This window comes from Camellia sinensis, chromosome 5 (genome assembly GCF_055761805.1).
Source record: "Camellia sinensis isolate YWXY chromosome 5, ASM5576180v1, whole genome shotgun sequence".
Taxonomy (NCBI): Eukaryota; Viridiplantae; Streptophyta; class Magnoliopsida; order Ericales; family Theaceae; genus Camellia; species Camellia sinensis.
In genome coordinates, this window is record NC_138965.1 from 141802455 (window position 1) to 141852926 (window position 50472).

Genomic DNA, 50472 nt, shown 5'->3' on the forward strand with positions numbered 1-50472 from the left:
GGCATTCCGTATGCGTTGCATTAGACATTAAAACATGGACTTGGATCATGCATTGATTGCTAACGAGTTCTTTGTTTTGGCACGGAGTACGATGTAAGTATTTATGCTTTAGCATCCTTGCATGCATGTGAGTGTTGCCATGATAGCATGATTACCATGAGGCTAGCTGCTTATGTGATATAACTGCTCGAATGCCTGTGGGTGAAGGTTGGGTTGCCTGAGTTGGAATAGCTCATTGAAATCCGTGTTTTAGCCTACTTGCGAGTAGCAAATTCCAAAACATTTTTCCAAAACAAACGGATATGCAATGCTTATTTCCAAATTAGGCAATCTAGTCTATACTTGTTTGTTGTGCGCATAACATAGTAATTCTAGGCTAATAAATGGAATAAGAACACATAACGTTTTCAAAAATGGATATCACGGTTAGTAGAGGCCGATCTTCGGATCGGGCGAGAGGGGATGCTCATAGCTGACCTTCCCCAATCGTACCCTAGCTCCCGAGCCGAGGCAACTCTGGTGATGACGGACATGTGGCCTTCGGCACCGAGTCAGGGTTTCCTAAATTTCCCCATAAAAAATATTTAGGTGGCGACTCTATATCTGGCAAAACGGTCCATGTTTGGCACTTCTTTTTCTAAAAACCTGTTTTCTCAAAACGATTTGCCAGATTTGGACTCTTTGGTTCAGATTAAGAACCGTGGCACAAATCGAGTCCGAACAGTAGCGAAGGCCTCACGCGGGCGCGTCTACACAAAGGGGTCTGTTACAAAATATCTGGAGCCTGTTACAGGTGTGGCAAGGTGGGCCATATGGTTAAAGACTGCCCCTCTGCTCCACAAGCCAATAGTAAAGCTGCACCAAGCGTGGCAGCATCAACTGTTGCACCAAAACCGAACCCCAAAGCTACCGGGAAAGAGCCCATGAGGCAGGGCCGAGTGTTCGCCCTAGTACCAGGAGATGTGCAGAATACCGAGACCGTTGTGTCAGGTATTCTCTCTATTTGTACTCAAAATGCTTATGCACTGATTGATTCGGGGTCTACGCATTTATATGTGTCACATGCTTTTTCGCGAAAACTGAATAGACCATTAGAACCCATGAATTATCTGTTAGCTGTATCATTACCCGTTGGGGGATCCCTGACTTGTGCATATATGTACCCTGCTTGTGAAATTATTGTTGGAGATGCACATCTGTATATTGATTTACTGCCACTGAATATCGATCATTTTGATGTAATATTGGGAATGGACTGGTTAACGAAATACCATGCTACCATAGACTGTGTAACGAAACAAGTAGTTTTCCGTCCACCGGGTTTACTCGAATTTGTGTTTAATGGAAGTGGAGTAGTACCTCCTCCGTATTTGATTTCATCTGTGAAAACTTGTAAATTGATTAGAAAGGGGTGTAAAGGGTATCTGTGTTCTGTATTAACTGTATCTACTGATGATAATGCTAATGTGAACAGTATTTCCATAGTCGGAGAATTCCCAGATGTTTTTCCAGATAATCTGCCAGGAGATTTGATTGACAGGAAGATTGAATTCACCGTTGATGTGATTCCGGGTACCCAGCCAGTATCTAAAGCTCCTTACCGAATGGCTCCGACTGAATTGAAAGAATTGAAAGTGCAACTGCGGGAACTGTTAGATAAGAAGTTCATCAGGCCCAGTACTTCACCGTGGGGCGCGCCTGTTTTGTTTGTGCAAAAGAAAGACGGCTCACTGAGACTGTGTATCGACTACCGTGAACTGAACAAGGTAACTGTGAAAAATAAATACCCATTGCCACGTATTGATGACTTATTTGATCAGTTACAGGGTGCTCAAGTGTTCTCTAAGATCGACCTCAGATCAGGATACCATCAGTTGAGAGTTAAACCAGAAGACATTGACAAAACTACTTTTCGAATGAGGTATGGACATTGCGAATTTTTAGTTATGCCTTTCGGAGTTACCAATGCACCTGCTGCATTTATGGACCTCATGAACAGAATCTTTAAATCATACCTTGATGACTTTATTGTTGTATTCATTGATGACATACTGATTTACTCCAAAAGTATAGAGGAACATGAACATCATCTGAGACTTGCCCTACAGACCCTAAGAGAACATAAACTTTATGCTAAACTGTCTAAATGCGAATTTTGGCTTGATCATGTTATGTTTTTGAGGCATGTTGTTAGCAAAGATGGAATTTCTATTGATCCGCAGAAAATTGAAGCTGTAGTAAACTGGCCTAGACCAACAAATGTGACAGAAGTCCGAAGCTTTTTGGGTTTGGCTGGATATTACAGAAGATTTGTCAAAGATTTCTCCAAAATTGCCTTACCGTTGACTCAGTTAACTCAGAAGGGGACATCATTTGACTGGACTGACCAAAGGGAATCAGCATTCCAAGAGTTGAAAACTCGACTTGTAACTGCACCGATTCTTACCCTACCTTCAGATACGGATGGTTTTACTGTATTTAGTGATGCTTCTCATAAGGGTTTGGGATGTGTTTTAATGCAGAATGGGAGAGTTATTGTTTATGCTTCTCGACAACTGAGACTGCACGAAAAGAATTACCCAACCCATGACTTGGAACTTGCCGCAGTGGTATTTGCATTGAAAATCTGGCGTCACTATCTGTATAGGGCGACATGTGAGGTGTATACAGATCACAAGAGTCTGAAATATTTTTTCACACAGAAAGAACTGAACATGAGATAGCGGAGATGGCTAGAACTGATTAAAGACTATGACCTACAGATTTTGTACCATTCGGGAAAGCCAACACCGTTGCCAATGCACTGAGTCGGAAATCGATTGGAAATTTAGCCTGTGTGCTCACCGGGCAGAAAGAATTGCTTTGTGACCTTGAAAAATCTGAAATTGAAATTTTTTTTGCGAGAACAAGGTGGAACAATAGCTGCTATTTCTGCTCAACCGGCACTGATTGAAGAAATTAAAGAGAAACAACAATCAGATGACTTCTTGAAGAAGATCATCGAAGAAAGGGAAACTAAACCAAGACCGGGTTTCAAATTTGAAAATAATGTACTGAAATTTCAAGAAAGATTGTGTGTACCGAATGATACTGAACTGAAAAAAAGAGTTCTGCAAAAAGGCCACAATTCAAAACTGTCTATCCATCCAGGAAATACAAAAATGTACCAAGATTTGAAACTAAATTTCTGGTGGCTGGGAATGAAGAAAGAAATTGCTGATTTTGTATCGAAATGTCTTCATTGCCAACAAGTTAAAGTCGAACATCAACGACCCGCCGACTTATTGCAACCCTTACCCATACCGGAGTGGAAATGGGAACATTCACCATGGATTTTATTGTGGGATTGCCTCGCTCCAGTAAAGGTATGGACTCAATTTGGGTTATTGTTAATAGACTGACTAAATCTGCTCACTTCTTACCTGTTAAGACAATTTATAATGCGGACAAATTGGCTATACTCTATATTGATGAAATTGTTAGACTGCACGGAGTGCCTATGTCCATTGTTTCTGACAGGGATTCGGAGTTTACATCGAGATTTTGGCAAAGCTTACAGACTGCATTGGGTACTGAATTGAGACTGAGTAGTGCTTATCATCCTTAGACAGATGGCCAGTCAGAAAGGACCATCCAGACTCTGGAGGATTTACTGAGAATGTGTGTCCTTGATTTTCAGGGAAACTAGGAAAGCCATTTGCCCTTAGCCGAATTCGCCTACAACAACAGTTATCATTCAAGTATTAGTATAGCGCCTTTCGAGGCATTGTATGGAAGAAAATGTAGGTCTCCGATTTGCTGGGCAGAAGTTGGAGATGGGCCTTTGCTTGGGCCCGAGATTGTATATGAAACGACTGAGAAAGTGAAACTGATACAACAGAGACTGAAAACTGCAGAGAGCAGATAGAAAAGTTATGCCGATGTCAGAAGACGAGACAGAGAATATGAAATAGGTGATCACGTGTTTGTGAAAGTGACACTGATGAAAGGCCAGACTCGTTTTGGAGTCAAAGGCAAGTTAGCGCCAAGATATGTCAGACCGTATGAAATTATTGAGAAAATCAATCCGATGGCCTATCAAGTTGCGCTTCCTCCCGAAATTGAGCATATGCACAACGTCTTCCACATTTCTATGTTGAGGGATTACCTCTGGGATCCTTTCCATGTGATAGAGCCTACTCGTGTAGTGCTGAGGGATGACTACACTTACAAGGAACGGCCTATTCAGATTGTAAACAGACGGATCAAGAAGTTGAGAAACAAAGAGATCCCGTTAGTGAAAGTCGACTGGCAAAACCATGGTGGCATGTATGCCACTTGGGAAAGGGAAGATGACATGGCTAAAAGATATCCTGAACTGTTTCCACTGAATCCTGTTTTCTTCCAAAACGAAGGTAACTCGAGTTTAGAGAACTAAACTCTATTTAAGGAGGGGAGACTGTAACAACCCTCACCACTGTTTACCGATAAACTACCGATTACTGCTAAACTGAGACTGATTATGGTTGGTAATTGAACTGATTGAAATACTAAATTGACTGACTGAAATCTAAAACTGATTGATTGACTGTATCTGTTTAAATGCATTATCTATCTGTTTGACTGTTTGATTATCTGTTTATGTTTTTATGTTTAAACTGCAAATTGAAGGCCTTATCGGCGGTCAGAAATTGATTAGTGTTTCATGATCAGTAGAATTTATGTGATTTAATGATGTATTTATCTGAAATGCGTTTTGATATGATTAAATTAGTTGAAATAAAGCTAAATTACATGAATTAGACTTAATTACATTGGTGCCACTTAGTGGCCCACTACATTGAACATATGTGAGCCTTATTATACTTTTAAACACAACTTTTCATCAGCCAAACTCCTTGTTCTTGCCGACTAAGAGAGTGAGGGAGAGAAATTGAGTTCCTTCTTGTGATTGCTTTGAGAACCTAAAGAAATTGAAGGTTGATTTCAAAATTGTGCTTCCATTCTTGAACTACAAGACCTAAGGTAGTGTAACTACCCTCTTGTTTGTGAATTCAATTGATTCTTGCATGGTTTTAGAGCAAGTTGAAGTCTAGAACCAAGTTATGGCTCTTAATTGTTGAATTATAGCTTAATTCATTCATGCATGCCTATATTATTGAATTTCGAGTTGATTCCATGGAAAACTGTCACATGCATGCTCATAGTTATGTTAAGTCCATGTTTTCATCTTGTTTTTGGAACAATTGGCTCATTAGAGCAAGTGTTTAAAGCTTTGAAGTGGTTTTAACTCATGCATGTCATCCTTGGATTATGTTCTTGAAATTTGGTTTGAAATTGAGTTTAATTGATCTTCCTTTGGGCTTTGATTTTACAAATTGAGCTTTGAATCATGTTAAACTATGAGTTTTGAAGTGTTTTCCAGGAAATGGGCCCAAAGGAATCGAACTTGATACATTTGAACTTGGTTTTGAGCTTGAGGTTCAAATCTGGGAATTCTAGATTTTGAACTCACGCTCGAGCGGGGTGACTGGCGCTCGAGCGTGGAAATCGTGCTCCCAGCATTTTGTTCTGTTTTTTAGTCAACTCGAGCGGGGTAATTTACGCTCGAGCGGGACCTTGTGTATTACGCTCGAGCGGGTGTCGAGCGCCCAATCGAGCGTGAATTTCACCTATCCAGCACTTTTGACTGTTTTGCATTACGCTCGAGCGGGTAAGTCTGTGCTCGAGCGGAAATATTTGTCTGCATGTCTGCTCGAGCGGATTAACCTACGCTCGAGCAGGACCCCTGTTTTCTGAAAATGCTTTTAAGGTGCATCTTTGCATCCTCATTTCATCCTAGGCATTCTTAGGCCTAGTTTAAGGCATCTTAATGAGGATATAGATGTAGAATTACACCGAGTCAAGATAGGGATTAAGTTATTATCTTTCCCAACTGTGTAGCTTAGTGTGTGTTCAATCTGTAAACTGTGTCGGGTTGGCGACTGGGGACGCCCTCTAGCCTAACTGTAGCCTAGAACTCTGTGAGTAACAACTGTGTAAAGATATGTTCAAAAATGATTATCTTCTGAACAATTGAACTATACTGTTTCTGAATTGATACTGTTAATAGAATGAATGTATGTCCTCTATTCTGAACTGTATTGTGGCATCCTTAGCAACTACTGTTACTGACTGTTACTGTTACAGAGATCTCTGTCGGTTCCCTTGTTGGAACCACTACTGCTTACTGATTGATGGCCATCATTGACTGTTCGATCTTTCAAGACCTACTGGTTACTGTACTGTTACGCTAATGGATGTACCACATATGACTGTACCGACTGAATGACTGAAATACTGATTTAATGAACTGTTTTCGTTACTATAAGGACATTCATTCTAAACCTCTTTACGTATTATGTTATTCACTGGGCTTTAGCTCACTGCTCATATATATATGTAGGTGTACAGGCACCAGACCGCGACTAAAAGCGTCGGGGTAAGCTCCAGTTTTGTCAAGCCAACCACTGTGCCTCACTGCGAGGTTCCGAGCCTGTCAAGCTATGGCTTAGGGGTGTTTTAATTTCCCTCATCTGTCTCCGTAACTGTTTTGTAGACTGTATAGACTGTTATTGTACTGTTTAATAGGGATTAGGTCCCTGATCTGGATGATTATAAATGTTGTACATATTGTTCTGCACTGTGTATATATATATATGAAAAGTCTTTTTGGCATACAGACTGTCACAACTCACTGGATATTGTTTATTTACTGTATTGGCTTCCACCAGGCCCCTGTACTCTGTTTTACTGTATTACTGTTAAGCAGGCCTTCGGTAATCTCGGATTACTGGTCGGTTACGGTGCTAAACCCATAGGGGCGGGTTTGGGTCGTGACAGGATCCCCGATCCCAACACAGCCCACATATCTACAGGAGCAAAGTACTGCCCAACGCCGAACAGGATTTCAGGAGCCATATAACAAAGACTTGCCACCTGCGGAGAACCACCAGCAATATGAGCAAAAAAAACGTCACCTGTGAAATAACCAACCACCTACGAAATTGTGCCTAGAGGGAGGTGAATAAGCCTATTTTACCAATTAATTCCAATTATGAAATTACCAAATGATTAATTGATTTCATGCCAATTAAAGAAGATATGCTTTCTTAGTTCAAGATAAAGAAGAAATTGTATCTTCCAAAGGTGTAGTTGAACATTCTTAGGTCAAAATAATCAGCTATTCCAAGGACACCAAATACTGAAAACTGGTCTTTGGCCTGAGAGGAACAGTATTACCTTCTTTGTGTATATCTTGAGAGGGACATCAACTGACCTGGACATTCCAAAGTCTGCAATTTTCAGTATTTTATTCCGACCTATCAGCAAATTCCGTGGCTTCAAATCTCGATGGATAATTTTTTGTGAATGACAATATGCAACACCGTGAAGAATCTGAAGCAAAATGTACTGCAAAAAGATAAATCAAAATGAACTCATAAACTTTGATGAAATATTTCTACAGCAAACTATTATCTACTTCAATGACAAATCTCAAAGGCTATGTTTGGATCATGGATTTGAGTAGCAATTTGACAAATCGCCAATAAATTAGCAATTGCAAAGATCTATACACCTCAGTCTTCTGGGAAAATAACATAATATGAGAGTAAAAAAATACATATACTTCAAAATTGTCCATAATTATCCGTACAATATGTTAAACATTATCAATATAAAAACTTCTTTAATGCAAACAATATATATATATATATATATATCCAAAGGGTATCAGTGCAATTAACAAGAATCCTATTTGTGTGTGTGTGTGTGTGTGTGTGTGTGTGTGTGTGTGTGAGAGAGAGAGAGAGAGAGAAATTATTGTTGGAACAATCTTCTGTGTAAATAAAATAAATTAAAACAAAGTCAAATAAAATAAAATAAATAACTTATCGAATTTATTTATCGAACCGAATTAAAAATAAAAGACCAAGTCAAGTGTGTGACACTCTGTCCTTAAGACAGATTCGCCCCGCTACGGTGCTTACGGTTGAGTGGCGTCTATCTCCCAAGATACAATGATCTTCACAAATTATAGTAACACTCCAAACAATTTGTTCGGCGAACCAAACCTGTGTTCTAACTCTCTGAAAATTACCCTAAAATAATATGAAGAATAAAGGACGCAAGAGAGCAAAATGAAGGCAAGGAAAATGAATTTTCAGAATCAATCAAAACTGGAATGGGGCTGCCTTTATATAGGCTTTGTTGGCACCTATTCAATTTGAATAGAAAATGTATGAAGAAAGGACATACCCCTTCTTTTAAAATAAAGAGACACCATGAAAGGTTTGCACCCTTTCATTCAAATGGAGGTTTGACCCTTCCTTTAAAAATAAAAAAAACACCATGAAAGGTTACACCCTTTTATTCAAAATGGAGTCTATTTCAATTCACAACTATCTCTTTATAAATTTTTCAACAATCCCCCACATGAATGAAATTGACAGAGAGAAAATGCAATAACATGATGTAAATACAGAGAGTACAGAAATTGGAAATATTCTGCAAAGGATAGGTAGCTTTTGGCTTTGAACCTTCCCTTGTGAGACACTATCGGATTTACTAGCTAACCAGTAAACATGATGTCTTGAACTGTTCAGCCGTTTGTGTAAACCAAGACAATAGAACTCACACAGTATATCTCCAGACACAGTTTAGTTCTTACTATTGTGTTCATTTTGGCCCTGAACAACCTGGTCTTTCATGAGTGCTCTAGAGAATTGTAGCCCTTCACAAATCTCATAGAACCAGCCCAGTTCACACTCATATAGGTGATTCTTATGAAGAGTATCCTTCCATACTCCACTAGGTATACCTAGATATAAGAATCATTAAAAGTATTACTTAACCTAAAACGCTGCCGACATCACTATTTCATCATAGAAATGAGTAGAAGTTAGACTCCCCAGTGATCCTTCTGAGTCATTCATAACTCAGTTGTCCCTTTGAACCTAGATCTTGGGATCTCCAGTCAACTAGGTTGGGTTACCGTTATGGTAACTCTTATTAAATAGGCTTAAGTCTTATTCCCCTCGATGAATTCTCAACTAACTCTCTTGCTAACCCTTTGGTTAGTGGATCCATTATGTTGTCTTTAGACTTCACATATTCAATGAAAATAATTCCATTAGAGAGTAGTTGTCTCACGATGTTATGTCGACGACGAATGTGTTGTGACTTACCGTTATACATATGACTCTGTGCTCTACCTATAGCTGATTGACTATCGCAATATATGTATATAGTAGGCACCGGTTTTGGCCAAATTGGAATATCTTCAAGGAAGTGGCGAAGCCATTCTGCCTCTTCCCCTGCTTTGTCTAAAGCTATGAATTTTGATTCCATAGTAGACCTAGCAATGCAAGTCTATTTGGAAGATTTCCATGATACAGCCGCCCCACTAAGAATAAAGACATACCCATTGGTGGACTTTGAGTCTCTAGTATCCGATATCCAGTTTGCATTACAGTAACCTTCAAGTACTGTTGGATATCTAGTACAATTTAACCCAATGTTACGAGTAAATCAGAGATATCTTAGAACCCTTATAATTGCTTTCCAGTGTTCTACTCCTGGATTACTCGTATATCTACTTAATTTACTTACTGCATAAGCTATATCTGGGCGAGTGCAGTTCATCAAGTACATTAAGCTTCCAATAATTTGGGCATACTCTAATTGAGAAATACTTAGGTGTTCTAGCAAGATGATCATCATCTTTGCTGAATTTGTCAAGTATTTTCTCAATGTAATGAGATTGTGACAAAGCATATCCTTCTGATGTTTTGGTAATTTTCATACCAAGAATTACATCAGCAATGCCCATGTCTTTCATGTCAAAATGTTTATTCGACATTTTCTTAGTAGTTTTAATCATGTCATTATTACTACCTATGATGAGCATATCATCTACATAAAGACATACAATGACATAACCTTTGTTTGTATTTTTAATATAAACACATTTATCACACTCATTAATTTTGAATCCATTTGACATCATTGCCTTGTCAAATTTCTCATGCCATTGCTTTGGCGCTTGTTTTAAACCATATAATGATTTAACCAATTTACACACTTTCTTTTCTTTTCCTGGAACAGAAAACCTTCTGGTTGTTCCATGTAAATTTCTTCCTCTAACTCACCATTTAAGAAAGCGGTTTTCACATCCATTTGATGAATTTCTAAATTTTATAAAGACGTAATGGCAATTAACATTCTAATGGATGTTATTCTACTAACCGGTGAGTATGTGTCAAAGTAATCAAGACCTTATTTTTGTCTAAAACCTTTGACCACAACTCTTGCCTTGTATATGTCAATTGATCCATCTGCTTTCATTTTCCTTTTAAAAATCCACTTGCACCCAAGAGGTTTACAACCTGGTGGCAAGTCCACTAATTCCCAAGTGTGATTTTGCAAGATGGATCCAACTTCACTGTTGACAGCTTCTTTCCATAAAGGAGCCTCAGGATTGGACATAGCCTCTTTAAAAATTAAAGGCTCATTTTCTAACAAATATGTTAGAAAATCTGGACCAAAAGATTTTGAGATTCTAGCACGTTTACTACGCCTAGGTTCCTCTTCCTCATTTTGATCTAACTCTTGTTCTTGATCATGTTCTTGATCCTGACTAGTAATAGCATAATGAGATCTTTTACGGTTACTAATCTCTTTTCCAGTCTTATTTGGAAATACATGTTCAAAGAAAAATGCATTCCGAGATTCAATAATAGTATTTACATGCATTTCGGAATGTTCTGATTTATGAATCAAAAATCGATAAGCACTATTATTCTTGGCATAACCAATGAAAATGCAATCAATGGTCTTAGGACCTATCTTAGTCTTTTTAGGACTAGGAATAGCCACTTTAGCCAAACACCCCCACACTTTTAAGTACTTGTAGGATGATACTCTTCCATGCCACAATTCATAAGGTGTTTGATTCACTATTTTTCGGGGTACTTTATTAAGTATATAATTAGCAGAAAGTATTGTTTCCCCCCACAAGTTCTGAGGTAATCCAGAACTTATTAACATGGCATTCATCATTTCTTTTAAAGTCCTATTTTTCCTTTCAGCAATTCCATTTTGCTGAGGTGAGTAAGGAGCGGTGGTTTGATGAATTATTCCATGTTCTTTACAAAATTCACCAAAAGGTGATTCATATTAACTACCTCTATCACTTCTAAGTTTCTTGATTTCTTACCAAGTTGATTTTCAACTTCATTCTTATATTGAATGAAAATTTCCAAAGTTTCATCCTTGGTTTGAATTAAATAAACATAACTATATCTAGTATAGTCATCTATAAAAGTGATAAAATATTTTTTCCCACCTCTTGTTTGAATTGACTTAAAATCACAAATGTCACTATGAATTAATTCAAGTGGTTCCGTACTTCTTTCAATTGAATGAAAAGGAGTGTTAGATAATTTTGCCTCAACACAAATTTCACATTTATGATTTGAATCAATTACAAATTTAGGTAAACATTCCATATTAATTAATCTACGCAAAGATCCATAATTAACATGTCCTAGTCTACCATGCCATAAATTTGAAGACTCAAGCAAGTAAAAAGAAGATGTATTATTATTAATAACTGAGGGTACAATGGTCATTACATTTAACTTGAAAAGGCCATCAGACATGTAACATTTTCCTACATACATCCCATTCTTAGTAAGTACAAATTTATCACTCTCAAATACTAGCCTAAACCCATTTTTGCTTAATAAAGATTCGGAAACGAGATTCTTGCGAATGTCCAGTACATGCAGCACATTGTTGAGAGTGAGTTCCTTTCCTGATGTCAGTTTTAGTACAATCTTTCCTTGTCCTTCAACTTTGGAAGTTGAGGAGTTACCCATAAAAAGTTGTTCACCATTGTCCACTATAGAATAAGATGTGAACATCTTTTTGTCGACACAGATATGACGAGTAGCACTAGTGTCCACCCACCATTCTTTAGGATTTCCAACAAGATTTGCTTCGGAAACAACTGCAGAAAGATTTATGACATCTACACCATTGGAAATTTTATCCATTTCAGTCATTTTGGCTTTAGCAACCTTTTTACTTGATCTTCCTTTGCCTTTACGTTTGTAACAGCGATCTTTGGCACGATGTTCCTCTTTATTACAAATGTAACAAATGCCATTAAACTTGTATTTCTTAGTTTCCCCTCCTTTAGATAGCATTCTCTTCTGCCATCTTTTAAAAACAGTTCCTAAGAACTTCTCTGGTTTTTCACCATGATTCACTGGCACAGTCCCAACATAAGGAGAGGTTGGCGTAATGGCAATCACCATACCAGTATTGGTTAGAACATTAGTTTGACCAGTTTTAGTAGCCATAAATTCTAAATTATAAAATAAAATTAGAATTAGAATTTTATTCTACACAGAAAATTTAAACTAAAAAACATAGAATTTTAAATTCTGTAAAAATAAAAAAAAACAAGAATTGTAACTTTTATTTCCAATTAATTTGAAAATAAAATAAAATTTTATTTAAACAAATTAAACCAAAACTACTGAAATAAGTTCTGTTAAAATAAAAGAAACAAACCAAAATGTAACTTTTATTTTAATTAATTTGGAAATAAAATAAAATAAAATTTTATTTAACCAAATTAATTCCACACAGAAAACTAATCCAAATTCACAGAATTAAATTCTGTAAAAATAAAAGAAACAAGAATGTAACTTTTATTTTCCAATTAATTTAGAAATAAAATAAAATTTTATTTAACCAAATTAATTCCACACAGCAAATTAAATTTCTGTAACACTTCAATAATTAAAATACTGAAAAAAAAATTTAATTAATAAAAACTCAGAAAATAATTTCTAAAAACCAAAATTAATTTTCTGACAAAATTTCACAAAAATATATTCTGAATTGTTAATGACATCAGTACCGTATTACTAGTTGTCAAAGAAAATAGATAGTATATTACTACTATCTGTCAAATAGCATATAATCACTATTTATTTTTCCAACCAGAATTTTATTTTGTAAATCCACAAAAAATAATTTTCTTAAAAGAAGAAAGAGAAAAGGAAACAAACGAAAAATTCTGTAAACAGAATAATTCGAATCTGTCTTAAGATTGTTGGAACAATCTTCTGTGTAAATAAAATAAATTAAAACAAAGTCAAATAAAATAAAATAAATAACTTACCGAATTTATTTATCGAACCGAATTAAAAATAAAAGACCAAGTCGAGTTTGTGACACTCTGTCTTTAAGACAGATTCGCCCCGCTACGGTGCTTACGGTTGAGTGGCGTCTATCTCCCAGGATACAATGATCTTCACAAATTGTAGTAGCACTCCAAACAATTTATTCGGCGAACCAAACCTGTGTTCTAACTCTCTGAAAATTACCCTAAAATAATATGAAGAATAAAGGACGCAAGAGAGCAAAATGAAGGCAAGGAAAATAAATTTTCGGAATCAATCAAAATTGGAATGGGGCTGCCTTTATATAGGCTTTGTTGGCACCTATTCAATTTGAATAGAAAAGGTATGAAAAAGGGACATACCCCTTCCTTTAAAATAAAGAGACACCATGAAAGGTTTGCACCCTTTCATTCAAATGGAGGTTTGACCATTCCTTTAAAACAAAAAGACACCATGAAAAGTTACACCCTTTCATTCAAAATGGAGTCTATTTCAATTCACAACTACCTCTTTATAAATTTTCCAACAATTAACACCCAATGTTATGTGGTAGATGAACTCCAATAATGTAAATAGCATCATTCTTTACAAGTTAACTGCATAAAAATCAATATGGCTGAAAGAGGCTCACTTTTATAACTTGTGGGTCCTTAGCGGTTGATGGGAATTTACGCATGAACTCCCATAAATTGAATTTCAAATACTCAAGAACTAGAAGTATTTTGTTTCTACGATGTTGTACATCCAGCAGCCTGGAAAACCAAAACTCCATCAAAGAATTTGTCCATAGAAAATGACACATCATTAGTCCATCACTTGAAAGAAAACAGAAAAAGTTCAAAACAAAAATTAAAAAATCCAAATACCAAATGGTCATTACACATGGGGAATGACATGAAGCAAAGGAAAATATCCCTTTGAATCAATTGTATCCTATTGTTCTATGTTTTCTTGATTTTTGCAAAAAATAATCATTATTTTTTGTATTTTCAAGGACATTATTGTGTTTTCTCAGCTGCATTTCACGTGAATGAAGTGTTCATATAAACAGAAATGATTACTGACAATATTGATAACATGACTGGCTTATCATCATTGTAGCAAACATCAATTTAAATTTCTAAAATTTGTATAAAACGAAATAACGGCTTAAGTGAATTGTGAATCAAAACCCACACACTCTTTGGGAGTGTATACCTGACAATATTCTCATGTTCCATGTCCTTCAGAAGGGAGATTTCTTGTATTACCTGTTGGGAAAAACTACTCACATTACATAATTTCACATTGCATATCGCAAAATTATGAGATGAACAAAACAAACCTTCAATCTCAGGAAAAATAACATGCTGAATAAAATACAGATAAAATATAAAATGGTTAAAGGAAGCAAACCGAAGCCTGTGTGATACCACAGTCTCCTTAAAATAGATTCGCCGCCTCACCGTTGGGTGTTGGAGGTACGCCGACGCCTACTTCCCAGGATACGACTGTTTTTACCAGCTACAACAGAAGCACCTTCTGATTAGCTTAGCGAACGGACAACAGCAGCACTCTCTCTCAGGAAAAAAATTATAGGAGAAGTAGATTGACAGTGTATGGATGTCAAGGAAAAATTCTATATCTCTTTTCAAGGAATAGGGCCTCCTTTTATACACCATGGGGGAGAGGGGAGGAGCCTCTAGCCATCAAGGCTGGCAACTAATGCCAGCAAAACTACCCAATCAATTTTGTAAAACTGATGAGCCTTAAATGTGTGAGTTATGTACACATTTATGAGGCAATTTCTTATTCAACCATTTTTCTCCAACAATCCCCCACATGAATAAAAATTGACCGAATACAGCAAACGCTCAACGTTTTTCAACAAAGACTCGGAAAGAGAGAGAGCACATAGACTAACCCTGCATTAGAAAATGTAGCTGTTGGCCTTGAACCTTTCGTAGTGAAAGCCTATCGGATTTATTGGCTGACTAGTGAACGTGATGTCTTGAGTTGTTCTGCTGTTTATGTAAACCGAGAAAATAGACCTCACACAAGAGTTAGTCCAACCATTGTTCTTGTTCTCACTGGTGTGTCCGGTATGGCCCTGGAACACTAGCCTGGTTCTGTGAGTGTTTTTAAAGAATTCAGCCTTGGCAATTCTTAAAGAAGCGGCCCCACTTCGCACTCACATAGGTGACCTAGATACGGTATTTCATTATACCACATCACTAAGGTCATTAAAAGCATTAGCTTAACCTTCCACCCCCAAAGGGCATCACTGTATAAAGGAATGGGCATGAGGATTTACCTCTTCAGTGACTCACCCGTTACACGAAGTTAGGTTGTCCCTTTGATCCTAGATCTTGGGATCTCCAGTCAACTAGGTTGGGTTTTCCGTTCCGGTAACCTTTACTAAAGGCCTTAACCCCATTCCTCTTGACGACTTTTCTACTAACTCTCGAGTTAACCCTTTGGTTAGCGGATCCGCAATGTTGTCCTTAGACTTGACATAGTCTAGAGAGACAACTCCATTTGAGAGTAGTTGTCGTATGGAATTATGTCTACGACAGATATGTCTAGACTTTCCATTATACATATTACTCTGTGCCCGACCAATCGCTGATTGGCTATCGCAATGAATACTGATAGCTGGCACAAGTTTCGGCCAACGTGGAATATCTTTAACAAACTGGCGAAGCCATTCAGCTTCTTCAGTTGCTTTATCTAAAGCAATAAACTCAGATTCCATCGTTGATCTCGAGATACACGTTTGCTTGGCAGATTTCCAAGACATGGCTGCCCCTCCGAGGGTAAACACATAACAACTAGTGGATTTGGAATCTTTTATATCAGATATCCAATTTGCGTCACTATACCCTTCTAGTACCGCTGGGTATCTGGTATAATGCAGCCCATAATCCAGGGTGTAACGAATATACCCCAACACCCATATAATGCCCTTCCAATGAGTAGCATTAGGATTACTCGTGTATCTACTCAGCCTACTAACAGCGTAGGCGATATCCGGCCTTATAAAACTCATTAGATACATCAAACTCCCAATGACCCAAGAATATTCTAGTTGAGAGACACTCTCACCATTATTCTTGGTCAAATATAGACTTAAGTCTATCGGTGTCCTAAACATACTTGTATCTGACTTTCCAAATTTCTCAAGTATCTTATTAACATAATGAGCTTGAGAAAGTACAATACCACCAGATGTTCTGGTGATCTTAACACCCAGAATGACATCTGCAAGGCCCATATCCTTCATGTCAAACTTAGAGTTTAACAATCTTTTGGTAGCTTTAATCATTTCATCATTGCTACCAACAATGAGTATGTCATCAACGTATAGACACAAAATGACATAACCTTTGTCAGTCTCTTTAACATATACGCACTTATCACACTCATTGATTCGAAACCCATTTGACAACATAGCATTGTCAAACTTTTCATGCCATTGTTTGGGAGCTTGCTTCAAACCATACAATGACTTGACAAGCTTACAGACTTTCTTACTTTTTCCTGGAGCTGAAAACCCCTCGGGTTGCTCCATGTAGATTTCTTCATCTAAATCTCCATTTAAGAAAGCTGTCTTTACATCCATCTGATGTGTTTCTAAACCATGTAAAGCTGCTATTGCAATCACCATGCGAATGGATGTAATCCTTGTCACAGGTGAATACGTATCAAAGTAATCCAGGCCTTCTCGCTGTCTATATCCTTTGATAACTAGCCGAGCTTTATATTTGTCAATTGACCCATCTGCTTTCATCTTTCTTCGAAAGATCCACTTACTCCCCAAGGCCTTACTGCCTGGGGGTAGATCAACCAACTCCCAAGTATGGTTCTGTAAGATGGAGTCAATCTCACTCTTAATTGCTTCTTACCATAAAGGACTTTCAGGTGAAGTCACAGCTTCATGGAACGTTCGAGGTTCTCCCTCTAACATATAAGTCAAGAAGTCTGGACCAAAAGACTTTGTGGTTCTAGCCCTTTTACTCCTTCTTGGCTCATCTACCTCATCAGCTTGATCATCTACTTGATCAGCTGTTTGATCATCCATGTGATCATCTATGTGATCGTCTTCGTGATCATCTATTTCTTTCATGGAACTCGGAACCCTGTCTTGGGGACGACACGGAAATACATCTTCAAAGAAAGATGCACTTCTAGATTCCATGATAGTATTCTTGTGTATATCTGAAATATCAGACTTGTGCACAAGAAATCTATATGCACTGCTATTTTGTGCATAACCAATGAAAATACAGTCCATGGTTTTCGGACCTATCCTAACCCGCTTGGGTGTAGGTACCGCCACTTTTGCAAGACACCCCCACATTCGTAGGTATTTATATGAAGGCTTGTGACCTTTCCACAACTCATATGGAGTCTTGTCCATTTTCTTCCGTGGTATTCTATTAAGAATATAATTCACGGAGAGAATTGCTTCCCCCCATAAGTTCTGTGGCAACCCAGAACTTATCAACATTGCATTCATCATCTCTTTCAGCGTCCTGTTTTTCCGCTCAGCAACACCATTTGACTGAGGCGAATAAGGCGCTGTGGTTTGGTGAATAATCCCAAATTGAGCACAAGTCTCGGCAAACGGGGATTCATAATCACCACCACGATCACTTCTCAATGCCTTGATTTTCCGACTTAATTGATTCTCAACTTCATTCTTAAAAGGATAAATTTATCAATAGCCTCGTCTTTGCTTTTAAGAAAATACACATAACAGTATTTAGTGCAATCATCAACAAAAGTGATGAAGTACTTGTTGCCACCACATGATTGTACAACTTTCAAGTCACACACATCACTATGCACTAAACCCAAAGGCTGTGTACTTCTTTCAATAGAATGAAAAGAAGACCTTGTCAATTTTACTTCTACACAAGTTTCACACTTGTGTTGTGGATTAATCTTGAAAGATGGTATGTGATCTAACTTGATTAATCTATGTAAAGAGTCAAAATTTACATGAATCTACCATGCCATAAATTAGGGGACTCAAGCATATAAGCAGAAGAAGAAGCTTTCTCATTAATCTTAGGGATAAGTGTCATTACATTTAATTTAAGCATACCACCTGACATATATCCCTTCCCCACATAGACCCCGCCCTTGGTCAACACGACCTTGTCTGATTCAAACACCATGTGGAAGCCATGCTTGCTTAGGAGAGACCCCGAGACAAGGTTCTTACGAATGTCCGGCACAAAAAGGACATCGTTCAAAGTCAGTTCTTTTCCTGAAGTCATCTTCAGGATCACCTTGTCTTTACCCTCAACAGCTGAGGTTGCAGAGTTTCCCATAAATAGCTTCTCCCCGTTTGAAACCGATTCGAAAGTTGTGAACATTTTCTTCTCTGCACAAATATGGCAAGTGGCCCCAGTGTCCACCCACCACTCCCTCGGGTTTGACCCCACCATGTTCACTTCTAACACGACGGCTGACAGACGCATGTCGTCCACATCGTGTGACAATTCCTCCATTTCAGCCATATGTGCCCGGTTTTTGTGTTGGGGAGGGTTTTTCCTGTAGGACTTCTTCTTCAGACAATCAACTGCCCGATGCCCGTCACTTCCACAGTTGAAGCATTTGCCATCGAACCTAAAAGTAGGCTCCTTTGGCTTGTAAGCTGGCCTTTTGGAGATTCCTCCTCTAGCCCCCAACTTTGAGCTTTTGCTTGTCGGTGGTTTTTTCCTCGTCCCCGAGGACTCGCCATGCTCAACCATGTTGGCTTTGACAGTGGAGGTACTCCCTCCTTTCTTCCTGTTGTCCTATTCAATCCGGAGCTTGACAACGAGCTCTTCGACTGTTATCTCCTTTCGTTTGTGCTTCAAGTAGTTCTTGAAGTCTTTCCAGCCGTTAGGCAGCTTCTCAATCAAAGCAGCTGCCTGGAATGACTCACTTAGGACCATCCCTTCTGCATGTGTCTCGTGCAGAATCACTTGGAACTCTTGGACTTGACTTAGGACAGTTTTAGAGTCCACCATCTTGAAGTCCAAGAACCGGCCGACGATAAATTTCTTTACCCCAGCATCCTCGGTCTTGTACTTTTTGTCCAAGACATCCCACAACTCCTTAGCCGATTTCTTGGCATAGAACACGTTGAAAAACGGATCCGCCAAGCCGTTCAGAATGTAATTCCGGCATAAGAAGTCTGCTTGTTTCCAAGCGTCCAGAGCCATGAGCTTTTGTTAATCTTGCTCATTCTCCTCTACGGCCGGTACATCTTCACTCAGAAACCTCGCAAAGCTTAGAATAGTCAAATAAAACAGCATCTTCTGCTGCCATCTCTTGAAATTCACTCCCGTGAACTTCTTCGGGCGCACGTGATGATTGAGCGGTCCTCCCGGAACTGCTGGAGTAACAACAGGAGGATTGACCACAGAGGTCATAGCAGGGGTTGGCAAGCCAGTCGCCCCGGGGTTCGAATCCCTACCAACATTAGCAGCAGCAGCAGCAGCATCAGAGACAGTTGCCATTTTTGAAAAATTACAGTAGAATTTTCACTATTCTGTATTTCCAGAAATCAAACTTAACACTAGAAAATCCCACAACTAGAAATTTAATTCAAAACTAGTCTCACCACGCAACCTAGAATCGAACATGGTTAGGAAAGTTTCCAGGAAGACTGGAGGGGTCACACCGGTTCCACTTAAAACCCAGTTAACCTTAGACAAAACTTTCAAGAGCATGTTGGCTCCTAGTCCACGGGAAACAACTTTAAGAATTAAATTTTCCAAGGGATGAACTAGGTTAAACACACCAAGTTCCAAACTGTACAAACAATTACAACAAAATTGCTACAATAATTACAAGCAAATAAAACGTGCTTTACATATTGGTGAATAACCACAAATGAACACTCAAGCAAACAATTGCTTCAAATATTTAGTCCAAATTAATCCTTTTTCCCATTTCCATAGGTATTCCTGCAATAAAGAGTTAGCAGCAAAATACAACAAAACCTCCCTCAGCTTTTCTTTGCTTTTGGCAAAATAGTGATTGAAGGGGAGGGTACTAGCAAACAAACTAATAAATAACTGTAAGTAAAGATTAAAACCAACCCTTAAGTTACACATCCAGAATTTAAACTAAAAAAAAAAACTGTAAAAAATTAATTACATAATAAACATGTGATTAACTATATAAGTTATAGACCTAAATTAAATATAATTAAACCATATTTTAAATTGGTAAAGGTTACATATGAACTTATGGTACACTAAACATATAATTAATTGAGGCAAGTTACAAACATTTTATAACTCCTAAATACTTAAATCACATTACTAGGTAAGAATTGCAAATGACATGATTAACTTGCAAATAATTCTAGAGAAATTAACACGAATTTAAATATAAGCAAGTTATAAACTTTACGACTCCACACCTAGATTAAAGATTAATAGGTACAAGTTACATGAAAATTTACTACCTAATAAACATGCTAGAAATGTACATTACACTAAAAATTAAACCCGAATGAACATGTAATTTATATTGTAAACTAGAAGCATGTGAACTAGAAGCATGTAAATCTAGAAATACAAAGCATGAACCGGTACATCATAAATTAATAAATTAATTAGAAAATACAATGAATTAACGTTGCACCAATGGAACTCTTCTTCCCTATTGATAACAATGGCCTATTCCATGCCATGGGAAGACCAAACAGTAGCATACACAAAATGGCAAAATCAAAAGCTTAATCCTGTGTACATGCATCTAATAATCCAATTAACTCGCTAGTACTACCAGTGGCCAATTACATGCAAAATTATTACACACACCTATGAATCTATTAATCTAATTCTATGATAAACGCCGAATCTATTTTAAGATTGTTGGGAAAAATTACTCACGTTACATAATTTCACATTGCATATTGCAAAATTATGAGATGAACAAAACAAACCTTCAATCCCAGGAAAAATAACATACTGAATAAAATACAAATAAAATATAAAATGGTTAAAGGAAGCAAACTGAAGCCTGTGTGATACCACAGTAGGAATGGCAATGGGGGGCAATGGGGTGGATATTAATTCCCCATCCCCATTCCCCTATAATAAATTTTCCCCATTCCCCATTCCCCATTCCCCATGGGTACCACCCTCCCCATTTTTTAATGGGTATGGATTTTCCCCAACCCACTTTAATCCCCATTTTTATTTTTTATATTTAATGTTAACAACCACTTTTTTTTTTTTTTTTTTTTTTTTTTTTTTTTTTTTTTTTTTTTTTTAAGGTTCACAACAAAAACTAAATATACCTTCAATCTTTTTTCTTTCTTTTTAAATATATTTAATGTTAACAATTTTTTTATTATTTTTTATTTTTTTATTTTTTTTTAAGGTTCACAACAAAAGTTAAATATACCTTCAATCTTTTTTTTTTTTTAAATATATTTAATGTTAACAATTTTTATTTATTTATTTATTTTTTTTTTATTTATTTTTTTAAGGTTCAAAACAAAAGTTAAATATACCTTCAATCTTTTTTCTTTCTTTTTTAATATATTTAATGTTAACAATTTTTTTTTTTTATTTTTATTTTTTTATTTAAGGTTCACAACAAAAGTTAAATATACCTTCAATCTTTTTTCTTTCTTTTTTAATATATTTAATGTTAACAACCTTCTTGTTTTTCTTTTGTCTTTTTTTTATAAAGGTTTTAGCTAAATATACCTTCAATCTTTTTTTCTTTCTTTTTTAATATATTTAATGTTAACAACTTATTTTTTTATTTTATTTTTTATGTTTTTAAGGTTCACAACAAAAGCTAAATATACATTCAATCTTATTTTATTTTATTTGGTTCAACAACAAAATCAAATACACATTAATTAATTAATTAAAAAGTTTGTTTTATAATAATCAAATATATAATTTTGAGAAAATCAAAAAGTTTGTTTGAAAAAAGTGTTATAAGACTCATATTAAATTGCATCAGGGCATAAACAAGGAATTGTTAGCCACGGACAATTTAGACATTAAACCATCATTCTCTTAGCAAATTTGAACAATTCATTTTAATTTATCCAAAATCTAATTATACCTTTAACAAATCTGAACCACTCATTTTAAGATATTTATGCATTACCACACCCAATCCATCCTCCATCTTTTTCCTTTAGTTCCCCACGAATTTTGTTGTTTGCTACTTTTAAAAAACAAAAAATATTTTTTCAATTAAATTTTTACTAATTTCACAACACCATCACCACTATTCTCACTTTCACTGTCACACTACCATCACCATAGCCACTACTATCATCACTGCCGCCATCACCCCACCACTATGTAACAATTTCTACTTTTACCTTCGTTCCATCACCACCACCACCAAATATAAAAAAATATATTTTGAATTCTTTTTATAAAAAATATTTTTCATTAAAAAATATTTTCTATCTAAATAAATGAAGCATAACATTGGGAAACAAATTGATTTCAGTTAAATCTGTTCATAACTAAGAAAAATTCTTTTAATTTAAAAAAAATTATTTAGTATGACTTTGTATCCCCTTTTTGTTTTTCTAGCAAATAAATCTATGTACCCATCATTTCTAACCAATCACAACTCATGCTTGTTTTGATTCTCTACAATTTTCTTATTTTCAAATACATTCATATATATATATATATGTTGTATAAATTGTGTGATAACATAAAACAAATAGATTCATACTCGTTAATTGAAATTTCAGAACAAACAAACCATTCTGAAAATTACAATACACAACAAAATAAAATAACATAGAAAAGCAAACCGAAACCTACACTAGACAATGTTCTTAATTTTTTTTAAATAAATTTAAAATATTCTAGATATGCATAAAATTTGACAAGAATAATGTGACAATGTTAATTAATATGTATTTGATTTTATTGTTGAGCCAAATAAAATAAAATAAGATTGAATGTATAGCTTTGGTTGTGAATCTTAAAAAAAAAATAAAAAAAAAATAAAAAAAAAATGGTTGTGAACCTTAAAAAAAAAAATTTAAAAAAAAAGAAAAAAAAATTAAATATATATTTAGCTTTGGTTGTGAATCTTAAAAAAAAAAAAACGGTTGTGAACTTTAAAAAAAATTAAAAAAAGGAAAAAAATTAAATGTATATTTAGCTTTTGTTGTGAATCTTAAAATTTTAAAAAAAATGGTTGTGAACCTTAAAAATAAAATAAAAAAAGATTTGAGGTATATTTAGCTTTGGTTGTAGATCTTAAAAAAAAAAAAAAAAAAAAAAAAAAAATTGGTTGTGAACCTGAAAAAATAAATAAATAAAAAAAGAAAAAAGATTGAATCTATATTTAGTTTTGGTTGTGAATCTTAAAAAAAAAAAAAAAAAAAAAAAAAAAAAAAAAAAAAAAAAACATATGGGGAAATTAGTGGGTACCCATCCCCAACCCATCCCCTGTGGATATTTAAAGAATATCACCTACCCTACCCAATAGATAAGAAAAAGAGGGGAAAACCCATGTATTTGGGTTGGGTCTCCATGGATACCCACAGGGTAGGGTATCCATTGCCATCCCTATACCACAGTCTCCTTAAAATAGATTTGCCGCCTCACCGTTGGGTGCTGGAGGTACGCCGGCGTCTACTTCCCAGGATACGACGGTTTTTACCAGCTACAACAGAAGCACCTTCTGATTAGCTTAGCGAACGGACAACAGCAGCACTCTCTCTCAAGAAGAAAATTATAGGAGAAGTAGACTGACGGTGTATGGATGTCAAGGAAAAATTCTATATCTCTTTTCAAGAAATAGGGCCTCCTTTTATACACCATGGGGGAGAGGGAAGGAGCCTCTAGCCATCAAAGACTGGCAACTAATGCTAGCAAAACTGCCCAATCAATTTTGTAAAACTGACGAGCCTTAAATGTGTGAATTATATACATATTTATGAGACAATTTTTTATTCAACCATTTTTCTCCAACATTACCGAGCTTGGGATACCTACAATGTTATTCCTAAACAGAGTAACTTCCATAGCCACAGTTTTACTGGTGACACAGTCAAAGGCCTTGTAAAACGTGCCATTGGATCCTCTTCCTATCAGTTCAAGCACAAGGTACTGCCAATTCATGAACAAGATCAATCAGTGCAAATGCAAAAATGTATAAAATTGAAAACTACGTATAAATGAAGAAAAGTTCAAAACAATAACTTTGTTTGTTTGGCACACTGCTTTCAGAAAATGGTATTCTGAAAACACCTGTTTGTTAAGAAATGTTTTAAAGTTGTTTTCTGAATATTTGAAAACTGTTTTCCCACAAAATGAAATGATATGAAAACAAATGGTTGTTTTTGAACAACTCATTCTTTCCTATTTCTGAAAACACAAGTGGAAAATGAAAATTGAAAACATTAAAAATGAAAACACTATCAAACAAGCCCAATCATATCCTCACCTTATCATCCATTTCATCAGTCTGAACTGCTTCACTAAAAGCTGATACATAAATAGAAGCCACGTCAGAAAAAATTTCATCAGCCATGTCTTGACTGAAATGAACATATTTGTAAAATATGTAGAAGACAAAGAGGTCAATACAAGTTCCAAATACCCTCAATGTTCGAACAAAACATAGAAACTTGCTGATTTGATGAGATTTTTTTTTCTCTGTTTAGCGCACTTCATATATGTTGTTCTATCTAAATACATTTCTTAAATGAATGTTTGAAAGTTTCTGTCAAGATAGTTTGCATCTATAAATTTGCAAACTTGAGATATCATGTCACATCCTTGGTGATGCAAAACTTTTTCTGTTCTCTGTAGTCCGGCCTTCTTTAAAGTTGTATTTGTATCAAGGATTTGAGGATCGATTTGAGGGGAAAAGTGAATGAAATAGAAGTTTTTTTTTTTTTTTATCACTTTTCCTTTCCCTTCGCAAATCCACTTTCAAATACTTGATCCAAACACAGCCTAAGAGTCAAAACCCCAAAATCTCATGATTTCATTCCAACAAACAACAAACAGTTCACCCTTTCATGATCACCCTAACCTTCAGTTATAAAGATGCAACATGCACAAAATATTGTATCAGTATGTATTCAAGTATAATGATATTCACACACAAAGAAATCACAATTCCTCCAATACATTTTCTATGATTTGTTGCATCTAATATGCCTCGATTCAAGAGCATCAACACAGAATCCATAATAAAATGCAAACTTGAAAATGAGAGAAATTTCTTTTTTCAAGAATCTATGTAATCAACAATCAAAGGTCAAATAGCCTAACAGTCTCAATCACAAACTCAGAATCACCTATTGTTCTCATGATTTCAAGACTTGAAAGATTGAAAATCATCAAATTCAATCATGTACAAATGCTAATTAATCACGCTCAAGAGACTATAATCTGTGGTACATAAACATAATAGCACTTTACCCCCTTGTCTTTTGAAAATATCCATATGCCCCCCACATAGTTTTGGACTCAAATATAACCATTAATACTATTAACTAATGTCTAGTATTAATTCAATTAAATTATAATTAACTATAAATTTTTAATCATTTATTGTAATTCTTAAATTTTTATTCTAATTTTAATTAATAATATTTTAGATGACAATTAATCCTAAATATTTAACTATTTATCGTAATTACTAACTTTTTAATCTAATTTTAATTTTATTTTATTTTAGATCACAATTAATCCGAAATTCTTAATTATTTATTATAATTTCTAACATGTTAATCTAATTTTAATTTAATTACATTTTTTATCAATTCTTAATTATTTTTATATTTTAGATCAATTATTAATTATATTTTAATTTAATTTAATTAACATATTAATCTAATTTTAGATTTGGAGAAAATGAGTGTAAAATTGTCCTTTTGTTGTATGAATTTCATTGGTGTGTAATACACATTCCATTAGTCTAGATGGAAAAATTAATGGTAACACTTTAATTCAAAATCACATGAGGACTTTCTAGCTATATTTAAATAATAGGGGGTAAAATACTCCAGTTCCAAATCACAAAGAGATAAAATGAATTTAACCCTATATTATAAGCAATTTTATTTTCCTTTTAATTTAAATTTTGTATAAGTTTCACATCTCGAAAATAATTTTGCTCCAAATCGCCATCTTTTGCATAATTTTGCTGAGAATTATATTTATTGTGAACATAGCCCACAAAACATACACGTGGGGTAAAATTGTTCAAAAAAGTTGTGCAAAAAAATGTAGTAGTTTTATTGAATTGAAAAGGGTCAATATAATCTCTTAACAAAAGAGGAAAGAAAAAAAAAAAAATGTTGATAAATACAAGCAGTCTTAAAACACTCGTTATTTTCAATTCCTTTTGTTTTCATTTTGCATATTTTCGAAAACGATAAACAAAATAGCTTTTTTATTATATATTTGACTTACACTCCTCGCCAATTCTATTAAGGGTATTTGTTTGGATGGAGTGGATAAAAAGAATTGCAATGCAATAGATTAACAATCTTGATATAAATAATTTTTAGATTATTTGATTGAAAATTATGTATATATTTGACTATCACATTCTGTTTGATTGGATAGAAAATATTTTTTAACAGAAAACTTTTTTTAGGAAATATTTTTTGAAAAAAAAAAAATCTTTTATATTTGGTGGTAGTGGAGGTGGTGGGGTTGGCATGGCAATAATGGCGATAGTAATGATAGCGATGACAGTGATAGTAAGGTAACATTAGTAAGATTTTAGTTCGGAAAATGTTTTCTACCATTTAAAAGTGAAAAACATTTTCTACCTAAATAAGTTTGTTTTCCATTGATTTCGTTTTTCATTGTATCAAATGTAAAAAATTATGGAAAACAAACAAACGAAGGGTTAGTCAGATATTCACTTTTCTAATCAAACGATGGACTAGTAAATCTATTAGACAAAGAGTACAATCCAATAACGCTCCCTTAGAGTATAGCCAGAGTTTTTTGGATGCAACAAAATGATAGACTGCATTACTTCACATTGCAGATCAAGAAATGATCCATCTACAACTACAAACATGGAGTAAACTAAAAAAACTTATGCTATGGATGTAATTTGAGAAATCAGTATTTCTAGAATGTTCATTTCAAGCACACTATTATGCAGTAGTTATGTACTTACTGAACCAGATTCAATGACAACTTGGACAATGATCCATACAATCTCTCTCAGTCCATGCAACAGCAGAGAAGAAGAATGGGATTGCCATCAGGAAATCAAGGTGGATTCTGTACATCTCTAAAGTAAGCATGCTTGAGAGCATCCCGAGCTGTGATTCTTTTCCCGGCATCCAAACAGAGCATTTTCTGGGGAAAACAAACATAGGGATAAGTGCAAACAACCACAAACATGTTTGATGATAATTGCATTTGATGCCCCTGGACTCTAATTTTAGAATCCACACATATTGCTACCAAGAACAATGTAATGGCAAAGGCAAAACTGAGAAAAGCTAAAGCATAACAAACATGTTTCGGGTATAAGCCTATAGCTGCAGGCAAAGATCAGAGAAATTTCACTATGAATGTAGATCATATTATACTGAGCCGGCTTTCTCTCAAGATCATTCTAACCCTACAAACTCAAAATAACCCCTTAAATACAAAGATCCGAAAAGTAGAAAACCAGTTCAAAATAGACCCAAACACAAATGACAGGTTGAATCTATTGGTCGGGAGTGATCGAATTGTGTGGGTCGCCACCGTGTGAAAAGCAGGATCTGGGTTGAATCCGAGACACACTCAGATTAGATAATTTATTCCATTCTATGCAGTGAGCATTAAATTGCTCTAATCAATGTCAAGCATCTAGATGAGGATGATTAAACCATTTTTTCAAGATAGCCACTACTGAATATTTTCAAGTACATATACTTACAGAAAGAAGATCAACTCCTGCAGGTTCAAGGCCCCGGACTTCTTCTGCCAGGTCCTGCACGGAATAATGGAAGCCAAGGTAAAAATCAAACCTGTTAAGATGCTACAACAAGAAACGATCCAGTTTGATTCTGTCCAGTTGGGCTCGTAAGTTCTACAACAGGTCTCACTTTGATGGTCCAAGTCATTTATTTGTCAGTTCCATCATCATAGCTATACAAAAAAATTTCTATTTTGTCTTCAAGAAAATAGACGGCTATTTTCAAAACAATATTGCGACTAAAATTATTGGATCAAGTTAATTTTTTTCATGGATGATCTATACATAGGGATCTATAAGATGAACGGTTCAAATTATTAGTGTTAGTATATTATTATATGTTAGTATTGTTAGTATATCAGTAAGTATGTTTAGTATATCATTATGTTTAGCTTTAATAATTATATGTAGCTTTAATAATTATATGTCCCCCCTTGCTTTATACTTTCGGTGCCAATTGGCATCTTATGATTGCCTCTCCTCCCTATAAAGAGAGTGTACATTTCTTTGTAAACATATACAACATAATAGAAACAATTCAGTGTCTCTCTCTCTCTCTATCTTCTCTCACTCTCTCAAACTAATCTTTCATGGTATCAGAGCCATAAGATTTAGGCCTGTATTTCTTTCTCACCGGCGGGCAGCCGGCCGGCAACTTTGCCTTCGCTGCCCGCTGGAATTTTCTACACATACCTTCACTTTCCTGCATCTTCCAACTCTCTGCAATTGGAATTGAGGGTTATGAAAGGAGACTTGAAATTTCCTTTCTTCAATCCGCTGTTTGCACTACTGTTCACACAAATTGCAGATCTCCATGCTATCATCCAACTGCAACGAATTGCACACGCGATGCTCCACGCACTGCCCTAGGTTGTTTCACATCGGCGACGACGCTTGGTTTAACTGTGCTTCCAATCAAGTAGCTCAAGTTCTGTTGACATTGCCCTACTCGTTCTCTCAGCTGGGTATGCTCTCTGGAATTCTGTTTCAGGTTTTCTATGGTCTCGTTGGTAGCTGGACAGCTTACCTCATCAGTGTTCTGTACATTGAGTACAGAACTAGAAAGGAGAAAGAAAATGTTAATTTCAAGAACCATGTCATTCAGTGGTTTGAAGTGCTAGATGGGTTGTTGGGTCCTTACTGGAAAGCAGTGGGTCTTGCCTTCAACTGTACTTTTCTTTTATTTGGATCTGTAATACAGCTTATTGCATATGCAAGTAACATTTACTATATCAATGACAAATTGGACAAGAGGACATGGACATACATATTTGGAGCTTGCTGTGCAACCACTGTGTTCATACCATCTTTCCACCACTACAGGATTTGGTCTTTTCTAGGCCTTGGCATGACCACATACACTGCTTGGTACATGACCATTGCAGCTCTTGTTCATGGCCAGAAGGATGGTGCGACACACTCGGCTCCGACAAAGCTGGTACTATATTTCACCGGAGCCACTAATATACTATACACCTTCGGTGGACATGCTGTCACAGTAGAAATTATGCATGCAATGGCGTCAACATTTCCGGCTGTTTCTCGACCATAGACCTGACACACCTGGCTGCCAACACCACCATCACCGCCACTTACCAGCACCACCTTCACGCCCAAGGGACAGAAATCATCACATTCCTTACCTTTTTCTTTTATTTTGCTCTCTGAAATCTCATTCATTTTATTATTATTATAATTATTATTATTATTATAAACACCATCAGCATCCATGACCCAACCCATGTGCTCTTTTTCTCTTTTCCTCTCACTTTTGACCTATCATTCCACCACCTCCCTCTTTTTTCTAAATAATATTTTTGTACCACCGTCCACTCCATGATACCCATTTTTTTTATTCTTATTATTATTATTCCTCCGGGTTCCGTTCCTCTCATCAACTTTCTTTTATTTTCTATCTCTATCTATATATATGTACATTCCAACCACTTTTGATTTTTCAACATTTTCTTTTATTTCATTCCAACAAATAAAATAAAATAAAATAAAAAAACAAAAATAAAACAAAACAAAAACAAAAACAAAAAAAAAAACCTTTATACCATTTTTATTCTTATTATTTTTTTTTTTTTATCCCATCTCCACTCTGTGTTGAGCTGCTTTGCTCCACTTTCAATCCCTTTGTTTCAACCTCAAATAGGTTTTTATCTTCCCACCTATTTGAGTTTGAGGGGGGGTTATACCTATCTCATGGTGAGCATGGTTACACACCATGCGAACCACCCAAGCTGATGAGCATGGTTATATACCATGGGAACCACCCAAGCCACCCCATGGCGCACTCCCTAAGTCGCCCCCTTAGTGCACCACCAAAATCTTTTACATCGGTCCGACATGACCCCATAAACTGTCTTCTACATCGGTCCGACATGACCTCGTAAACTGTCCTGCTACATCGGTCCGATATGACCTCGTAACCTGTCCTGCTACAACGGTCCGACATGACCCCATAAACTGTCTTCTACAACGGTCTGACACGACCACACAGTGTCTGCTACATCGGTCCGGCATGACCCCGTAAACTGTCCCGACATTGATTCCGGTTAGCTTCTACAACGGTCCGACATGACCCCATAAACTGTCCCGACATTGATTCCGGTCAGCTTTTACATCGGTCCGGCATGACCCCGTAAACTGTCCCGACATTGATTCAGACATTCTCTGCTACAACGGTCTGACACGACCATACCGTGTCTTCTCCAACGGTGTGACACGACCATACCGTGTCTTCAACAACGATTTGACACAACCATACAGTGTCTCCTATCCTATTTTATTTTATTTATCAGTTTACTTTCCTGTTTTGTTACTCTCTCCAAACTCAAGTTGGTTAGTACTTATCCTCCTTGAGTTTGAGGGGGGCTGTTAGTATATTATTATATGTTAGTATTGTTAGTATATCAGTAAGTATGTTTAGTATATCATTATGTTTAGCTTTAATAATTATATGTAGCTTTAATAATTATATGTCCCCCCTTGCTTTATACTTTCGGTGCCAATTGGCATCTTATGATTGCCTCTCCTCTCTATAAAGAGAGTGTACATTTCTTTGTAAACATATACAACATAATAGAAACAATTCAGTGTCTCTCTCTCTCTCTCTCTCTATCTTCTCTCACTCTCTCAAACTAATCTTTCAATTAGAATGGAACCCATGGTGACAATTGGACAAAACAGGACTTCTCTCCAAGGGGAAAGAAACCAGTTCCAACAAGAAGTGAAATTTTACAACAAACCTTCATTACCTGAGGAGGACTCTGGACTATTTTACTGATGAAAGGAAACAATGAGGTCACTCCAGGCCAGGTTTCTTCATTTGGTGTGCCCAAAAGCCTAAATGTTTAAAAACTAGATGTAAGAAAGGAATTTACAACACAAAAGACATAACAGGGCATAGAGGGGTGAATTTAAACTATATGGAACCTGAAAATGTTGACTAATAGATTAGTCTCGGAACAACCGTTGAACATATGCCGATGCGTCACCATTTCACCAAATATACAACCCACAGCCCATATATCTACAGGTGCAGAGTACTGGCCAGCGCCAAACAGGATTTCAGGAGCCATATAATGAAGAGTTGCCACCTGAGGAGAGAGCCACCAGCAATATGAGCAAACACACATCACCTGTGAAATAACCAAGCACCTATGGCATTGTGCCTAGAGAGGGCAAGAACGGACACTTCTAAAAAGGCAGCGTATCCATGTCGTGTCCATGTTGGACACTGACACTCATTGGACACTCTCCTGACACCTATCCGACACTCATCCAAATGTGTCCTAGTTTTTTAAAAAGAATTTAGATTTGAACACTCTTTGGACACTTGGAGGACATATGTGTCTATTGCTCAAACACACGTGTCCATTGATTAAAAGTTTGAACAAAATATTAGAACAAGATGATAAAGGAAAAATAATGTCAATTTATAATGTTATATTGTATTTATTTATTATCTTATAATGATATATTCATATATATGGCATAATAAATATAAAAAATTATATATTCTATGCGTGTCTCCCACGTGTCGTGTCATGCATTTTTTGAAAATTGTCATGCTTGTGTGTCTGTGTATCTATATCATGTCATGTGTCCGTACTTCTTAACGCCAATTTTACCAATTAATTCCAATATTGAAATTACCAAGTGATTAATTGATTTCATGCCAATTCAAGAAGATATTTCTTTGTTCAAGATGAAGAAATTGTATCTTCCAAAGGTGCAGTTGAACATTCGTAGATTAAAATAATCAGGTATTCCAAGGACAGCAAATACTGAAAACTGGCCTGAGAGGAACAGCATTACCTTTTTTGTATATATCTTGAGAGGGACATCAACTGCCCTGGACAGTCCAAAGTCTGCAATTTTCAGTATTTTATTCCGATCTATCAGCAAATTCTGTGGCTTCAAATCCCGATGGATAATTTTTTGTGAATGACAATATGCAACACCATGAAGAATCTGAAGCAAAATGTACTGCAAAAAGATAAATCAAAATGAACTCATAAACTGAGAGGAAATACTTCTACAGCAAAACTATGATCTACTTCAATGACAAATCTCAAAGGCTACGTTTGGATCATGGATTTTAGTAGGGATTTGATAAATTGCCAATGCAGAGATCTATTCACCTCAATCTCCTAGGAAAATAACATAAAAAAACATATATAATTCAAAATTATCTGTAATTATCTGTACAATATGTAAAACATTATCAATATAAAAACTTCTTTAATGGAAGCAAAAAACAAAATATCCAAGGGTATCGGTACAATTAACAAGAATCCTATTGGTTTGTGTGTGTGTGTGTGTGAGAGAGAGAGAGAGAATTAACACCCAATGTTATGTGGTAGATGAACTCCAATAATGAAAATAGCATCATTCTCTGTAAGTTGACTGCAAAAAAATCAATGTGGCTGAAAGAGGCTCACTTTTATAATTTGTGGGTCCTTAGCGGTTGATGGGAATTTTCGCATGAACTCCGCTAGATTGAATTCCAAATACTCGAGAACTACACATATTTTGTTTTGATGACGTTGTACATCCAGCAGCCTGAAAAACCAAAACTCCATCAAAGAATTTGTCCATAGGATTCCATAAAATCATAGAAAATGACACATCATTAGTCCATCACTTCAAAGAAACCGGAAAAAGCTAAAAACCAAAATTAAATAATCCAAATACCAAATCGTCATTACACATGGGGAATGACATCAAGCAAAGGAAAATATCCCTTTGAATCAACTGTATCCTATTGTTCTATATTTTCTTTATTTTTGCAAAAAATAATCATCGTTTTTGTATTTTCAAGGACATTATTGTGTTTTCTCAGCTGCATTTCATGTGAATGAAGTGTTCGTACAGACAGAAATTATTACTGGCAATATTGATAACATTACAGGCTTATCATCATTGTAGTAAACATCAATTTAAATTTCTAAAATTTGTATAAAACGAACTAAAAGACTTAATGTTGTGTTTGGTTGGGAGATTTGGGGAGGGATTTGGAAAGGAAAAGGAAAAAAGTGTGTGAAACTAGATAAAATATAAGTATGTTTTATTCACATTTCACCTACCTTTTCTACTTCCCTTTCTAAATCCCTACTCAAATCTCCCAACCAACCATAGCATAAGTGAATTGTGAATTGCGAATCAAAGCCCACACACACTCTTAGGGAGTGTATACCTGACAATATTCTCATGTTCCATGTCCTTCAGAAGGGAGGTTTCTCGTATTACCGAGCTTGGGATACCTACAATGTTATTCCTGAACGGAACAGCTTTCATAGCCACTGTTTTACCGATGACACAGTCAAAGGCCCTGTAAACCGTGCCATAGGCTCCTTTTCCTATCTGTTCAAGCACAAGGTACTGCCAATTCATGAGCAAGATCAATCAGTACAAGTGCAAAAATGTATAAAATTGAAAATTACGTTAAAATGAAGAAAAGTTGAAAACAATAACTTTGTTTGTTTGTCACACTGTTTTCTGAAAATGATATTCTGAAAACACCCATTTTTTAAGAATTATTTTAAGTTGTTTTCTGAATATTTGAAAACTGTTTTCACACAAAATGATATGATATGAAGACAAATGTTTGTTTTCGAACAACTCATTCTTTCCTATTTCTGAAAACACAAGTGGAAAATGAAAATTGAAAACATTAAAAATGAAAACAATATCAAGCAAGCCCAATCATATCCTCACCTTATCATCCATTTATCAGGCTGAACTGCTTCACTAAAAGCTGATACATAAATAGAAGCCACATCAGACAATTTTTCGTCAGCCATGTCTTAATTGAAATGAACATATATACGTAAAATACATAGAAGACAAAGAGGTCAATACAAGTTCCAAATACTCTCAAAGTTCGAATAAATCCTAGAAACTTGCTGATTTGGTGAGTTTTTTTTTTTTTTTTTTTTTTCATATATGTCGTTCTATCTAAACACATTTCTTAAATGAATTAATGTCTGAAAATTTCTGTCAAAGATAGTTTGCCTCTAGAAATATGCAAACTTGAGATATCATTTTACATCCTTGGTGATGCAAAACCTTTTCTGTTCTCTGTAGTCCAGGCTTCTTTAAGGTCATGTTTGGATCAAGGATTTGAGGAAGAAATCCCCTTCCAAACACAGACTAAGAGTCAAAACCCCAAAATCTCATGATGTCCTTCCAACAAACAACGAACAGTTCAGCCTTTCATGATCACCCTAACCTTCAGTTATAAAGATGCAACATGCACAAAATATTGTATCTATATATACATATCAGTATGTATTTAATTCAATTATAATGATATTCACACACAAAGAGATTACAATTCCTCCAATACATGTCGATGATATGTTGCATTGCATCTAATATGCCTCGATTCAACAGCATCAACAGAATGCATAATAAAATGCAGACTCAAAAAATGAGAAAAGAAATTGAAGAATCTATGGAATCAACAATCAAAGATTGAATAGCCTAACAGTTTGAATCACAAACTCAGATCTCGTGATTTCAAGACTTGAAAATCATCAAATTCAACATGTACAAAGCCTAACCAATCAAGTTCAACAAGAGACAATAATCTTATGGTAGATAACACAATTCAGAGAGAGAGAGAGAGAGCTTTCACCTTTCTTCGCTTCTTTGGAAGAATGAGAGAAGAGAGAGAGAATGTAAATGAATTTTGTATTGTATGTATATTAGGCGCGAAATATATATTACAAATTACAACGGAATTTTCACCCTCAAAATCTTTGCAATTTCGCAAAAACGGTTAAACCTATTTGGATACCGTTCCTGACCCGCACTGCTAACCGGCCCGGAGTTGAAGAGTTTGGATTCTTTATGGAAATGGATTTTGGGTCAACCCAAACAATGCCCTGATTGGTTTGATAGATATTAGTTTGACATAAAATAAATATTAAAAAAATATTTTTAAACTTTTATAAATTACTTTTATCCCTCAAAATTATAAAATCATATGGAAGTGAAAGAGTTTTTTTTTTTTTCAATTTTTTTCACAACATTCCATTTGATTTAGTTTTAGAATCATGATTTGAGCGTGAAGTTATATTTTGAGTTTTTAAATCATAACTTGAAAAAAGAGAATTTGTTTGGTTATGAGTTTTGAAAATAGTTTTGGAATGATTTGTAAATTTTTTATTTTATTTTTATTGATTAATGTATAAAATGTGAGAGAATGTGAGAGAATTGAGGAGAGATGAGAGAAAAAAAAGTGATTGATAGATTGATTAATAATAATAATATTAAATAATAATAAAAAGAGAAGAGAGAAGTTTTGAAAATAATTTTAGGTTGTATTTTAAAAATATGTTTGGTTAACATGTTTTATCCAAATCATGATTTAAAAACAAAGTTGAGTTTTAAAAAGTAAACCAAACACTACATTAGTTTTTACTGATTCATTTGTCGTTGTACTAATATCATTATGCATATTAACTTAAATTTTATTAATGCCATATTTGCATGTTAAATTTATAGAGAGGAAAGGAAAAGGAATGTGGAAAAAAATTTCTTTGGTTGTATTATGAAAATGAAATGAGCAGCTAATTGTTAATAATTTTTTTTTTTTTTTGTTTTTTAACTTGATTACCTGGTAAATGAATATATACATACATATATATATATATATATATAAGTCTTTTTATTTTCTTTTGCTTAACAAATTAAGATTCAAATTTTGATTGTCTTTAAAAATTAAAAAAAATTAAAATTAAAATTAAGATTTTGTATTAGTTTCACATCTCTTACCTAACAACAAGAAATAATTTTGCTTCAAACCATCGTCTCTTGCATAATTTTGCTGAGAATTATTTTTTTATTCTAAATATAGCACACAAAACATATAAGTTTAACATTTACACATGGGGTAAAATTGTTCAAAAAAGTTGTGTAGAAAGAATGATGTAAATAGTTTTATTGAAAAGAAAAGGTTCAATATAATCTCTTAACCCAAAAAAAAAGAAAAGAAAGAAAGATAATAAATATAAATAGTCACAAACAAATCAAACAAACCAAACAAACCAAAATGTTCAATTGACTGTTGTTATCATTTTCATTTCGTTTTGTTCTCGTTTTTCAATATTTTCGAAAACGATAAACAATAAAAAGTTTAAACACGCATTATTTTCTTATTTTTTTCATTTTTGTGCCAAAACAATTTTAAAAATTAAACAATAAACTTTTTGGTGTTTCCTAAAAATAGGTGTTTTACAAAAATCCCAAAATAGTTTTAATTAGGAACAATTCATCAAACAAAAATTATGTGTTTCCAAAAAATGAAAACAAAAAACAAAAGCAATGCCAAACAAAGACAATTTTAAGGGCCACAATAATATTTCTTGAAACCAAATTGAAGGAAAATTCTATTTCCACACATATGGTTACCTCAGTGCACACATTTAGTAGTTTGATTATTAATTTTTGTTCTCATTTCACACACCAATTATGCCAATCACACCCTTAACTCATATATTGTATACACACCACATCAACCCACTTTTCACACACTAATCCTAAAAATAAATTCTATCTCTACAATCTGACACCATCCCAACCGTTATTCCATGGATTACTTTCACAACTTCATCATCGTACCTAGGAAAACTGCAAATGATACCTGCATATTTCAACTCCTTAACATCGTTAGCAGAGTCAGTGATCGAATCTTGAAGGCATATATAATTGGTCACCCATAAGGGACGAGCACGGGTATCAGGGCAGTGTTCATAGGCAACCATGTTCATTAGCAAGGAAATGGTTGTGTCATCAATATTTATTTTAAGGCCTGGTTTGGCATAGACTATATAATCTATCTTTTTATCTTTTTATTTTTTTTTCATCACATCACCTCTCTACTTTTCTGCACATCTTTTCGTAAAAAGACAAAAAGTGTACTTTTTTAAGACACCTCAAACCAACCCTAAGAAGTGTCAGTATCCCGCCATTCCATGTAGACTTGAATGCTATGTATGATAAGTCATCACTATGAGAGCAAGGCTTGAATTGGATCCCCACCATCTTAAGGTCCATGGCTGAAGGACATGCCAATCGACCACTATTGAATGCTCTGAGTTTTAGATGTCTGGGTATGACTGTTTGAAATTGAGCTGAGAAGAAGAGAGAGGAGAGAAAATAATGAGGGAAAATTTCCAGATAGAGCCATGTGATGTTCTCTGATTTGATTGCTATCCATGATGAAGTTAGGATTTAATTTTTTTTATACTCAAAAAATATACATTGAGATTTTTTTTTTTTTTTTTTTTAAAAGATGTGTACAGAGAATATTTTCATATAATATTATAAGTGTTCGGTGGATGTCCATTATGGTTATTTTAGTTTAGGGTATAATTACCATTAAAATAATATTTCATTAAGTGTGTACACTCAGGTAACTAGGCGTGTGGAAATAGAATTTCCCCAAATTGAAGGAAATGGGATGTAGGGAGAGAATTTACAAGTTGAACCACTTCAAAGCACAAATTGGTTGCAGCAAAAAGCTTTGAGTGGGAGAGAGAATTTACAATGAATGAAAGAAAGCTCACCTACCTAACTCAAATTCAATCCTAGATTAAAGTTGCTATTATGTCAACGAAAACAACAAAACAAAGTAAAAGTGAAGGGCATGGAATCAAGGAACATCATCATCATCTTCATCAATCATCATCATAAATCCTTGAAGTATGCATGTCTAAGTGCATCAAAAGCTGAAATTCTTCTAGATGGATCCATGCAGAGCATTTTCTGGATGAAAATCGGGAAATTTACATTACTACATACTTCAAAAGAGTGAGGTATAAACCAAAAGAAGAAGAAGAAGAAAAATAAAGTAAACGGAACACATTAGAAAACAACTACTTACATAAAGAAGATCAACTCCATCTGGTTCAAGATTAGGAACAAAGTCTACCAGGTTCTGCACGAAGAAAGGGAAAGCGATTGCAAATTTTACCATTTGACTTGCAAAAAAAAAAATTGAAGAAAATTCAATATTACCTTAGGATTCCACTTGGGAAAGTTAGTGCGATAAAACGGTAGTGAAGTCACTCCAGGCCACGTTCTTTCATTTGGTGTCCCCATAATGCTTCAATAAAAGAAATTGAACATAAATATGATTGTAGTGGAAAAAGAAAAACAGAAAATGATATGTTGCGTGCACAAACAAAGGTATTTGAAAGCCATGTAACACCTAAAAATTTTATGCAGTTGGCCAATCTTGGAGAGGTCACTAGTACTACTAAGAAACAGAGGCCAATGCGTAACCATCTCAGCAAATATACAGCCTACAGACCACACATCAACAGAGGTGGAGTATGGTGGGGAGCCAAGGAGCATTTCGGGTGGCCTGTACCATAGAGTGACTACCTGAAGAAGAAAATTACCAATTATATTACATTCACACACAGCAATTGAAATTTAGAGATCCAATTACGGAAATCAACTTCATTTTAAGGAAATATTGTTGTTTGGACGGCCTTGAAACACTTTTTAATCATTCCAATACATCACGTTTATGACGATTGCAATTCCATGAATAACAAATGTTAAAAGAAGAATGTTTCATTAACCAATGTACTTCAGGAAAGAAAACAAAAAAGGAAAAGAAAAATCATATGTGAACATCATGTAAAGTGAAAGTGACCAGAATTTCATAATTGCCAAGCCAACAATGCAAAAATTAGATGAAAACATTGTGGACTAGAAACAGCAATGAAAACAGACAACATAAAGACCACATTCAGGTGAAATGAACTTAAACGCTACAAGAAATACCTCCGGACTATATCCGCCAGAAGGAAGATGAAATGTATTGGCCAAACCAAAATCTGCAATCTTCAGTATGCAGGAATTGAGATCTACCAGTAAATTGGAAGGTTTCAAGTCTCGATGGAGAATTCTGTGCTCATGACAGTACTTAATACCTGAGAGAATTTGATGCAGAAAATTCTGCAGAAAGTGGGGGGGGGGGGGGGGGGGGGGGGGGTGGACAAAAAAAGAAGAAGCCAACACATCATAATACACAAACAAGCAGTATATAAAATACTACATGAAAAGATCATAACACCTTTATTATTCGTGGATCCTTAGAATCCTGGGGATAAGTGGCCATGAATTTCCTTAGATCAAGGTCCAGATGTTCAAAAATGATGCAACATCCATCATCAATATTGCTTATTACATCCAGCAACCTGTTAAGTTTCTGGTAAGTTATCTTTTGAGGAAAATAATGAAATATATATATAGTAAGGATGCAATTTATTTGTCAAAGAAAATAGTGTTTATAACCACATTGGATTCAAATGAAATCTATTTATCAGGGGTTGTGTTTGTTTGCTTGTGAACTTCCTTGTTCATAAGTCTCTTATATTTTTGCAGTAACAAAAATAAACCATGCCAAAGACAGCTTTCAAGTTTCAAAAAGCATCTTCATGAACCTCCACAAAAATACAAGCAAAATGTTTACTCTTGCCTTCAGTTTGCGCTCATTTGATTGGTCAAATGTGATATGGAAATCATTTTCTAACTGGTGCTATACACAGGTAATGAAACAAGTTTCATAGTTGGTCAGAAATTATGAGGACTTAATTGTGGGTTAACTGTCACAAGATCGCGTTACTTAGATGCAATATTTCATTTCTTTGACACCATACACAATTGTCATGATCATGCTTAATTTGATCTTTTGTGACATCCTTAGGCAACACAAGTGTATTAATCATAATGTTGCATGAGGGAAGGTTCCTGCCTATGTCAACTGTAAGTTGTAATGTGGATTGTTTCAATACGAGGAACGAAAACTACGATACATGCTCTAAAATGCATAATGATAGGAGTAGGCTTGTATGGATCACACTATCAGAATTTAAGATACTAAATGTAAGAGTAATTTCTTCTAATAATTAGACATCCAATAAGATATAGTTTATTATTTTTTAAATGTACATGTACAAGAAGATTTAACAAGCATTTATGATCTATTGTTTTTGCAGTATGTCATGCCAAAACTCCACTTTCTTTAGATTTTAATTCATTATATTTGATTGGATTCCTCTTAAAGAAAAACTTTTAAGAAAATACGTGGAAAAAATATTGGAATCAATTTGGATTGCTAAGTTTACTCTTTCAGAATGATAGTGTACCATATTTCAAAATATGCATTCCTAAACGTAAATCGCTAAGGTATTAATGTTTTCTAGTAACACTTTTGTTGCTCCAAGATTGTCACAAAGGTAGTGTCTATGAAGCACAGACACCTCTCTGGAGGCGAGGTACAGACGTCTAACACATGTTGGATATAAACACGCTCCAGACATGTGTTAGACACGCTGGAGAGAGTCAAACACTTAGAACACACTAAGAACACGTTGGGGACACATTGAGAACACCTTAGGCACATGGCGAGGACCATTTTATTCAAAAAAATTATATATATTTTTTTTTAAACTAAAGTAACATACCAAAGATTGATAAATTTAATAAAATTAAATATTTGACATAAAATAAATATTAAATATTTAAAAAATGATATATAGTAAATATATAAAATTATATGTTTTGCACGTGTCCCAAAACGGGTTGTGTCCTTAATTCTTTAAAATTTGCATGTCAACATGTCCATGTCGATGTTTTGCATGTGTCCCCAAACATGTCGTGTCCTGAATTCTTTAAAATTTGCATGTCAACATGTCCATGTCGTGTCACATGTCCATGTCCTTGATTCTTATAGTAATGTTAATTACTCAAAAACCTCAATTCTGTGTGCCCATGCTCTTGCATTCACACAAAGCGTAGAAACAGCGGTCAGATTTTTCATTAAAAATTTTCTTCTTTTTTTGTCATCAGAACTTCAAGTAACTTACTTGATTATGTTGTCATGCTCCATCTCTTTCAGCAGAGAGACTTCCCGGATTGCTGTAGTTGGGACACCATTTTCGTAGGGCATAGACTGCATCTTCTTTATAGCTACAGTCTGATTAGTCTTAAGATCAAGACCTCTGTAAACAAGACTATAGGAACCGTGTCCAATAATCTCACCCATCTCATACTGCCAATTCACCAGCTAGCTTTATTGACAAATACAACATAAATTGATGACAATGATATTGAACTACATATGCACAAACAGAATCTCTACCTTTTCCATTTGATTGTCTAGAAGATGCTGAAGGACAATACAAAGATATAGCGATCTATATGAAAAAGATCATTAAAAATGTTAATCATACATTGATTACAAATGAGAAAAACAGCACAGAATAAATAAATAAATAAATAAAGCTGGTGTGGCTGAAAATTAACTTAAAGCAAACATTTCCCAAAAAATTTAAAAATAGCAAACAAGCATCCCATATGCGCAATGAATAGAAAGAGATAAATAAAATTAAAAAAGAAGAAAAAATCACTAAGGTTGTGTTTGGATTATAGATTTAAATAGGGTTTTGCAAACAAAAAAGAAACATGAGAGAAATGCAAATGAAATATAAGCCAAATTTTTTCTCCATTTCCCAAGTCTTTTCCTTTCCCTTTTCAAATCCCTACCCAATCCATGACCCAAACACAACCTAAATATATGATTGATTTCAACTTAACTTTTGTTAAATGGAAAACCCAGAAATTATGTGTATCAAAAGATGAGAAAGAGAAGTTATTGAGTGATAATCTCAGAGTAACAATGTATATAGCATATGTATAAGAATATGTGGATATTCATAAATCTATTGATATTCATCCATCAATATCTTTAAAAAAAAACAAAACAAAACAAAGAAAGAAAGAAAGGAAATTGAGAAAGCATGAATTCGAAAAACATAATCAACAATATTCAAACAATTTCAATTCTGTTATATCCAGAAAGCGATTCAGATTCAAAACAGTTATATAGATTGGGGACACAGCTATGTTCATTTCTTTGATAAAAACCTCAACTATCAAAAGATTAAGTAATGAGAATCGAAATGCGGAGAACTTCACTTTTGTGAGATTATTCAAAGAAGTAGATTGAATGAACTTGATCTTCTTGAAGGAAACTGTAAAGTGACTGAATCCAAACTTATGTATCGAAATGTGGATATCTTGATCAAGGATTTAAACACATCAGAAAATTTAAAGCAAGAAAGCGAACTGCATAAGCAGAGAGAGAGAGAGAGTGATTACTTGATGAAATTGCTCTGTATATATCTCTGCTCGTAGTTGAGAAATAAATAATGTACATATATATAATGTTGAAAATTGTGTCCAAAATTTGAAATTTTCCCCAGTTGGGTATTTGGAGGATAAGTATGAATAATTTATTATTTATCTTTTGCAGAGATAGAGTTGTGGGCAGTAATAACACTCCTTTAGAGAAGAAAAAAAAAAAAAAAAATCCTTTCTCTCCCCTGATTTGTAATGTATTGTGATAATTTTTTTAATGATTCTATCCCCACCGTTAGGCATTATTTGAATTTATCATGAAAATCATAATTCACTCATATGATTTATAAATTTAATTTTAACAAAAAAGATATATCTGAATTCATTTATTTATGTTCAGTACTTGATTTCCTAAACATATATGTTTATATATATGGATGTCCGCCAAATGAGATGAAATGAAATTTCCCTCCAAATATGTTAAATCTTATTTTTTTTTTTTTTTTTTTTAAAAAAATTTGTTTTATGCTTGTTTTTCAATTTAGTTTTTTTTTTTGGGAAAAAAAACCCAAAAAATGAGAACAAAAATAGTAACTGTAAAATTAAATAAAGAGTGATGAAATTTATAATTTTATCCTGAAATCGAACAAGTTCCATAATTTAAAAGAACATGTGCAAAATAATTGAGATTATTTTTTAAGAAGATAATTCACAAGTGTAAGAAATTCACTTTTTAATTAAAATTTGAATGAAAAATAGGAAAAGTTATTGGAGATGCTCCACGTGTTATACAATTATTATAAAAAAAAAATGGAATACAGTGTATTTTTTAAAATTGTAGGGACAAACTGCATTTTCTCTATTTGTCAAGGCATGACGATTTAATGAAGTTACACTAGTTTTGTATCTCTTACTTACCAATAAGGAAATAATATCCCTACAATTGCCACCTTTTGCAGAATTTTGCTTAATGTATTTATTCTGAATATAATCCATTAAACATATGCAGTGTGTTTGGTTTGAGTTTTCTGAATTAAATTTTTTGAAAATTAAATTTTTTAGTTTTTGTGTTTTTTTTTGTTTTTAGTGAATATTTTAAAAATTTTAAACATTTTTTTTACTTTTTTAGATGCACCTTACTTAGATGTATCTAAAACGTAAAAAAAAATGTGAAAAAATATTTTAAAAAATTAATACATACATAAAAATACAAAAAATGTACTAAATTCTTGTATTTTTTTATATTTTTGGTATTTAGTGAATTTTTAAAAGATTTTTTTTTACAATTTTTTTACTTTTTAGGTGTATTTATGTTAGGTGTGTCTAAAAAGTAAAAAAATTACCTAAAATATTAGAAAAATTCAGTAAAAAAAAACTGAAAATAAGAAAGTATAATTTTTTTAAAAGTGTTTTTTAAAAAATGGAAACAAGCAAGCTCATAGGTATTCGCCTTCTGCCAGTCTCTTCAACCGACCAAACTAGGGGACTTTTCTCAAATTAAGGCAAAATAGCAACTTATTTCTTAAATTAGGCTTAGTTTGGACGAAATTTTTAAATTAAGCTAAAACGCGGATACAAACCACGCTTTCACCGTTTTTGTGGCCCTCTTGCGAAAAATTTATAAAATCGTAAAAACATGGTTACAAACCACGCTTTTAAAGAAATTTGATTTATACATAAAGCGTGGTTCCTAACCACGCTTTTAAATAATTTTTTTTTTTTCAGAAAACATGGTTGCGAACCACGCTTTTACTATGCTTTTAAATAAATTTTTGTTTTTTCAGAAAATGTGGTTCACAACCACGCTTTTACTGTTTACCAAGAAAAGCGTGAATGATAACCACGCTTTTAACCGAAATCCAGTTTTAAAGGAAAGCGTGAACCACGCTTTTAGGAACACCCACTGATTATTATTATTATTATTATTATTATTATTATTATTATTCAATTCACATTTTATAATTCGCTTAATCATCTTGTAGATCTCTATATATAAATTATTCATATAAAATATCGTATTGATAAACAATCTTAGCTACCAAATTTTATTATTTTAATATTTAAAAATAAATTATGTAATTTTGAAATTATGTTTCGCATCCATTATTTTTTTTTTTAAAATGATAAAATTATATGTACGATTATCAGATCAATTTGATATTTACATAAATAATTTATACATAAATTTTTTAAAAAATAAACAGCATGCATTGTCTAAAGAGTAGTGAATTGTGTAAAAAATGTAAATTAAATATTTGCTTAATTTACCTGATATTGTTTAAATTGTTATTTAAATATAAAATTTAAAATAAATTTTTATTTTGTTCTGTTATATAATTCAAATATAATTTAAAAAAGATCGATGATGGACAAAAATAAAAACAACAAATAAAAAAATTAAAAATTAAAAAATAAAAAAAAGAAGAAGAAAATAATGGTCTCGAGACACACACCCTCCCAGAGAACATTTTGCGCAGTTTCGAAGAGATTTTGTCAGGGCTTCTCCCAAAATAAGGCTCTATACTAATTTATTTCTCAAACTAAGCCTACTATTGCAGAATTTTCGAAACTAAATATTTGTTGTTCCCTTAAATTTTTGTTGTCACGAAATATTTAAATAAAACTTCACACAGCATATATAAAGTATCTAATTTGCTAATTACTACTACGAACAGGAAAACAAAATAAAGGTATGACTATAACACTTAGAACACTTATAATACTTTAGAATTCCATAGCTAGTTCAAACATAAGTATTCCACAAAAATAATTTGTGGAAACATTCAATATAACACAGAACATAAAATAAAGTGATGAGTATAATACTTAACAGTTAAATAGACAAATACTAGACAAACCTTTTACAAACTCATTGTCGAAAGAGTTATTTTAACACACACAACATATAATTATGGATAACCTAATATAATTTAGTAGACAGATAGACGCCTAATCCTTGCTCAAATCGGCAATCTCAGAGTCCGAACAATGAGAGAGCTCAATGTCAGAGAGAAGTGCAGGATCATCCTTGATAGCCGCAACATTTGGTGATGTTCCGTTCTTCTTGGCATCCGACTTAAGTATAGATAGTTCCATATCGCGGGCTGACCTACGGCGCATTTGAGAAATCTCACATCGAAGTCTTTCACATAGTCGATCAACATTATCTAGATTTTCCTTTTGGATCTGAACTAAATGTGCTTTCGGCACCTTCAGTTGATTTTCCCGACATAATCTTTCCATTTGCACTCGCTTTATAAATAGTGCGGGTCACTTCAGAAGTTTAGCGTCTACTAAACCATATTCTGTTTGATTATCAGATGGATCCTCCACGAAACCACATGGATCTTGATAGTACTTGGGCATGACAAAATGTCGCTTCCCAAACCTATCATGATAAGCACAAGAGGCATCTAACAAAGTAAATGGTGTTTCATCTTCAGCATCACCACTTCCCCTTCCCGTTCCTGTTCCTCGGCATGAACTCTCACCTTTTTCGAAGTTCCTACCCCATGCGAGTCGCCTTCCCATTCCTCTTCCTCGTTGTGAACTCTCACCTCTGCGATTCCTACCCCTTGCTGTGAATCTATACTCCATTTGATTTTTTCTCAATAGATGAACGATAGTTTTCTAGGGCGCATTGAGTGGAAAGGTTGTGTGTTTACCATCACTCCTTCAGTCCTTTATATAATTGTTTGTCAACACTATTGCCATGTGGTCGTATTAATGTGACTTAGATGAATTCTGAAATGTGCGGAAAAAACAAAGTATCTAAGTCGCGCTGCATAAAGTCACATGCATCATTGCATGTGAGGAAAAAAGTCACAAAGTATATAATTTACAAAGTTAGAAAGTCACATACATCACTACATCACTGCATAAAGTCACATGCATCACTGCACAAAGTCACATGCATCACTGCATCACTGCACAAAGTCACAAACATCACTGCATCTGAGGAAAAAAGTGACATGCATCACTACATCGTTGCACAAAGTCACATAGCATCTGAGGAAAAAACAAGCATACAATTTATTACGTCTATTAAAGTCACTGCATCACTGAGAAATGTTGGACGCATCACTGCGCCGAGCTACAATTTATTATCGTACCATAGCTACTGTGCCCATGTGAATTTCTGCAATTCATAATGGGATGAGGGGGGTGTCAGAAGAAAACAACAAAACAATTAGATCCTTTGTGTTTAAAAAGCCACCCTACGCAGCTCCAAATAGATTCATAAACCTTGAAGATAAAATATTATAGAGTTAGAATGTATTGAAGATAAATTTGTAGTAGAGTTAGAAGGAATGGGTTTTTCGATGTATAGAACTTGAAGTTAACACATAGTTAACTTGAAATTAAATTGGACAAATTTCTCCAATTAAATTAAATGAAATATGTAAGGTGAAAAGTGAAATTAAATATATTGTCAAGGCAAAATAAATTGAATTATATTTGTAAGCGGAAAAATAAATTAAATTTCTAAGCGGATTTGAACTTTGCTTAAAACTTTAAGATATGCACTGAGTAGTAAATAAAAGTTGAAGTGACAACTCCTATATAGTTGATGCATAGTTGTTCAGGTCATAAAAGTTGACGTGACAACTCTGATGCATAGTTGTTTACAATAATTTCAAACATACAGTTACAGTGTGTATATGTGGTATAAATATCGCATCATACTACAACAAAAGTTTTATAGCTATTTCAAGCGATATCATCATGAGATATACGGTGGTTGATCTATATTCAGCAATGGGTCACTATTGGGTTGCAGATGGAGATGAATTTCAATACCCATTAAATCCAAATTTGCATTACTCACATACCACCGTCAATACCATGAGAGCTGAGTGGGAATTTCGTATAACTCGAGCAAACGTTCTTGTTGAGCTATGTCGTGAAGTTAATATTATATTTCCTCGCTTATTAACCATGCGTATGCCATATAACACTCCACAGTTGTTGCAAAGGGCATTGCATCGTATCCGCGACGAAGTTAATCGCATGACCCAACGTTTGCAAAGGTCCGCACTAATGAAGAGCGCAAATGAGCGTGCCGAAGATGGGTTAATGGATGATGCACACCAGTACTTCGCCTGGAGCATGGATGTTATGTATGAATCTGATATTGAGATGTCAGATGATGATGATAATGAATGAAATTGTTTGGATGAATGACCAAACCATTCATCTTGTAATGGATTTGTAATGCTTATCCACGACTTATCAATGAAGGGAGAAATTTCAATAGTTTTTGAATAATTCTTGTAATTCTACAAATAACAAATACCTTTGCTTTTTCTCCGTTATTGTTATTTTGAAGAAAGCTAATTGAACTAGGCTTTCATGATTTCATGCATTATTGATGTGGAATATAATGATGATACTGATGAACAACTATGAAATTATTTTCTCAGTCGCAGACAGCATTGTGAAACACACCCATAGTGAAATACCTAAATGTAGAACATGTACCTCAGTCAAAACTTTATGTTGCTTGGGGTTCTTCGAATACTGAGGGGAGTAAAGTTGAAATACAATCTCAAACCAGGCATGAGAATGAGTCACCCACATTCAAGTAAGAAGATGTTGAGTATGTACCTCAGTCAAAAACTTCTGCTGCTTGGGGTTCTTCGAATACTGAAGGGAGTAAAGTTGAAATACAATCTCAAACCAAGCATGAGAATGAGTCACCCACTAATATCTGAAGTTGTAATAAAAATAGCCAATCCAATGGTGGCAACGAGTCGGTTGCTAACAAAAATCAGATTTTGGGGAACGACACAACGTCAAAGGCAAATGGTTGAGGGTCCAGTAGAGGGAGTTGGGGTTCTTCGAGTGAAGAGGGCCACAGTGATGATAGGAATGAAGGAATATGGGGTTGGCAAATTAAAGAATTTGGGTGTTGGAGGAACTATTTATTATTACAGAATTTGGGTCTAGTTGGAGGGTTAATCTATTCTATTATTAAAGGGAAACACCAATTTTGGTGTCATGAATCTGAAGCCTGGCTTACAAATTTTTTTCTATTTTTCCTAAAATGACCATAACTTGTTAAATAATCTATTATTTTAAAACTTGTGTCAAATTGTAATTATGGGTAAAATCGTAAATTACCAACTCAGTAAATAACTTCTAGGTTTTGTACGCACGTTGTAATTATGTGTGCGTACGTTGTTTTAAAAAACCAATGTTCTTAAAATTTTTATTATATTATCGGGTTCTGCACCTTCTTTTTTTTTTTTGGGTAGTCTTATGTAATCTGAAATTTGTGTGTGTGTGTGTTTCAAAAAAAAAAAGTGTTCTTAAATTTTTCATTATGTTATCAAATTCTTTGAGAAAAAAATTACAGAATAATAAATAAAATTTATGTAATTACTTATTTTGTGTTTTTTGTAAAGAAATAATTATACACTTAAAAAAAATTATTTAAAAAAAATTGTATAAAAAATTATATAGTTTATTATTGTAAAACGAAAATCCGCATGGTACCAAATGCAGCACAACTTCAATCTCTTATGTATATAATCACCCTATTTAAACCCATTGTGACATCATGATTTGAATATTTGAAGTATTTAGGAAATCATCAAAATAAATAAGAATAAAAAATTGAAAAATTCCATTTTCGAATAAATAAATATGGCACATTTACATCCTTTGTACAAATTTGATTTACAAAAACTATAACAAAAACTATAACAAAAACTATAAATAAAAAAAACTATATACTCCATATCACACCCGCTAATGCCATAACCTGTCCCCAGTCCCACAACCCCGACCGTGGACCTCCCTCCTCGGTCTCCTACCGTAGACTTTCTGAATATGTGGGTCCCCCAATCGTAAATGCGTATCCTGTGGCACTCTCTCCCCTACATGTGGCCCTCCACTGACTGCCTATGGAGCCTGTGAGTGTGACCCCCTCTCTCCTACCTGTGCTACCCTTGATCCTGTCTCTAGCCCAAGATCGGATACTGTTGTGAGTTGTGAAACTCCCTCATCTGGTGCAACTGTATCACGATCTGCAGCTGGACCTCGACCTCTGCCTTTACCCGCACCCCGACCTCGGCTGCGACGTCCACCACGACCATAACCCCGGCTTCTCCCTCGCGCTCTTTGGGGGGGGGGAAGGGCTCAATATGGGCCTCATCCTCAACGTGGAAAATGTCAGTAAGAACTGCATCATGTGTACTCATGGTCGCGATCGAACTAGTCCCCACAAAAGTAGGTGTATGTAGTATGGGACTATGTGATGTACATATATCAACCCCAACACTACAAACACCTGAACTGTCTGGTGGTGGTAAATGGGTGGGTGGGGTAACAACGTTATGTATGTATCGGTGCGGTGTCCAATCAGGATCAGCTACATAAGGTATGCCAATATGTTAGGTAGGATGTACGTGGAGGAAATTTGGAGATGTGTATGGGGTAGCATGTGGTGGGGTGACTGATGTCCAAGGACCTGATGTGGCCGGCGCTGAAGTGGAAGGCACTGACGTGGACGGCACTGATGTGTCTGGAGCAGCTGCTGCACTGTGTACACCTAGGAATGGCAACGGGACGGGGTGGGGCCGGGGATGACCCTCCCCGTCCCCGATCCCCGATAATGACAAAATCCCCGGCCCCGGCCCCG

General features: G+C 34.7%; 3 protein-coding genes across 4 annotated transcripts; 1 reads left to right on the forward strand and 2 right to left on the reverse strand.

The window, feature by feature from the left end:
- Positions 1 to 27091: 27091 nt before the first annotated feature.
- On the reverse strand, positions 27092 to 37435 carry LOC114306169 (cell division control protein 2 homolog). The gene is made up of 8 exons (XM_082872159.1): positions 37271 to 37435; positions 33862 to 34046; positions 33107 to 33227; positions 32481 to 32651; positions 31596 to 31759; positions 31418 to 31505; positions 28116 to 28169; positions 27092 to 27544 (listed from the first exon to the last, which is right to left on the reverse strand). Exons 1-8 carry the CDS (start codon positions 37433 to 37435, stop codon positions 27455 to 27457), a joined length of 1038 nt encoding a protein of 345 aa, XP_082728285.1. The 3' UTR covers positions 27092 to 27454.
- Positions 28839 to 29813, forward strand: LOC114310271 (auxin transporter-like protein 2). Its single transcript, XM_028256221.2, has one exon. The coding sequence runs from the start codon at positions 28969 to 28971 to the stop codon at positions 29704 to 29706; it is 738 nt and encodes a 245-aa protein (XP_028112022.2). The 5' UTR covers positions 28839 to 28968; the 3' UTR covers positions 29707 to 29813.
- A 742-nt stretch (positions 37436 to 38177) lies between the features above and the next one.
- Positions 38178 to 42979, reverse strand: LOC114306230 (cell division control protein 2 homolog). Of its 2 annotated transcripts, none has more exons than XM_028251433.2 (9): positions 42849 to 42979; positions 41830 to 41884; positions 41555 to 41739; positions 39760 to 39883; positions 39468 to 39641; positions 38884 to 39059; positions 38691 to 38778; positions 38557 to 38610; positions 38178 to 38438 (listed from the first exon to the last, which is right to left on the reverse strand). In XM_028251433.2, exons 2-9 carry the CDS (start codon positions 41836 to 41838, stop codon positions 38361 to 38363), a joined length of 888 nt encoding a protein of 295 aa, XP_028107234.1. In that variant the 5' UTR covers positions 41839 to 41884; positions 42849 to 42979; the 3' UTR covers positions 38178 to 38360. The 2 variants fall into 2 exon arrangements, with proteins under 2 accessions (XP_028107234.1, XP_028107235.1); XM_028251434.2 differs by having other exon boundaries at positions 42666 to 42880.
- Between the last annotated feature and the right edge of the window lie 7493 nt (positions 42980 to 50472).

Bases quoted from the DNA above. Each gene is read 5' to 3' on its own strand.
- LOC114310271 (XM_028256221.2), top strand. From the start codon at position 28,969: ATGCTATCATCCAACTGCAACGAATTGCACACGCGATGCTCCACGCAC.
- LOC114306230 (XM_028251433.2), bottom strand. The intron at 39,060-39,467 runs GTATTTCTTGTA...TTTCTTCTTCAG, and splicing joins CTGGCGGATATAGTCCGGAG to GTAGTCACTCTATGGTACAG. The intron at 38,779-38,883 runs GTGTTACATGGC...CTTTTATTGAAG, and splicing joins CAACTGCATAAAATTTTTAG to CATTATGGGGACACCAAATG.
- LOC114306169 (XM_082872159.1), bottom strand. From the start codon at position 37,435: ATGGTTGCCTATGAACACTGCCCTGATACCCGTGCTCGTCCCTTATGG. The intron at 31,760-32,480 runs GTAATGCTGTTC...CTCTCTCCTCAG, and splicing joins TCAAGATATATACAAAAAAG to GTGGCAACTCTTCATTATAT. The intron at 28,170-31,417 runs GTAATGAAGGTT...TATTCCGTGCAG, and splicing joins TAGTCCAGAGTCCTCCTCAG to GACCTGGCAGAAGAAGTCCG.